The sequence below is a fragment of the Phyllobates terribilis genome, unplaced genomic scaffold (genome assembly GCF_046119375.1).
Source record: "Phyllobates terribilis strain yellow unplaced genomic scaffold, ASM4611937v1 Scaffold_2__4_contigs__length_985480577, whole genome shotgun sequence".
NCBI lineage: Eukaryota > Metazoa > Chordata > Amphibia > Anura > Dendrobatidae > Phyllobates > Phyllobates terribilis.
In genome coordinates, this window is record NW_027362762.1 from 411,610,715 (window position 1) to 411,668,214 (window position 57,500).

The 57,500-nt window shown below is 44.4% G+C and overlaps 2 protein-coding genes and 1 non-coding gene across 3 annotated transcripts in view; all 3 read right to left on the minus strand.

The window, feature by feature from the left end:
- The window catches only part of LOC141246029 (T-complex protein 1 subunit zeta-like), a 22,954-nt gene extending 12,767 nt beyond the window's left edge, over positions 1–10,187 (minus strand). Inside the window, exons 1-10 of the mRNA XM_073669105.1 lie at positions 9,913–10,187; positions 7,637–7,700; positions 7,411–7,545; positions 6,143–6,316; positions 5,937–6,040; positions 3,248–3,358; positions 1,080–1,239; positions 317–399; positions 140–236; positions 5–57 (exon numbers count right to left, since the gene is read on the minus strand). Coding sequence (XP_073525206.1) covers positions 5–57; positions 140–236; positions 317–399; positions 1,080–1,239; positions 3,248–3,358; positions 5,937–6,040; positions 6,143–6,316; positions 7,411–7,545; positions 7,637–7,700; positions 9,913–10,049 — 1,118 coding nt within the window. The 5' untranslated portion in view covers positions 10,050–10,187. The remainder of the gene's footprint in view (positions 1–4; positions 58–139; positions 237–316; positions 400–1,079; positions 1,240–3,247; positions 3,359–5,936; positions 6,041–6,142; positions 6,317–7,410; positions 7,546–7,636; positions 7,701–9,912) is intronic.
- Positions 3,432–3,561, minus strand: LOC141256937 (small nucleolar RNA SNORA15). Its single transcript, XR_012317876.1, has one exon. It is a non-coding gene; the product is annotated as a small nucleolar RNA SNORA15 (small nucleolar RNA).
- A 3,396-nt stretch (positions 10,188–13,583) lies between the features above and the next one.
- Positions 13,584–47,053, minus strand: NIPSNAP2 (nipsnap homolog 2). The gene is made up of 10 exons (XM_073665100.1): positions 46,896–47,053; positions 32,781–32,920; positions 30,542–30,587; positions 25,372–25,466; positions 25,222–25,292; positions 24,275–24,415; positions 22,578–22,609; positions 21,355–21,449; positions 16,444–16,527; positions 13,584–15,930 (listed from the first exon to the last, which is right to left on the minus strand). The coding sequence occupies exons 1-10, from the start codon at positions 46,973–46,975 to the stop codon at positions 15,866–15,868; spliced, it is 849 nt and encodes a 282-aa protein (XP_073521201.1). The 5' UTR covers positions 46,976–47,053; the 3' UTR covers positions 13,584–15,865.
- Between the last annotated feature and the right edge of the window lie 10,447 nt (positions 47,054–57,500).

Here is a 57,500-nt window from a genome sequence, read left to right on the forward strand (position 1 = left end):
CAGGGTGACAGAACGTGGATTTTCACATTGTTCTATAAATGTAAACTTCTCCTCACCCTAAAAATGAAAGTCATGTAAACATTACAGAGGAAAAAGGCTACAAAGACAAAGAATATCTGGCCTCCGTGTGCTCACTCACCATAGTGTACTCATAAACAAGGCCAGCATGTCCCAAGCAGTCAGGGGTGAGATCATCCACAGAGTTCATGGCATTGCCGCCACAGGCGAGGGTAAGCCTAAGAAAAGGGCAGCAGTTAAGCTCCAGGGGAGAAACTTAAGGTGGTCATACCAGACAGAAGACAAGAATGACACCCACCTTTCCATATTTCTCCTCTTTGCTCTACGGAGAGCAACAATCCCTTCTTTAGCGAGAGCATCCAATGAAAATGGGTCAATTCCCTAGAGGGCAGGAAACTTGTTAAAACTATATTCTCATACATCATTGTATATTAGCCTACAATCGCTTTATGGCTGGAATATCAGGGTTGAAAGGCATACAAGGGCCTACTGAAGAAAACAGTATTAGGCCAGGTTCAGACGAAAATAAAAAATGACCATTTTCTTACATATCATCAGTTTGCCTGTTTTTAACATCCATGTAGCATTGTTTTTATACCTCAGTAGTTATGAAACTGTATTTGGTCTAAATTTTATGTTAATAGCAAGATATCTGTAAAAATTTAATGCAATACAGATAATACATGTGGGATCTGATTTTTTTTGTGCACCCATAGACAAATAGGAGGGTGTCATCCGAAATATGGAAAAGAATGGTGCATGCTGCACTAAAACCTCTTAACTAAACAGTCCTATTAAACAACACTAGTCAGTGAGGCATCGGATTTTACCACGGACAGCAGACATTGGTATAATACGCTCGCTGAAGCAGCCCTTACTCTGCTGAGGGGCACAAGTCAGGATGTACTGTTCTTCTGAATACATACCAGTAAATAAGTGTTCACCAGCAGCAGAGGAAAAAGAACAGGCTCGCTCTAGCACAAGATAGAAGCCAAGGGTGCTACCAATCACACTTGGGTGTTCCTTGTGCCGGATATAGAGCAATACTTGGAGGATCTCACCTTCTGGTTTATTACTATGAAGCCTTTGCCAGAATCTCCACACACTTTCTCCTTCAGGGCTACGATTTTTTTTACCCTCTCCTCAATAAATTTCCTCTCGGCTTTGACTAATTTTTCCCGCTCCTCCGCACTTTTGTAGAAAAATCCAGAATTGACTTCACTGTGTGAGCAAAAAATAAAGACAAGCAAATGAAAGAACAATAGCTATTTATACATATGTTCTGTGTGCAACACCACATATCCCAACATGTCCCCTACAAAGCATTACCCAGGGTAAATGGAGAAGATCTAATCACAATTGGAGCACTTAAAGGGAACTGGTCACATCAGAAAAGGCCATTTACTTGCAGATATAGGGTTAATTTAAAAGGAAAATAGTGTTACAATGCAGCCTTAGGCCTCATTCACATGGTTGTGTTTAAACACGCAAGTGAAAAAAAATGGTTCCAGTTCCATCACCAGTGTCATCTGTGCTCTTCACAGACAGATAAATGACAAAGCTTCCCCTATACTTTACAATGCTAATCACAGACAACATAGATGCCATCCCTGGGCTGTACATGTTTTTCATGGACCCATACACTTGTATTGGCCCTGGTCATCCGGACATGTCTCTGTGTAGCTTCAACGGACACACGGTCCAAAATAAATATGGACATGTGAACAGCAGCTTACAGTATAATGGGTATGTTGTATCTGAAAAAAATGGGTGTAACACGGACGTCTGAATGAGGCCTTACTAAAAGTGCAGCTACTGGGAGAAAATTAAAGTTATTTTTTTCCTGAGAGCTGTTGGATTTCAGTTACAGGGGTGTATACCTCTCTCAAAACACTACTGTGAGTGGTGCTGTAAGCACAGCCTGGCACGGACAGCTCGCTCTGCAGCGCATATGTGCAAAGTGCCGTTCACAGTATAAAGGTACAGAATGCACAGCAATGTAAAAACAACATTGCTGTGCACAGTCTTTGGCAACATTTTCTATCTGCTTCAGGGTTTGGAAACAGTCAAGTGGTTAAAATGTATAAACATGTTCATTCTTCTTTCACAGGCAGCGGAGTCATCACAAAGAAACAACTGCTTCAAGAAGACCACCAGCAGCAAGGAGAACCTAAGCGGCTCCACCGTCAGAATCAGGGCATTGCGTGCATATGTTCATTGCTTTTTTGGGAAATTTGACAATTTTTTATTTTTTTTTTTTTGGGGGAGGGTTGGATTTAATATAGGGCTTAAATAATTTTATGTTGTGTTAGATTGGGCACAATGATGCCAAATACATATTTATTTATTTTTGAAGGCTGAAAAGGGGGGCAAGTTTAATTATGTTTTAATTCTTTACTCCTCCTTGGGGACTTTAGCATTTATACTGTATACACTCCAATACCATTGTTTTGCGGTATATAGTGAAATTGTGGTTCTCCTATGAAGCCTTTGATTGCGTCACGGGACTTTGGGAATGAAGTTATTTAGATGCTGTTGTCAGATTGCCAGCGGCATCTAAGTGGTTAAACCACAGTGATCAGAGGAAGCTCGGGTCGCTGCAGTTACAAGGACGTGCCAGCTATTTAACACAGCCGGCACCTGCCTGGTATAAAACAGGCTCAGGCCCTGGATTGGTTTCACACATTCCATGATGAAAACATACAATCAGTGGTCCTCTAACCGTTTCATGGCCTATCAAGAGTAAGAAAACATTCAGGCTGTCCATGCAGGTTTAGTTCAGTTTTTTGGTGTCCAAAAACTAATAGTGTGATTAAAATAGACCATCATCGATACATCTCAAATTCCATTATCCACTTTTGATATCAAAAAAGCAGCCCAAAAGCTGCATGTCTTTCATAATGTCTACTTTAAATTATTTTCAGCATTTGTTCCTCTGGTTTCACTTAGCTTCTTATTGTGCTGATTTGGACACTAAAGTCACAAGTTTTAAGAACCCACCAACAGTCTCCTTTCTGTGCTCCTAATATCATTACTTAAATGTTCCATTTATATTGTATGTCTCCTCGTCTGCGAAAGAGAGATCACTGGCTCTTATATGCCAGACTACAGGGGTCAAAACCCCGGTAACGAGAAAGCCAAGCTGTCCTCAATGGTCAATAGGATTTTTAAAAAAATAATTTTCAGTAAGTCCTTGCGATTTTGAAAATATAAATCCACACATACATACGTTTTCTCGTACTCCAGGGACACATTACAGGTGAGAATATAAGCATCCTCAACCCTCTTCTTCATGTCAGGGTGACGAGCCCCATGATCAAGCACAAGTCCTCTTATTAACCTACAAGAAATTAAAACGTTCTCAGGGCCTGAGTACATGTAGTAGTAATCCTCAGTAATAATCCTGTATTAACAAGTGTTCACAATTGTGCCAATACGCTGCCAAAATATGGAACGCCAGATAGCAAAGCACGCATGCGGTTTACTTTAGCATGGTGTCTGACTGCATAACCTACCACAAGGCAATGCAGAATTCATCCGTGCAGTTGACCATTCTTTAAATGGACCCCTCACCCATCCCAAATTTAAAGCACCACTCTGGCATTTTTTCTTATCTACTAATTTAAGTGTCCTGCCCCTACTCTCATACTTAGGCTATGTGCCCACGTTGCGGACCTGAAGCATATTTTTTACGCTTCTCCCTGGCGGGAAAATCGCATGCGGATATTACATGCGGTTTTCCCGCCAGGTAGAAGCGTTTGTGAGGCGTCTTTGCATGCATTTCCGCATGCGGGTTATCAAGCACTTCTCCAAGCATCACTTGGAAAAGTGCTTGACAACTTGTTCAGAATGGTAAAAAATAAAAAAATAAACTTTATACTCACCTTCTGATGCATTCTCTGCCCCGTCCGGAGGCTTGAGCGGCTCACGCTGTTGTGTGCAGGACCTGCGGTGACGTCATTGAGTCATGTGGTGGGTCACATGACTCAATGACGTGGCAGGTCCTTCAGACAACAGCGCGACGGAGGGAAAACATCAGAAGATAAGTATAAACTTTATTTTATTCTTTTTTTTACAGGTTCTTTGGTACCCAGGTCTGGATGAGAGTCTCCTCTCATCCAGACTTGGGTACCATCCGCACATTGATTCCGCTGCGCTTCCGCAAAATTAATGAACATGCTGCGGATTTTTGACCGTAGCATATACGCTGCGGAAAAATCCGCAGCATGGGCATTGACATTGCGGAATGCCATTGGGGACCATGGGGTGCGGATATACATGCGTTTTTCAAGCGTTTACGCTGCGGAAATTCCGCAGCATATACGCTTGAAAAATGCTACGTGGGCACACAGCCTTTCCAGACGTCGTCGTTAATATTTATCAGCACTGCTCCGGTCGGTCTCCATTGGTTTGTGACCTGTTTGATCGCTCCAGTATTTGCTGGGAAAGCCAGGTCACTTCTCATTGCAGGTCTACGAGTCTCGTTCTGGCACACTTACACTGAGCGCTTGTGACCGTTACCTCTGACTTCCGGTCAGTCAGAAGTTGCGGTCACAAGATGGCGGCCCAGGGCCAGAGCGAAGTCGGGAAGAGCTGAAGACGGCGGTGGAGAGAGTGTATTACGTGCAGGGACCTTACATTAGTAGCACCACTGCAGAGCTGCAACAAAACAAAACGCTGGAGTGGTGCTTTATATAAAAGGTGCATTATCAGAAGTTTAAAAGGGATTGCCAGATTTTTTTTAAAGGCATGGCTTGATTAAAAGGGAACCTGAAAACACTACGATTAGTTATTCTGCAGGTAAACCACGTTTAATGCTGTCCAGCTGCCTTATTGAAAGACATCTATCAGCCATAAGAGTGCTGTAGAGCCGGTTGTAGAGCCGGCTGTGAACCAAAGTGCCAGGGCATTCATATAGCAGCCGGTCACAGTGTAGAGTAAAATTAATTTTCTCTCAATAGCAGCACTTTCAGTAAGGTGGCCTGACAGCACTGTAATGCTGTTTACCTGCTGATTAAAGAGATAGGCTTATCAGTGTTAAAGTAGTGGACTATCCTCAGGATAGGTCCTCAATGTCTGACTGATGGGGTTGTGACTCCTTGCACCCGGCTGGCCAATCTGCTGTTCTCAGTGTTGCTCAGAACTGCACCAGTGCAGCTCCGTCTATCATAGTGGCCGCAGCCTGGTACTGCACATCCACCCTCTATTCAAATCAACAGAGGGTGGATGTGCAGTACCCAGCCGTGGCCACTATACAGTAAATGGTACTGCGCTGTGCGGCTCCTTAACTGAGCAGTGCCAGAGGCCACCGACAGAGCAGCTGATCAGCGGAGGTGCCAGGAGTCACAAGCCCATCAGTCAGACATTGCTGACCTATCCTAGGGATAGGTCAACCTCATTAACCACATATATGCAGGTTAATAGCGGTTTCCATGGTGACAGGATCCCTTTAATAATTAACTGAAGCATTCTCACCTTCCAGCACCCCAACGAATACAAACACAAGTCAATCTGCAGGTCTGCTCTGGCCCTGAAGGCGGTGACTGCCCATTTGGAAGTCACTGCACCGCTGCAGTCTGCAATTGCATGCAGCGGTCTGGTGATTAAAAAGAGCGAGTCACCAGAGAGATGTCAAACTATGTGCTCTCTTAATCACCCGACTACTGCAGTCAATTATAAGATGTAGCAACTTCTGAAATAGGATGCACTGGGTTAGTATGCCTCCATTAGTTTTAATCAGTCTATGCCTTAAAAAGATTATTTTGCTCACGGACAATCCCTTTAACTTATTTATTCAGTAAAATAAAATAACACTGGTGCTTGTCTGTTAATGGCAAATATGCAGTCATCCCACAGAGTAAGATCGAGGAGAGGCCATACCAGATCATCTATGTACAGTAAATATTAACACGACTTACGTTGTGTCACTTTCTGTCTTATGCTTCATCTCCATAATTTCCACCATGTACAAGTCAATTGGTTCGTTGGGTTGTCTTATGGCCAAAACAGAGTCCACAACAGCCTGAAAAGCAGAATGCAGTCAGGCCGGTTTGGAACAGACATTGATAGAGCAGAGAATAACTGCTGTAGTGTACAGAACCAGGACAAAGTGGAGCAGCGTTACCTCTGTTAACACATCAGCCAGCTCGGCGTGGACTTTGGTGCGAAGCGAAGTCCTGGCCACATTAATAAGAGTTTCTCTGTCCATTTCTTTAGATACCTTCACCTCATCTAAGACTTTAAGTGCTTTTTCTTTGGCTGCTTCGAATCCTTCAGTGACAATTCTTGGGTGAAGACCCTGAAAACACACAATTCAATTGACAGAATAATTTGATTCAGAAACGGAAATCGATATACATGCAAACCTATGGCCAACTTGTTTAATTTGGCTATTATTAAATGGGTTTTCCACTTTTAGAAAATTAGACCCCAAACGCTGTCCATCACGTTAAATAATAGAAGCAGATCGTATGCAACTTCCCCGGTTCTAGCGCACATGCTCCGGTATCTGTTTTAGCTGCAGTGGTGACATTGCAACTCACATCACTGATGCACCCAAAGTTAAAAGGGTTGTCCGGTCAAAAGTGGTTAAGCTGCAGTCACTCAATGTGACTGCAGACCTATTATTTTTGACCGGACAACCCGTTTAAAGGGTTTGTCCACTACTGGGACAACCCTTTCTCAATCCCTGTGTTTCCCCTCTTGTAAAATAATAACACTTATACTTGCCTTCGGTGCAGACACTTACTCTCCTGGGGATTGCATGACATTTTGTCACATGGTCCCTGCGGCCAATCAATGCTGGCTTTACTCTCTTGCCACTGGAAGAAACATACTCTGTGGGAAGTGTGAGTGCTTCATCTCTCACTTCCTATGTACATATGCGATTTGTCCTAAGGAAGGGAGAGTGAAGCCAGCACCAACTAGCTGTAGGGACCGTGTGACATAATGTCACGCAATCCCCGGGACAGCCAGTGTCTGCACTGAAGGCAAGTATAAGTGTTGTTATTTTACAAGGGGTATTGAGAAGGGGTTTGGTCCGAGCAGTCGACAAACCCTTCAAGCTGGTTGTGCAGTCTACCTCATCAGAGTTGGCTGCAGCAGTGATGGGAGATGTTGAAGGCACTGCAGCTGGACCTGGGGAGAGTGAGTACTATCTGATCTTGTTATTTTACCTGACATGTAACACTTGGGGTCCACTTCTCTAAAAGTGGAAAACGACATTTAAAAGTATATGACATACAAATTAATATATGGCCACCCATAGACTCCAGGCACTCCATGGTCATACCCTGCTCTCAGGTCGGCAGAAGGTGCCCTGTCAGTAACAATGATTTATCACTCCTCTATACACTTTCTAGCTGTATAATCGACCTTTCAGTTCCCGGGTACCTCGGATATGTAGAGATCAGCTTGCTTTAGTAGTTCCCCAATGATCAACACGTTGGAGGTTGTCCCATCTCCTGTAATGTCGTCTTGTGCGGTGGCTACTTTTGCAATCAAGGAGGCTGTTGGATGCTGGATTTGCTAAAAAAAAGAATAAGACAAGATTTATCACTTCATCCAAACTCCCTCATACTGTCCAATGTGCCCATTACCCCCGCCTGCACATACGTACCATTTCATGGAGCAGAACATTGCCGTCCTTGGTAAGCTTGATATCTCCAGCTCCAGAGACCAACCTGCTCCAGAGAAATCAGAGTCAGACAAAAAATAGCCCTCTGCTATGTAGAGTTTAAGTGATCACTGTATAATCAGTAGGGTGTAACAGCTCTGGCCCTGATCGGGACAACAGGGAAATCACAGTCCCCTGTGTGTATGGGGTAGTAATGAGCATGTGCCATCACTGTACCATTCACTCCCTATAGGACTAAGGACAGCACATGTGCACTACTGCTCCACTCACACAAGGGACTTTGGACCCCCCCCCATTCTCAGGATTATTGGTAGTTGGACCCCTGTGATTATACATTTATGCTCCAGTCACCGCACAGCCCGGCCGGCACCAGCACATGTACCCGGCTCCAGTCACCGCACAGCCCGGCCGGCACCAGCACATGTACCCGGCTCCAGTCACCGCACAGCCCGGCCGGCACCAGCACATGTACCCGGCTCCAGTCACCGCACAGCCCGGCCGGCACCAGCACATGTACCCGGCTCCAGTCACCGCACAGCCCGGCCGGCACCAGCACATGTACCCGGCTCCAGTCACCGCACAGCCCGGCCGGCACCAGCACATGTACCCGGCTCCAGTCACCGCACAGCCCGGCCGGCACCAGCACATGTACCCGGCTCCAGTCACCGCACAGCCCGGCCGGCACCAGCACATGTACCCGGCTCCAGTCACCGCACAGCCCGGCCGGCACCAGCACATGTACCCGGCTCCAGTCACCGCACAGCCCGGCCGGCACCAGCACATGTACCCGGCTCCAGTCACCGCACAGCCCGGCAGCACCAGCACGTGTACCCGGCTCCAGTCACCGCACAGCCCGGCCGGCACCAGCACATGTACCCGGCTCCAGTCACCGCACAGCCCGGCCGGCACCAGCACATGTACCCGGCTCCAGTCACCGCACAGCCCGGCCGGCACCAGCACATGTACCCGGCTCCAGTCACCGCACAGCCCGGCAGCACCAGCACATGTACCCGGCTCCAGTCACCGCACAGCCCGGCAGCACCAGCACATGTACCCGGCTCCAGTCACCGCACAGCCCGGCAGCACCAGCACATGTACCCGGCTCCAGTCACCGCACAGCCCGGCAGCACCAGCACATGTACCCGGCTCCAGTCACCGCACAGCCCGGCAGCACCAGCACATGTACCCGGCTCCAGTCACCGCACAGCCCGGCAGCACCAGCACATGTACCCGGCTCCAGTCACCGCACAGCCCGGCCGGCACCAGCACATGTACCCGGCTCCAGTCACCGCACAGCCCGGCAGCACCAGCACATGTACCCGGCTCCAGTCACCGCACAGCCCGGAAGCACCAGCACATGTACCCGGCTCCAGTCACCGCACAGCCCGGCCGGCACCAGCACATGTACCCGGCTCCAGTCACCGCACAGCCCGGCCGGCACCAGCACATGTACCCGGCTCCAGTCACCGCACAGCCCGGCCGGCACCAGCACATGTACCCGGCTCCAGTCACCGCACAGCCCGGCCGGCACCAGCACATGTACCCGGCTCCAGTCACCGCACAGCCCGGCCGGCACCAGCACATGTACCCGGCTCCAGTCACCGCACAGCCCGGCCGGCACCAGCACGTGTACCCGGCTCCAGTCACCGCACAGCCCGGCCGGCACCAGCACATGTACCCGGCTCCAGTCACCGCACAGCCCGGCCGGCACCAGCACATGTACCCGGCTCCAGTCACCGCACAGCCCGGCAGCACCAGCACATGTACCCGGCTCCAGTCACCGCACAGCCCGGAAGCACCAGCACATGTACCCGGCTCCAGTCACCGCACAGCCCGGCCGGCACCAGCACATGTACCCGGCTCCAGTCACCGCACAGCCCGGCAGCACCAGCACATGTACCCGGCTCCAGTCACCGCACAGCCCGGCAGCACCAGCACATGTACCCGGCTCCAGTCACCGCACAGCCCGGCCGGCACCAGCACATGTACCCGGCTCCAGTCACCGCACAGCCTGGCCGGCACCAGCACATGTACCCGGCTCCAGTCACCGCACAGCCCGGCAGCACCAGCACATGTACCCGGCTCCAGTCACCGCACAGCCCGGCCGGCACCAGCACATGTACCCGGCTCCAGTCACCGCACAGCCCGGCCGGCACCAGCACATGTACCCGGCTCCAGTCACCGCACAGCCCGGCAGCACCAGCACGTGTACCCGGCAGCCGTCCTCCCTCCCGCACATCACAGGGCCGCGCTCTTACATCTTCATGGTGCCCTTAGGCCCGAGGTTGGTCCGCAGCACATCCTGGAGCCCGCGGGCCGCACTGATGTTAACGGCGAGGGCCGCATGGGCCCGGGCTACCTCGGCTTTCGGGTTAAGGGCTTTCACGGCCGCCATTGTGGTGCAGCAGGGACTCAGAAGAGGCGAGAGGAGACAGCGCGGCACACAATGACCAAGCCCCGGCCTTCCCTGCACGCCGCGATCGTAAGAGACAGGGGCCGGCGCTTCCAGAACAATCTAGCATGCTCCCCAGCAAGCTCCGCCCACAGGCCTAGATGGTTGGGTGAGAACGAGAGCCCGATCCATGATTGGTTGTTGTGCAGCCTAATCTCGCGAGATCCACAATGAACGGTCTAACCGCCAGAAGTGCCTGCCCCTGGTGTCCTATTACCGGGCACAATGCCGGCAGGCCGCTAACACTGTGTGCCGCTGTAATGAACGGTTTACCTGGCGCAGGGCCGGCGTGCATTACTTCCTACATGGCCGCTGCAGACACGCAGCAGATCACGGAAAGTTACTGCACACTCTGCCGACCACGTGTCATGTCTGCCACATACCGAGCCATGAATGGAAGGTCACCGTTTCCTATAGCAACCGATCACTAACATACCAGCGGCTGTGTTGGTCACATAGGGTGTGTATATTCCACCTCGTGACAAAACCCATCCGATTCCGAAAACTAAGGCCCGTCCTGGTGAAGTTGAGACTATGGGCAGCTATAAGGCCTCGCCCACACTAGGGTATAAATCGGACCCCACCCGGCCCTATGTTATACTATGGGGCAGTGCAGATCTGTTGTTATTTTCTCATGCCTGCATGAGAGAACAATCGCAGCACGCTGTGTGTGCATCCGCAGCCATACACGTCTATGGGTGCAAGTGAAACATCAGACTGCACTCGGATGTCATCCCAGTGCAGCCCAATTACACTGGTAATGGAGGAGGTTAAGCAATTACTTTCTGATGCCTGATTCTCCCTTGAGAGCATAGATGGCCTGTGACCCCGGCCTTAGTTTGTATTCTGCTTTTAAAGGGATACTGTGATTAGTTTCCTGCTGCCCAAACCACTGGCAGCAGGAATCAGCACGATAGATGGGAGCAAGGTATACCACTGTAACACTGCAGCGTTTTTAGAGAAAACAGTTTAACACTCAGGTTGGATATCAATGATTGGTCTCTCCCTAACTAATCCACTGCCATACAGACCTGTCAATCAGCTGGTGAAGTTTTGGACAAGTCAGGTCTCTCCCTATAGTCCCCATCCAGCTTTTCAAACCATATCCAGTTCATTAAGACTGGCATTATGTACCGTATGTCAGGCGCAAAGGGGTTGTCCACTACTCCGACAACCGTTCTCAATCCCTAGGTAAATCCCCAGAACAGCTATACTCGCCTCCGTTACAGCCACCATTCCAGAGGTGTCAACACTGGCTCTCCCAGGGCTCGCATGACATGATGTTACACGATCCTTGTGGCCAATCTGCAGCCACTTCACTCTCCTCGGCTCTGGACAAATTACATACATCCGGAAGAAGTAAGAGCTGCTGCTGTTCTCTGACCCAGTTCAGATGTCAGTTACGTCCAAAGGAAGTGAGAGTGACACAGCCCATTAGAGGCTGCTGAGTGGCAGGAGGGCGCACATGACAATGTCATGCAAGCGTCGGGAAAATCAGCATCACTCAACCAGGACCAGAGATGAGCACAGGCTGTTTTTACTTTACATGGGGGAGTATAGTAATTGAGGCACTAGACAAACCAATAATGAATTACTCTGTGAGCCTCCTCCAGAAATGGTACTCCAGTCAGAAACTGGAATACATGTCTGCCATAAGTTATGCCACTAAAGTGGTGTAATTTTTTATGAGTTTTCCAGGAGGACTCCACCGCACACGGCCGGTCTCACCCCATCCCCACCCTCTTTGGCAGAGCTGAATGAGACGGGTGTAAAATACAGAATAAGTCACATTTTTGCACAGCTTAGAAATGCACAACAAAAATGGCAAGATTTTAAGTTGTTTTATGCCTGAATTTTGTCAAATTCCTTGATGAATCGGGCCCACATGTTTTGAAACACATACCTGGCCGCAATATCGCAGCCGTCAGACTCTGATTCACGCTGCCCATGAGTCATACAGGAGCATGCTTGGAGTTTTGATTTCCTTTGCATTATAGGAACAGAAAAACAGAACTTCAAGAAAAAGATTCAAAAGGCAAAGAGCGCCAAACAGATCTCATTGGCTATAATGGGATCCACTATAGCAGGGGTGAGGAATCATTTTCCTTCCAAGGGCCATTTGGTTATTTATGCCATCCTTCGGGGGCTGTATGCTGGCACTGGTGTCCGTATGTAATGTTTCATTGCTGCGCCTCAGTGTTCAGTAGTGAACAGTGCATGTGTGTGCTCACAGCGCCAGAAGAAATTAATGACACAGCAGCCGGCCCAAGCACTGCGGTCCCCAGGAATCTGCCCAAAGGCCGGATAAAAGGTCATCATGGGCTGTAAACAGCCCATTGGCCTGGGGTTCCTCACTCCTGCACTAGAGTGTCAATCATTTTAATGGAAAAAAGTGCAGCACGCAATAATGGAGGCTCTGATGCAAGTGTGAACCTAGCCTAAATTGTCCACCTTAGAATTTCTTTTTCGATTCCTCTTACTCTAACTAGAAATATATGAAAGAAATGACTGCATCACCCTCGTCAAAAGGGCATGTGTTCAGCTGCAGCTTGGAGACCCTGGTCTGTAAACTTCTTCCATACTTATGGCTCAGTATGAGTTTGACCAAAATTCATTAACTTTAGCAACCAAATTAAAGCTTTCCTACCTTAACGGGAATCTGTCAGTAGGATCAACCCTCCTAAGCCGTCTATATGGGCATGTAGGTCATAGGAAGCTGAATAAAATTATACCTTGATATCTGCGATCCATTGTCTTATTCCAGAGAAAGCCACACAGATGTGATGAGTTACCAGTGTGAACCATGCAGACTGTCAGTCATTACATGTCTCACACTGGTAATGCCACCTTTTCATGTAACATAAGCTCTGGAGACAGATTGGCAGGGAGATATGTCAGGTCCATTGATCTTAACAGCTCATTTACATAAGAAAATTGTGGATTTCTCAAGAATAAACTTTTAATTGCAGATATCAAGGTATCACATTCAGCTTCCTATGACCTACATGCCCTTATAAAGGGCTTAGGAGGGTTGATCCTACTGACAGATTCCATTTAACAATATCACGCACTCAGTGTTGCACATTTATCAGAATTGAACTTTGTCTAATACTTTAATTATTAAAGTTTGTTCAGCTATTTGTATATTTGTCACAGACACAAAAACAATTGAGCATATGATGCCAAAATAGCTGTACACATCTAATCTCCCTGGTGGCAGACTTGGCCATGTTGGATTTCAACTTGCCTGATTCTTTTGGTAATCTGTTTGCAGAGGCGGTTTTTTAGTCATCAGTCAGTTCCTCCCCTCTCCCTAATGAGAACACATACATGCTTGGCACGTGCATGGGGCGGTCAGGAGGAATGGCTGTTGGCTGTGTGAGCATTCAGTAGACTGCCATCTGCACTGTATGGCCAACCCTGGATCCACAACACAAAGTAAACATCATGCCAAATAAAAGGATTCATTACCGCTGCTTAGCAGAAAACCAGGAACATTTATTCACATGATGACCTATATTGCAACAATTTACAAACGTTTTATAGAGAATTAGTTCTCCTTCCACACAGGAGAGGAATATATCTAATCTCCGCAGGATGACATTATCTAGCAACATCCTATATTTCCAAGAGAACCACCAATATCTGCCCTGGAAAACCTATATGTAGATTTGAAATGTGGGCAACCTGACCGATATTGCTGGTGGTCATATTTATGGAAATCATCGGATGCGTTGTATTTGTGCAACACACATAAAACTGGGGGAAAAACAGCTTTCGATGGGATGAATACAAGAGAATCGCCATGAACATAAGAGGCATGACCTGTATACAGATTAAATTACATAATAAAGATTAATTGTAACTTTTCAACACCACACAAAAGAAATTGGTTTTGTTGGTAACAGATGCACTATTATACCAATGTAACAGGGCGTCCATAATAAGGGTTACATTACAGACTGGGTGTAATTCTGTATAAGGAAAGGAGAAACGTGTGAAGCCCTGGTACAGCAAAAGTGGTTAAAACGATAGAAAGAAGTAGTTGAAAGTTGCAGGAAGCGCCTGTGTTCTTCTTGCTGGGGTTGTCACAATGGGCTACATTCACAGAATACAGGCTACTGCATACAGCATCTGTATTCCTAAAAGGTAGAGAGCTTGAGCTTGTGAAGCTGTAGAGGAAAATTAACAGAAGCAAAATAAATGTCGGGATTCAGATATTGTTACATGAGGGAATTACTTATAATTCTGTTAAAGTCTCAATTATTTTTTTATTTCCCCAATTCTTCCTATTCATGTATATAAGGTAGTCTAAGTGTAATAAAATACTTAGCCATCGCCATCTTCCCCGATTTCCAGCACCACTCCAGTTCTCTGCTGGCCCAAAGTGACCGGAAAGCAGACTAGCCAGATCACACAAGGGTTAATGTGGACCAGAAGCCGCTTTCTCTGTAAGTCTATGCAGCTTCATTCTGGGTCTCATAGACTTACACTGGAAAAGCTAGAAAAGCTCCACACACTAGACAAAGCAGCAGAGTGGTCAAGAGGAACCAGAGCGGAGCTGGAAATTGAGGAAGACTACATCATAGATAGTTAGGAAGGCTTAGGGAATACATTTTACTGAGACAACTTTTTTAATGAAATCGGCTCTAAACTGGAGCTTCACTAAGGATTGGCATGTTTTCTGAGTGGCTGGGGAGATGGGCATCTTTACTTGGAAGCTTGAAGAGAATTTTCACCTCCGAATAAGACTTCTAGGTTTTTCTTGATCTATAATTTGAATTCTGTGAACAATTCTTTGTCATACCTTTATAGTGGTTGGAGCTATGGTATGATATAGAGCAGTGTTCCCCAACTCCGGTCCTCAAGAGCCACCAGCAGGTCATGTTTTCAGGGTTTCCTTAGTATTGCCCGGGTGATAGTTGAATTATTGCCTGTGTAGGTGATGGAATTATCACCCGGGCAATACGAAGGAAATCCTGAAAACATCAACAGCTGGTGGCTCTAGAGGATTGGCGTTGGGGAACCCTGATATACAGGCTGTTGCCGGTGATCCAGTCTGATGGTTCGTCCAATGGCAGAGCAGAGTTCAGGGATTGGCTGCAGCTGTGATGTCATGATACCATCGCTGCAGCCAGTTAACAAAGACCAGTGTGGCGATAGAGAGGCAGCGCTGGATCTGGGGAGGGTGAATATCAGTGGGTTTAGTGTTTTATACATGTGCAAGCCTTTGGATAAGGAAAAACTGTATTCCTGGCCAACACCTTCAAGCTGACCATACACATGATATTAATGCCTTCCAAACATCATCCAACCATCTAATGTGTATGTGGTCTCCCAACATCAGATGTCAGGGAAGCATAAGTTTAACATGTCTGATTTGTTATTTAAAGATGAGCCACTATCAGGGGCATCACACAGCGGCTTACCTCCTGGTGTACACAGCTCATTACACCATTGTGTGACCAAGCTGTGGTGCCCTGTGTACTGTACACATAGGGACAGTAGCCAAGGGCCACCAGCTTCCCACCATTGTATGAAGTGCTTGTTAGTTCCTTATCACAGGAGTGGTCATACTGCAATTCAATATTCTTAGGGAGATAAAACAATCCATGTACTACCAACGTGGTGTAGGTACCATGTGAAGAGCTAAGTTCTACATAATCGGAAGTCATTTGTCTTGGGAGCTTGAATGTGATCAAGCAAAGGATATAAGAGGTTTGCCACCGTTTCAGCTGAGGCACAAAAGACACTGTGCATTACTGGAGAGGAGAACTCTTCAATGGGATCATAATTCTGGATTCCATCTCCTGTATAAGAGGGACTGAAACAAAAAAATGACTAGTATATTTTATTGTGACACAAGAGTTTTAAAAAAAAATATATAAAAGTTACATTTAGGCCACGGCCCCACAATCAGTATTTGGTCAGTATTCGGTCAGTATTTTTTCTCAGGAGTCGCTGCCAAAACCAGGAGTGGGTGATAAATGCAGAAGTGGTGACGTGTTTCTATTATACTTTTCCTCTGATTGTTCCTCACCTGGTCTTGGCTTACAAATACTGATGGAAAATACTGACCAAATACTGATAGTGGGGCCATAGCCTTGTGAGTATAAACTTAATACAAGACCCACTTCTACACCACCTTAAATAGAAAAATGATATATAGGCCAGATGAAGAACTACAGGATGCAAAAAGCCCGTCGCTTTGCTGCACCTCCTGCCCTGCGTGGGTTTGTTTTATATGTCGTGTTCTTGAAGAATAAAGATATAGGAGATGGGCAAGTGCCATGACTCCTTCTTGATATAGATAATAGATCTGTTTGTGGTCTCTTACCTGTATAGTAGACACATTCATCCCAGCCATCTTTCTGCCAGGCTGAGTTCCTGATGTCATCTCTGGTCTGGAGATCAGTGTAAGCTGGAATGGCATCACATTGATAATTAACAATATTATAATGTAGTACCCGATTTTGCATTACCGTACCTAATGAAAATGTAATGCCTGAAATACATGCGATTTCATGGATTCAGATAGAACATACATCATTTTCATTCCATCAGATGACAGCTGTCCATGGGAGCCAGCCCCAACTGATTTTGAGAACAAAGATGTGACTGTGGCTCAGAGGACAGCTTTCTAGTATGTCCATAAATGAGTGATCAAAAACATAGTTTCTAATGAAAATTTCTGACTAGTACTAAAAGAGGTTTATTAGTTTTACCAACGGATATGGCACATAAAGGACTGTTCAAACCAAGCATAGGTGCTTGGTGCATCCTTGGCTTGGCTGGGCAATCCAGTGCACCTTCCCACCTATTTGTTTTCTATCTCTATGTCCACACCACTCCTCCCGCTCTCTTGATTAACAGCACAATCTTTAGCCAGCGGAGAATGTAGAATGATGGAGAACAAGTAAGTGTGAAGATGGATTAAACCGCTTAGCCACACCAAGGGTGCACCAAGTGCCTGTGCTTCGTAGGAAAAGTAATTTTGTGCAGAGACTTCCTTTTAAGGGTGTTTGTATCACTTTATAGAGTGATCACGAAACCTACAGAATAAGTCATAACTTGCTGAGCACTGTGTATCTCACCATTGTGACTTCCATCCATCCTGAGGACAGCTCTGTAAGTGGCCCTCATCAGATGAGTGGTAGACTCGTCTATTAATGGTCTATGGGACTACTGAAGATAGCGACATACAGTGCTTGGCTTTCTCCAGCTGTTTCACTGCTGCTTAATTCAGATGGGGTTCTGCATATCCCAGTTCTTGAATTGGTGGAGTCTCAGTGATCAGTAAGTTATCACCTATCCCAGATGGGGTTCTGCATATCCCAATTCTTGAATTGGTGGAGTCTCAGTGATCAGAGAGTTATCACCTATCCCAGATGGGGTTCTGTAGAGCCCGGTTCTTGAATTGGTGGAGTCTCAGTGATCAGTAAGTTATCACCTATCCCAGATGGGGTTCTGTGGAGCCCGGTTCTTGAATTGGTGAAGTCTCAGTGATCAGTAAGTTATCACCTGTCCCAGATGGGGATCTGTAGAGCCCAGTTCTTGAATTGGTGGAGTCTCAGTGATCAGTAAGTTATCACCTGTCCCAGATGGGGTTCTGTAGAGCCCGGTTCTTGAATTGGTGGCATCTCAGTGATCAGTAAGTTATCACCTATCCCAGATGGGGTTCTGTAGAGCCCGGTTCTTGAATTGGTGGCATCTCAGTGATCAGTAAGTTATCACCTGTCCCAGATGGGGTTCTGTAGAGCCCGGTTCTTGAATTGGTGGCATCTCAGTGATCAGTAAGTTATCACCTGTCCCAGATGGGGTTCTGCATATCCCAATTCTTGAATTGGTGGAGTCTCAGTGATCAGTAAGTTATCACCTGTCCCAGATGGGGTTCTGTAGAGCCCGGTTCTTGAATTGGTGGCATCTCAGTGATCAGTAAGTTATCACCTATCCCAGATGGGGTTCTGTAGAGCCCGGTTCTTGAATTGGTGGAGTCTCAGTGATCAGTAAGTTATCACCTATCCCAGATGGGGTTCTGTGGAGCCCGGTTCTTGAATTGGTGAAGTCTCAGTGATCAGTAAGTTATCACCTGTCCCAGATGGGGTTCTGCATATCCCAATTCTTGAATTGGTGGAGTCTCAGTGATCAGTAAGTTATCACCTGTCCCAGATGGGGTTCTGTAGAGCCCGGTTCTTGAATTGGTGGCATCTCAGTGATCAGTAAGTTATCACCTATCCCAGATGGGGTTCTGTAGAGCCCGGTTCTTGAATTGGTGGAGTCTCAGTGATCAGTAAGTTATCACCTATCCCAGATGGGGTTCTGTGGAGCCCGGTTCTTGAATTGGTGAAGTCTCAGTGATCAGTAAGTTATCACCTGTCCCAGATGGGGATCTGTAGAGCCCAGTTCTTGAATTGGTGGAGTCTCAGTGATCAGTAAGTTATCACCTGTCCCAGATGGGGTTCTGTAGAGCCCGGTTCTTGAATTGGTGGCATCTCAGTGATCAGTAAGTTATCACCTATCCCAGATGGGGTTCTGTAGAGCCCGGTTCTTGAATTGGTGGCATCTCAGTGATCAGTAAGTTATCACCTATCCCAGATGGGGTTCTGTAGAGCCCGGTTCTTGAATTGGTGGCATCTCAGTGATCAGTAAGTTATCACCTGTCCCAGATGGGGTTCTGTAGAGCCCGGTTCTTGAATTGGTGGCATCTCAGTGATCAGTAAGTTATCACCTATCCCAGATGGGGTTCTGTAGAGCCCGGTTCTTGAATTGGTGGCATCTCAGTGATCAGTAAGTTATCACCTATCCCAGATGGGGTTCTGTAGAGCCCGGTTCTTGAATTGGTGGCATCTCAGTGATCAGTAAGTTATCACCTGTCCCAGATGGGGTTCTGCATATCCCAATTCTTGAATTGGTGGAGTCTCAGTGATCAGTAAGTTATCACCTGTCCCAGATGGGGTTCTGTAGAGCCCGGTTCTTGAATTGGTGGCATCTCAGTGATCAGTAAGTTATCACCTATCCCAGATGGGGTTCTGTAGAGCCCGGTTCTTGAATTGGTGGCATCTCAGTGATCAGTAAGTTATCACCTATCCCAGATGGGGTTCTGTAGAGCCCGGTTCTTGAATTGGTGGCATCTCAGTGATCAGTAAGTTATCACCTGTCCCAGATGGGGTTCTGCATATCCCAATTCTTGAATTGGTGGAGTCTCAGTGATCAGTAAGTTATCACCTGTCCCAGATGGGGTTCTGTAGAGCCCGGTTCTTGAATTGGTGGCATCTCAGTGATCAGTAAGTTATCACCTATCCCAGATGGGGTTCTGTAGAGCCCGGTTCTTGAATTGGTGGAGTCTCAGTGATCAGTAAGTTATCACCTATCCCAGATGGGGTTCTGTGGAGCCCGGTTCTTGAATTGGTGAAGTCTCAGTGATCAGTAAGTTATCACCTGTCCCAGATGGGGATCTGTAGAGCCCAGTTCTTGAATTGGTGGAGTCTCAGTGATCAGTAAGTTATCACCTGTCCCAGATGGGGTTCTGTAGAGCCCGGTTCTTGAATTGGTGGCATCTCAGTGATCAGTAAGTTATCACCTATCCCAGATGGGGTTCTGTAGAGCCCGGTTCTTGAATTGGTGGCATCTCAGTGATCAGTAAGTTATCACCTATCCCAGATGGGGATCTGTAGAGCCCGGTTCTTGAATTGGTGGAGTCTCAGTGATCAGAAAGTTATCACCTATCCCAGATGGGGATCTGTAGAGCCCAGTTCTTGAATTGGTGGAGTCTCAGTGATCAGTAAGTTATCACCTGTCCCAGATGGGGTTCTGTAGAGCCCGGTTCTTGAATTGGTGGCATCTCAGTGATCAGTAAGTTATCACCTATCCCAGATGGGGTTCTGTAGAGCCCGGTTCTTGAATTGGTGGCATCTCAGTGATCAGTAAGTTATCACCTATCCCAGATGGGGATCTGTAGAGCCCGGTTCTTGAATTGGTGGAGTCTCAGTGATCAGAAAGTTATCACCTATCCCAGATGGGGTTCTGTAGAGCCCGGTTCTTGAATTGGTAGAGTCTCAGTGATCAGAAAGTTATCACCTATCCCAGATGGGGTTCTGTAGAGCCCGGTTCTTGAATTGGTGGCATCTCAGTGATCAGTAAGTTATCACCTATCCCAGATGGGGATCTGTAGAGCCCGGTTCTTGAATTGGTGGAGTCTCAGTGATCAGTAAGTTATCACCTATCCCAGATGGGGATCTGTTGAGCCCGGTTCTTGAATTGGTGGAGTCTCAGTGATCAGAAAGTTATTACCTATCCCAGATGGGGATCTGTTGAGCCCGGTTCTTGAATTGGTGGCATCTCAGTGATCAGTAAGTTATCACCTATCCCAGATGGGGATCTGTTGAGCCCGGTTCTTGAATTGGTGGCATCTCAGTGATCAGTAAGTTATCACCTATCCCAGATGGGGATCTGTTGAGCCCGGTTCTTGAATTGGTGGCATCTCAGTGATCAGTAAGTTATCACCTATCCCAGATGGGGATCTGTTGAGCCCGGTTCTTGAATTGGTGGAGTCTCAGTGATCAGTAAGTTATCACCTATCCCAGATGGGGATCTGTTGAGCCCGGTTCTTGAATTGGTGGCATCTCAGTGATCAGTAAGTTATCACCTGTCCCAGATGGGGATCTGTTGAGCCCGGTTCTTGAATTGGTGGCATCTCAGTGATCAGTAAGTTATCACCTATCCCAGATGGGGATCTGTTGAGCCCGGTTCTTGAATTGGTGGCATCTCAGTGATCAGTAAGTTATCACCTATCCCAGATGGGGATCTGTTGAGCCCGGTTCTTGAATTGGTGGAGTCTCAGTGATCAGTAAGTTATCACCTGTCCCAGATGGGGTTCTGTAGAGCCCGGTTCTTGAATTGGTGGAGTCTCAGTGATCAGAAAGTTATCACCTATCCCAGATGGGGTTCTGTAGAGCCCAGTTCTTGAATTGGTGGCATCTCAGTGATCAGTAAGTTATCACCTACCCCATGGATAGGCTAAAAGTTGGTACTTGTATATGGCCAGTTTAAGTTACAAAGGTCTAGACAAATACAACAAAGGTTTAAATAGGGAAATGCGTTAATGTTTTGTCACAGGGTGTCTCTAGGACGTCATTACTATGTAAGTCAGTAGCTGTCATGTAGCTTAGAAAATAATCATTGTGCTGGATTAGGTAAAATACTGGATATTTCGGTGCCAATAGAAAAAAATATATACACATCATTTTACCCCATAAATGATGGACCATGTACAGCTGTCCAATCTGCGAGAAAAATCCAGCTACAGCTTCACTATTGTCTTGCCGATACCGAATCGCACGAGCCCTGAGACACAGAAACAAACAGCAAAGGTCATATTTAGAATATTAACTGACATCTATTGTCATATTTAGAGCATGTTGCCAAAAAGGGAAAGCACAGAAGCATCTCTTTCACGCAGTATAATACAGCCGAATAAAATAATTAAAAACTGGATGTAATGCCATTTTTTAAACTATTTTTTCCGCCTTTTTATTGTTTTTAGACTTGCACTACAAAAACAGTACTTAAAACTACAAGAGAATTAAGCTTTAAAGTATTATGCCCACCTTTTACATTTATGATTTGTACAGAAGATATGCCATTAATGTATAGTATATGCAGAGGTCCCACCAATGAGAACTGAATCAATCCTGAAAACAGGGCCTGGACATGTGCGGCTGTTGGTGGAGAGGTAGTCAGAACTGCTACTTATTTGTATGGGCATTCAGACCACCTCTCTACTCACAGCAGCAAATGTAAGGGCTCCCGTTCCTGAGATAGATGCAGGACCCATTGCTGGACCCACATCAACTATACATTTATGGTATATTCAAAGGATATGTCATAAATATAAGATGAGAATACCTCTAACTTCAAGAGTTATTATTTTGTTTTTATTGTAAATCCTTTTTAAAAGGAATCTGTCATTAGGTTTTTTTGCCACCTAATCTCATAGAGTAGCATAATGTAGAGGCAGAGACCTTGATTCCAGAGATGTGTCTCTTGCTGGACTGCTTGCTGTAGTTTTTGGTAAAATCAGTGTTATATCATTAGGAGATTATCGTTGGAGGACTTATAAACCTGCTGCCATGTAGTCCTCCATATTCATGAGTTCTGTATAACCAACCCCACATCCACTACTGATTGGCAGCTTTCCGCGTATGCACAGTACACAGAAAGCTGCCAATCGGTGGTATGGGTGAGGTTCTACATAGCTCAGCATTCAGAAAACCAACAGATCTGCGGCAGATAATACTGATTTTATCAAAGCTGCAGCAAGCCACTCAGTAAATGATACATCGCTTAAATCAGGGTCTCTGCCCGCATATCATGCTGCTCTCATTGCAGCAAAAAGGTGATAAGTTCCATTTAAGTGAAATATTTTACAAAGTCTTGAATAGGAATTATTAGTCTAATGTGTTGTGTCCTTACCAGTGGTTTCCCCATTCAATCATGGTTCCGGGCTGGAAAAGAAAAAAAGCATGTCCCATGTAGCAAAATGGAAAGTTTTAGGAGGGCGGCACTAATAATAAATTCTACAAAAAGTGGAGGTAGTAAACACGAAAATTCACCAGCAGTTATACATGGCATCACATGTTTAATCACAATAGGATTATAGGGGAGATTGATCGCAGTATACCATACTCAGAGATAGCCTCACAGCACAGAAGGCTCCATTGTGCATTGCTGTAATATACAGAGTCCAGACAAACTGTAAATGTGACTGTACTTGACAAATGGACCTTTGACAAGCAAAAAGTTTTAACATGCACATACACAGTATACCTGTGAACAATACATATATCCCACAAAGCCATAACAACATCTCATGTGAATGAGACAAAAAGTACACTGTACCTATAGTGTATGTAAAGCTAAAGTACACACAGCACACTGGGTATTAGCTGCAGATGATAAAAGATACAAAATAGAATGTGCTAATCATTAGATCAGTGCACAGACACACCTATAAGCTAGCCATAAACTGGGAAGCTAGCGGGCAGTCCCTGGAATAGTTAGTACTCCGCATCCATTAACTATATTGCGCAGGTGTGAAGGAAGCCCTGTGTCTGCAACTCTTAGCACTTACAATTAAAAAGAGATGCTGAACTACACATATGCCAAATGCTACAGACTCCTTATGACAACAGCGCACCGTTCATCAAACTAAAGTTCTAGACCTTCCTGCATATTTTGGAGAATCATCATTCTTCTAAAAGAAGTGAATTCTGCTGCTCTCTGAAGCAATGGGCATTGATTAAGTTTACAGCGGTCTTAATGTGTAAATTCACTTTTGACCGTTGAAATTGTAATCACTCAGCTCCAGAAATGCTAAAAATGATCATCTTAAAAAGGCTTCTGCCAGCAAAAACAGACTGTTCAAACCAAGCACCAGCATGTGGGGCACCCTTGGCGTGGCCAAACAGTTCATTGTGCCTTCAGACCTACTTATTTTTCATCCATCTTCCTTGATTGACAGCTTTGCCTTTACAGAAGCCAGAGTAGGGCAGACAAAGATGTTAAATAAGTAGGCGGGAGGATGCACAGTGCTTGGTTTGAACAGTCATTTTGTGCTGATTGACTCCCTTTGTGTGTTCATGGCTTGTGTCCAGCCTTGGCACCATATGACTAGAACTACAACACAATAGCAAGGTATTTAAACAGTATTTTCAATACCAGTAGCAATGGGTCATAGAAGCTAGAATTTGATCAAATGTATACTTTATTACAAAGTGTAAAGACACCCATACACAGGGATCATTTAGGAGGACGCATGTTGACAGCTTATGTAAAAAGCCAATAAATACGTCCTGCATTATATTAACAGATATAGTAGACGATATTAGAGTTCATGGTTTGTAATTCATAAGTAGAAATTCTGTGCTTGTGCTTCAGGAATCACCAGAATCGGCTTCATGTATTTCTAACTATTCTTTCTGAAAAAGCAGAAACTATAGGATTTTATACTGCACGAATCTGGAATTAGCAAAAGATAGATATAGATAGCAAAAATTAACGCAATGCATGTAATATCACAACACTGTTAGTACTGTCCTCCATGCTCCACTATACAATTCAGAAACAAGTAACACATAGCACATATACAATTGTGCTAAATCAAAACTCACCCTAAGTTGGTAAGATCTCAGCTCATAAATATTCGGCCCTTGTCTAGGGACAGGCTCATTCCAGAAGCTGAATTCAAGTAGTAGCTGATTTTTACGAGAAAGCAACATATTGCCCCGTTCTTTGCGAAACTCGGTGAATTCCTGTCCACAAATAAAAATATATCAAGAACTTATATGTAAATCTATTAATTACTTAATAACTAGGCAACACAGAACAGAGCGGTGTTTGCTACCTGCTGCTGAGAGATCTGTGATATGAAATTGCAGATGTTGCTCTTTTGATGCATATGGAAGAGAATGATCTACTGCCATATGCATCAACAAAGCACCATTGGCAGTTTCACTGATTTGTCAGCAGACGGTAACAAACAACTCAGCTCTGCACTGCATAGTAATTAAGAGAATTAACCTCCGTTAGAAACTAGGCAGCAATGATGAAAAGACACAGAGGCAGCTATACTGAGACAGATGATCAGCCAGGAGCATTCTAACTACAATGGGCAAACAGACACTGCTGGAGCATCCTTTAGGGGGTGAAATGTGAAAAAAACAGGGAGGATGTAAGAATGAGTTATACCGGCACAAATAAATAAGTGTACATTATTATAAGACCTCATTGCGATTTCTTTTTTTTAACATTATTGTTTTTTTACCTATAAACTGTGCTGGTACTTCTTTGTGAGGGCCATTGAGTATTTGTTCTGTTTAGTTTGGTTTTTCTTTCCCCTATCGATTGTTTTTTTGTTTGTGCTTCTGTAATATGTTTTGAGTGCTGGACAATCAATAATATGTAACTCATTTCAAACTTTCACTGAATGTTGAACCCCAAGCTGCTCATTTTACATTTTTGCCGTTCTGACTGACCTAAATCATTTTTAAATTTATTGTAATCTAAAATGTGCTGATGTAATATGTGAATCTTTATGGAATTTGTTGTGAGGACTTACCTTGTTTTTCCTAAGTTTACTCATCACCTCTGTGAGTGCTGGATATCCTCCTTCATACCGCCACAAGTGAACTGTAAAAAGACCCATATCAGCACATGATCCTTAGGAACATGTTAGCCTGCCAAGTGGTTGAGATGAAAATGCACACACCTGCCTGATCCTGTTCTCCATACCATGTATTCCAAGTGCCCACCAACGTACATGGGTATTCCTCTCCCGCATGGACCTTTGGCAGTACCTCCTCACTTTAAAACAGGAATGTAGTAAAACATTTAGGACACTTTTCACAAAATGTAGTACCAAGCCTAACTCTTAATCCACATGATTAAATGGAATCTGATATATAATAGGATTTGACAAACTACAATATGTATGCATTTAATGTATTAAAGGGGTTTTTCCACAAACGAAAGTTCATTTTAATCAATAGATCTTGGAATAATAATAAGTTCCACAATTGGATGTGTTTAAATAAAATGTTCCTGTGCTGAGATAATCTTATAAATGTGCCCCTGCTGTGTACTGTGTAATGGCTGTGTCTGACCGTGCTGGAACATGGTCTGATCATACCACATCTCCTGGGCAGGTGGGGGAAGCAAAAGAGTATACAGACATTACAGCAGGGGATCACAGCTGATTCTTTCTGTGAGGTAAAAGATTTCACTGCCTGTTTTAAACAATGTTTTACTTCAAAGAAAGAATCAGCTGTGATCCCCTGCTGTCCTGTCTGCATAGTCTTTTCCTTCCTCCCCTGCCCAGGAGCTGTGGTATGATCAGACCCTGTTCCTGCACAGTCAGACACGGCCATTACACAGTACACAGCAGGGGCACATTTATAAGATTATCTCAGCAAAGGAACATTTTATTTAAATACATCCAATTGTGGAACTTATTATTATTCCAAGATCTATTGATTAAAATGAACTTTTGTTTGTGGAAAAAAGCCTTTATATACAAAAATTCATGAAAGCATTCTGTGCCTTTAACTTCCATTCATGAGAGTCGGTGCTTATACCGTATATAGTTTGCTCTCTTTTCTCATAGGACAGTCTGGGTCCTTGTGACACAACACTTCTGATCATCATTATGACAAGTCATGAAACACACGGTAAAACTAGGCAGAACCAATTTTCTGCCCGTCAGTGGAAAAATATTCAGATAAAGCAGTCAGAATATTACTTTGGATTAACACTCCATCGCTAATAATCTAGTAAATGGAGCTTAGAATTTAGGTTGACTTTTTTGTGTGTGCAACTTTGAAAAAAAAAAATCACGAACATCTATTAATTTTTTATGGACAAATTTGAAAACAATAACGAATGATAAAGATTGTAATTCATGCCCATAGTTTACCATACATATGCGCTCACTACAGGCATTTACTGTGAGCTTTAAAACTAATTATAATCACAAGGAGGCTGATTTACTATTGCACCAGAACTCCAGCGTTACTTTTGTCAGAGGCATTTTGGACATATTTATATTTTAATGGCGCCAAAAACTTTCTAACAGAGTATAGAAAAAAAGCCCACAACTTTGTTAAAAGGTTAGCGGAAAAAAGATTGTTATTGTGTATTATGGTGCCGACAGTTGCAAAAAACATGCGGAAAAAAGCAGAAAAAAATGCATTTACACTGTGAACATGGTCTTAAAGGAACTGTCCACCTTTTAGGGATATTTTTTTTTATTTAAAGCATGTATTTGTGGCTAAAAATAATTTCTGAATTGGATTTCATCACAAAATTGCCACAGTTTACACTGTGTTCCAAATTATTATGCAAATAATATTTTCTCAGATTTCCCCAAATTACCTATATGAATTGCAGTCATTGTAATTTTCCAGTCAAATAACTATTAGAGTACAATTGAAAGGTTTTTGTACAAACTGCCTATGATAACAGTATATTTTTAAAAAAATAAAAAACTCAAACTGCACTCAAAATGCATGTTCCAAATTATTATGCACAGCAGAGTTTTCAACCTTTTCATTTTAATAAAGAACAAAAAAAATGGTCATTTTTGAAATTCTAAGCATTAGCAGGTTATTACAAACTGAAATCAAACAGTTTTCAACTCAAAACTTTATTCTAGGTGATGTTACATTTGCACATAGGACCCATTGTTCGAAAGGAGCTTCTGAACTCTCTCGTCCATTGAATTTGTCAGGTTTTGGATGGTTTCTGCTTCAGTTGTTTTGCATGAGGACAGAATACCCTCCCAGAGCTGTTGCTTAGATGTGAACTGCCTCCCGCCATCATAGACACTCCTTTTAATGATGCTCCAAAGGTTCTGAATGGGGTAGAGGTCAGGGGAGCATGGGGGTCACACCATAAGTTTGTCCCCTTTTATGCCCATAGCAGCCAGAGATGCAGATGTGTTATGTGCAGCATGAGACGGGGCATTATCATGCATGAAAATGATCTTGCTGCGGAATGCACGGTTCTTCTTCTTGAACCATGGCAGGAAGTGCTGTTTGAGAAACTCCACATACATTATGGAGTTCATCTTTACCCCTTCAGGGATCCTAAAGGGGCCGACAATCTCTCTCCCCATGATTCCAGCCCAAAACATTACTCCACCTCCTCCTTGTTGGCGCCGTAGCCGTGTTTGTGACGCGCCCCCTGGGCCAGTGTTGTTGGGGATACCCGGAGCCGGATCAGATGGGGGTTGTAGTCTCCGAGTGGCTGTGACCCGGTCCGTGCCCAGGGTGTCAAGCTCAGTGTGTGGCAGTCCTTATGATGTTACTAGATGTTCTTTTGTGTCGACTACGCCACCCGTTGAATTGCGGTCAATACGGCCGCCGCTGCAGCAGGGTCCGCTGAGGCTGGTGATGTATGTGCAGCTCAGGTAGTATAACCCCCAACGGGAGGGGTATAGCCTCAGGGGGTCAGTTGCAGAGGATGGGGGTTGTGGTGGTGCAGCGAGGATGGAAATGAGACTCAGAGTCGGGCTGTGCAGTTCAGGGTTTGTTTACTTACTGCAGTTGTTCTGGTCACTCCGGCCTTAAGTGACCACCCGAGCCGTGCTGCGTCCACCAGGTCCTGGACTCAGCCAACCCCCAGGTGATTCTGGAGCGTGGTCCTGAGCTCCCTTTCTGTCCTGTCCTCTTCTCTGGCCTTCCCCACCAGGGATCCACCTATGTCCGGCTCCCTCGGGCCTCTTGGTGGTAAACCCTTGTCTCTGGGTTCCCTGACCCTATTCCTGGTCTGCCTTCCGGGTGGATTTAGTGGGTGATCGTGGCAGATCGGTCCTGCCCACGACCTCCGGTTCCTGGCTAAGGTGTGCTGTAGCCTCTGCCAGCTTGGGATCCGGTACCCTGTTGCCAACTCTTCACCCTCTGGTCTAATTTGGGCTCTTGGAGTTCCTTCTTTCTCCCCCTCTGGGTCTTTCTTTCTCCTCTCTCTCTCTCTTGGCCTTGGAGCTGCTCTTCTCCTCTGCTCTGCTTCTCTGACTCAACTCTGACAGACTGACCTCACTCTGCAAAAGACCCTGTCCTAAGATGGTGCCCACCTTATATACTCCCTCTATGTGTGAGCTCAGGTGACCAGCACCCAATGAGCTCCTAGCACTACCCAGACTGCTCCCCCTATCTGCCCCTACACTACTGGGATGTTCCACCCCCCTCCCACTCCAGCCAGGAACAGACACTGTCGTACCTGCACATTTCTCTAGTGGGAGTACCGTCGGTCTGTTCCTCGGAAATGGGATGTGTGTAGTGCATGCAGCCTACTGAGCTCAGTTCCACACTCCATCCTTACCCGGGAGTGGAATACCACACCTCTGGCTTGAGGTGTAATACCCCTGTAGCAGCCGAATCCTCAGGGTGCTACATTTGCATGGGGTGTCCATCAACCAGCCATCCTCCACTCCATCCATCTGGACCATCGAGCGTTGCACGGCACTCATCGGTGAACAAAACAGTTTTGATGTATTTTCATGTATTGTTTGGCCCACTGGAGCCGTTTCTGCTTGTGTGCAGTGGATAGAGGAGGTCGACAGGATGGCTTACGCACAGCTGCAAACCTCTGAAGGACCCTGCATCTTGTTGTTCGGGGGACGTTGGAGGCACCAGCAGCTTCAAAAACTTGTCTGCTGCTATGACAAGGCTTTTTTGCCGCTGCTCTTTTAACCTGACGTAATTGCCTGTAGGAAAGAGTCCTCAATTTTCCCTTATCAGCACGCACATGTGTGTACTGTGAATCAGCTACATACTTCTTGATTGTGCGATGATCAGGATGAAGTGTCTTGGCAATGTTGATTGTAGTCATGCCTTGACCTAAACACTCCACAATTTGTTGCTTCTCAGCAGCCGACACATCCTTTTTCTTTCCCATTTTGGCAGAAAATGTAGGCTGCTTAATAATGTGGGACAGCCTTCTTAAGTAGTCTTGCCTTTCATTGGACACACCTGCCAAACTAATTAGCACAGGTGTCTGCAATTGCTTACAGTGATATAAAGAGCCCTGACACACATCACCATCAATGAGTTTAACTGACAAACAAAAAAATTCTTACCTTATCACTCCTAAACACTTTTTGCATAATAATTTGGAACACAGTGTATAGTCCCAATTGCTGGCTGCATAATGAGTTAACTGAGAACCTGTCAATGAGCTTGTTCTGACAATCTGAGTTTGTAACCCTTGATGACCGGATCATGCAGCCTTATATGAAAATCCCTATTTATTATAATGGCTGGACCAGAAATAACAAGCACTTTTCACCTACTGTGTCCCCCCATTTCGTTGTAGATTGTAAGCCTATGAGCAGGGACCTCACTCCTAATGTAACTGATTAAACTGTCTTACCTTGTATTGCATTTATTATCTGTACATGTCACCGCTTAATTGTAAAGTGCTGCGGAATATGTGGGCGCTATATAAATAAAAATGATTATTATTATTAATCCTTATATTTCTATTCTTCCTGATTTGTGACAGGCCTCAGATACTGGTCTAGAGTATGCCACTTAAAAGAAAAGAGTCTAATGTGCGTCAAATCTATTAGTGTGCGCCACTGTAATAGATCTGACACTTCTGACTGTCTCATCTATCAAAATGCTGTCTACATTTTTGGCAGCAATAGTAAATATTCATCATTTTTTTTTTTCACAGAAAAATTTTAAAAAGTACCTAGTTTTTTTTTAAAAAATGGTCCAGACATTGTGGATGCCCCTTTTTGCTATGTACAAGTCCTGGGTATCAATAGATCATTAGACCTCTGATACATGCATAGTGATTAGGTCACCCCCTAATCTGCCTTTTTCCATGCAGTGCTATCTACAGTACAGAGGTTCACATTATACGAAGAGGGAACTTACCAGAGCTTGTTGTACGCATCAAGATATTCTGGCTTTACATTGTGAACTGGAGTCATAAAAGGAAACAGTATTAGAAGAAAAAGCAGATCATGCAAAGAAATCACATTGGATCTATGATGTCAAAAAAGTGTGATCAGACACTCAAGTCACTCAATTATGTAGTTAACAAAAAGACAGCAGACATTTTTCCTAACATAAGAATTTGTCACCAGGTTTTTGCCACCTGATCTAAGGGCAGCATTATGTAGGGACAGAGACCCTGATTCCAGTGATGTGTCACTTACCGGGCTGCTTAGCAGAGATTTTATCACAACTACGCTATCAGCAGAAGATTATCACTAGAGGACTACTAAACCTGCTACCAGCTAGTCCTCCATATTCATGAGCTCTGTATAGCCCAGCCCCCACCACTGATTGGCAGCTTTCTGTGTACACTGCACATGGGCAGAAAGCTGCCAGTGTCCTGGGCGGGGTTATACAGAGATCAGCATTCAGAGACCGGCTAGGTCTGCAGCAGATGAAACTGTGATTTTACACAACTGACAGTAAGCAGCTCAATAAGTGCCTTATCACTAGAATCAGGGTGTCTGCCCCTACATTATGCTGCTCTCAGTTGGGGGAGCAAAAACCCGATGACAGATTCCCTTTAAATGTACACTCAAACAAACACTAAAATTGTACATGTAAAGGGAAAAAAGTCATGATGTCATAAAAAAAGTGTTAGTAATGATATTAACATTGGGATCCTTAACATATTCAGTGTAATGTTCAGTTCTACAATGTAATAAAGCTAGTTATGGTCTGTAAAAGGATACAGGATGAGACACTTGACACTAGTAGTAATGGCAAAATAACGTTACCATTAAAGCAATCTAGCGTCATCTGTATTATATTGATTACACACAGGGCCATTGACTTGCATTGGGGAGTTTGACCCACAACATAGATCAAAGTCCGAAATGTGAAAAGGCACAGTGATATAATTGGTCTGCCAAGAATATATATTTTTATGCAGTTTTTTATCTAGCAAAATCACACCTTGTGGCAAAATTGTATAAAGATGTCATGAGTATAAAGTGCTGAGAGGCATTTTGACAATGTGTCAGGTGCCCACTTTCAGAAAATCTATAAGCATGGGGTTTAAATATTTTTTCAGAAGTGGCATAATGACATCAGACAGCATTAAAGGGGTTGTCCACTACTTTTACATTGATGCCCTATCCATAGGATAGGGCATCAATTTATGATCGGCCGGGGTCACGCAAGAGGCACCCCCGCCGATCAGCTGTTATCAGTGTCGGCTGCAGCTGCCGCCAGCCGGAAGTGCTCACCTGTGGGGCTCCGCTGTCAAGTGGTAGTGGCCGCCGCGGTGTACTGCAGATCTGTCTTCCATTCAATAGAATAGGAGGCGGATGTGCTATACACCGCGGCAGCCACTACCACTTGACAGCAGAGCCCCGCAGGTGAGCACTACCAGCCGGTGGCAGCCGCCGCTGCCACCAATAACAGCTGATCGGCGGGGGACCCCGGCCTATCATACATTGATGCCCTATCCTACGGATAGGGCATCTATGTAAAAGTAGTGGACAACTTCTTTAATACAGTAAGGAAAGACAAAAGGGGGGTCTCGGTAAGTGAAGTGTTAGGGCAATTATGTACTATCTATTGAAAGTGCTTCCTTTTTTACCTGTACTAATGGTAATTTTTAATTTAGTGACCAAAATATCCTAAATTTGTGATTCAGATGTAAAAGACAAGCAGGAGATTTATTCGGCTTGGTGCCCTCCTCTGTGTATGATTTTTTTTTTTTAATTGCAGTTATAATCTCCTTTGTTCTGTCAAATTCCATCTCCAATACTTCTCTCATGCTGCACCTATACTCTATACTATAGCTGTCACTACTTTCTGTCAAGGTCAATTTATCAATGTACCTGTGTTTTCTGCTTAGTGCAATTGATATTTTGATGTATATTTTACAATAGGGTTGCTATCCTATTGTACGGCATCATTAAGGCTGGGTCTATATTTTCTGTCATTTGTCTTATCTCTCCTACACTGTAAGGTTTGGCAAGTATTTGTTACTATGTCATTACTTTAAATTTGTAATATGTGTTTATTAGGTTTATATATTTTTGGCTTTTTGTAAAGTGTTTCCGCAAACGGAATATGTCTGCAATATAGAAATTAATAAAAAAATTCCAAAAACAAAAACCACTGTACATAAGGCGGGAACAGTTACATTGTATTTTGTAGAGGTTGCTGGTCTCTCTCTTGGCCAGTAGATTAGAATGAGCATCTTTACGGGGATCGACTTTGCGTACAAACAGTGATCTCAACCAACTGTCTTCTCTGGCTTTAGAAGTGGAGGCAGAAAGACCCCTGTGATGAGAAAAACACAAGATTAACACAAGGCAACAAGTTTTACAGCATATATTTGTGACTGTGCAGCAAAATGGGCTTCAAAAGACGCACGCAGGTATTTTTTGCACCATAAACTGCCATCAGTTCCTGTAGTCCCCCAAGGCTTCCTTAGTAGCCCAATTGGATGAGTCATTTTGCAGAATATGAAGCTTAATGCTAATTAGTTGTATTCAGTCAAGAAGGTGGACACACTGCCAAGTCAAGTCAAATGTCTCCACTTCTCATCGCCACCCTACACTCCCTAACAGAAGTTATGTCGCTTATCTATGTTATGTAAATAAAAGCTTATAACCTGACGTTAAATTCATCCATTGGTTTTATAAATTACTCTTTTGAATGCTCAAACCCTCCCAAATTTGGTATAGGTTAATAAAATTGGCATCAATGCTGAAATATTGATCATTTAATGAACTCAGAATGGTCAGATTTTGGCAAGACAGAAGTTTTGTCGCCTGGTCATATAATGCACCCAATCCTAGTTTACATCCTCACCAGTGCTCAGTAAATGATCGGTTAATTAGTGGGTGTGTATAAAAAGAAACTCAACACCCCAGACCTTCACTTGGACTGCAACTTGAGCTCTGACAACCTACCAAACATCCACCCTGCGACCAAAGCCTTGATTATCAAGAGGCTGAAGACCAGATCCACTGCAGAGGTGGCTGGCACCTTTAATGTGTCTCAGCGTCAAGTACAAAGAATTTAAAAAAGATTTGAAGAGACTGGAGATGTGTTTGACAAGCCCAGGTCCGGCAGACCCCGCAAGACAACTGCTCAGGAGGAAGGTTTGTTGGTTAGAAAATCCAAAACAAGCCCCTCTTCCACTGCAGCAGAGCTCCAACAGGCCTGGTCACCTCAAGTCCCTGTGTCAACTAGAACAGTTTGTAGGATTCTGTCTCGAAATGGCCTCCATGGTCGAATCAGAGCCCAGAAGCCAGCACTAAACAAAAGGCAAATAAAAAACTGTGTGGCATTTGCAAAGTCCCACAGCATGCTAAAATAACGGACGCTGGAAAAGTGGCAGAAGGTGGATTTCTCTGATGAATCTTCAGTAGAATTACACCACAGCCACCGCAAATACTGCAGGAAACCTACTGGAGCCCGTATGGATCCAAAATACACACAGAAAACAGTTACATTTGGTGGTGGAAAGATCATGGTCTGGGGTTACATTCAGTATGGGGGTGTGCGAAACATATGCAAGGTGGAAGGCAATATCAATAGCCTAAAATATCAAGAAGTATTAGCTACCTCTTACATTCAAAATCATAAAAGGGCAGTAGGATGGTGCTCCATCTCATACATCCATCTCTACAACAAAGTTCCTCCAGGCAAAAAAGATCAAGGTGCTCAAGGACTGGCCAGCTCAGTCACCAGACATGACCATCATTGAGCATGTTTGGGGTAGGATGAAAGAGGAAGCTTGGAAGACAAAACCAAAGAATCTAGATGACCTCAGGGAGGCATGTAAGACTGCATTCTTTGCTATTCCTGATGACTTCATTAATAAATTGGATGAATCATTGTTGAACCGCATGGATGCAGTCCTTCAAGCTCATGGAAGTCACACAAAATATTAAATATGACTAATAGCACCACAACTTCATTCACCAATGTTATGCCACATATATTTGTATTTTAAGATAATTATTTGTTTGAATATCACATTACTTTCTGTGGGCGACAAAACTTCTGTCTTGCCAAAATCTGACCATTCTGTGTTCATTCAATGATCAATATTTCAGCATTGATGACAATTTATTTTCTTAACCTAAACCAAATTTGGGAGGGTTTCAGCTTTCAAAAGAGTAATTTATAAAACCAATGGATGAATTTAACGTCAGGTTATAAGCTTTTATTTACATAACATGGATAAGCGACATAACTTCTGTCAGGGAGTGTATATGGCTTCATTGACATCCCTAAGGATAGGCAAAGTCATCGAAAGCCCTGTTGTCAGGCATGTTAATCAAGTTATACGGGGTTGGAATAATGTGTGGACAGCTTGGCTATACTTCGTTGTATCTCCACCTTCTTGACTGGATACTACTAATTAGCATACAGCAAACTTTAATCTTTTTTTTCCTGGAGATTGACACATTGTTGGGCTACTAAAAACACTTCTGTTTCCAGCAACCTGAGAGGTTCTCTTTAAAAGGTTGTCTGCTGAGTGGCTTTTGAATTATAATCTGTAGTTTGGGGGTCTCTCATAGTAGAAGCTCTTCTCCAATCCTATGTGTCATCAAGGCTGAAAACCAATTTGATGGATTTAAAGAGGCCCAGCGTTATGGGAAAAATGACTTTGAATGACTGAAATATTCTCTTAAATATATCAGACATCTTTATGTGACTATTAGTCCGGGTTCAGATGAGCGTCTGAAAAACCTATCCGATTTTCATCCAGAAAAATTAAATGATTCCAATCTGTATTGTCGTCCGTATTCCAGCCATGTGTCCGATTTTTCAAGCCATATGACATCGGTTTTTATACATCAGCAGTTAAAAAAAATGTACAAAACCAAATACAGTTCCCTATGTTACTAACTTCAATTAATCAATAAAATTAGGATACAAAACGGATTATCTGTATGGGAACCATTTTTTTTTTGCACCTATAGATTTGAAATCTCATCCATAAAAGCAAAGAAAGTATGGTAGTTTGTGCAGCTATTTTGTCACATTGGCACTCGATCAGGAGAAAAGTACAAAAAAAATTCAAAGGCTTTAGATATTCCATGGAACGCTGAAGACGTCATCAAGAAGTGGTTTAAATTTGGCTGAACAGTGATATTACCTAGATCTGGATGTCCCTCAAAGAATGATGAAAAGACAAGAAGAAAACTGCTACCAAGAGGTCAACAGCAACATTAAAGGAGCTGCAGGAATTTTTGGCAAGTACTGTTTGTGTACTGCATGTGACAACATTCTCCTGTATTCCTCATATCTCTGGCCTGTGGGCGCGGTAGCAAGATGGAAGCCTTTTCTTACAAAGAAATAAACATCCAAGTCCGGGTATGTTTTTCTAAAACTTACATCAAGTCTGTTCAAACATAACATGCATGAAACATGTTATGGTCTGATGAGACCACAATTGAACTTTTTTGGCCATAATTCCGAAACCTATGTTTAGCACAAAGCCAACACTGTCCATCACCAAAAGAACCCCATACTCACTGTGAATCATGGTGGAGGGCAGCATATGCTTTGGGGCTGTTTTTCAGCAGCTGGAACTCAGGCTTTACTCAAAGTGTTAGGAATTATGAACAGTTCCAAATATCAGTTCATTTTGCATTAAAACCTTTAGGCTTCAGCAAAAAAAACCTGAAGATTTTTTTCAGCACAATGACAACCCTAAGCTTACCTACAAAAGATCAGCAAAAGTATGTCTTAATCAGAAGAAGATCAAAGTTTTTGAATGGCCCAGCCAAAGTCCAGACCTGAATCAATTGAAAATCTGGCAGTTGACCTGAAGAGGGCACCGTACACAGGAGATGCCCTCGCAACCTGACAGATTTTGAGCATTACTGTAAGGAAGAGTAGACAAAGATTGCCAATCCTAGATATGCCATGCTGATAGACTCCTACTCAAAATGACCGAATGTTGTCATAAATTCAAAGGATGCATCAATAAAGTGTTAGTTTAAGGGTGTGCATAATTATGCAACCACATTATTTTAGTTATTTTCTTTTTCCACCCAAAAAGATTTGTTTGTTTCTCAGCTGAATTGTACAGATTATAGGTGGTATTACAGGGATGTGTAGACATTTTCCATTCTCTGTATTAACAGTTTGTATTTTTTTTTCTTTTACAACAAATGGTGCATATTGAGACTAGTGTTCTGAAATTGGAAAAATCCTTTAAAGGGTAACTGCTTACATTTTTATTTCATAGATCAATAACACATGAAAATAAGAAACTTTGTAATATATCTTATCCGAGTAATCCTCTTCTTTCTCCTCCGGGACTGATCATTCATTCTCAATTCACAGGTAAAATCTGTATTTAGTTAAGTCCAATTTTTACAATACTGAGATAGAAAATGACAGTGGTTTCTGATAAGATTCTAGTAGGTTGGAGCTCTGCCTCTAGATCTTTCCTTCTCTCTGCTCCATAGAACTTAATGAGCACCAACTGTCATCAGAAACACACTAAAAACACATAGGTTTTTTTTTTACCTGCATGTTTTCTATATCTAATGCAATTCTTTGTGGAAAATCCACATACACTGTGTGCAGAATTATTAGGCAAGTTGTATTTTAGAGGATTATTTTTATTATTCATCAACAACTATGTTCTCAATCAACCCAAAAGACTCATAAATATCCAAGCTTAATATTTTTGGAAGCTGGAGTGGGGTGTTTTTTAGATTTGGCTATCTTAGGAGGATATCTGTTTGTACAGGTAACTTCTACTGTGCAGAATTATTAGGCAACTTAATAAAAAACAAATATAATCCCATCTCACTTGTTTATTTTCACCAGGTAAACCAATATCAGTGCACAAAATTTAGAGATAAACATTTCTGACATGCAAAAACAAAAAATATTAGTGATCAATATAGCCACCTTTCTTTATGATGACACTCCACAGCCTTCTATCCATAGATTCTGTCAGTTGCTTGATCTGTTTTCAATCAACATTGCATGCAGCAGCCACCACAGCCTCCCAGACACTGTTCCGAGAGGTGTACTGTTTTCCCTCCCTGTAGATCTCACATTTTATGATGGACCACAGGTTCTCTATGGGGTTCCGATCAGGTGAACAAGGGGGCCATGTCATTATTTTTTCTTCTTTTAGACCTTTACTGGCCAGCCACACTGTGGAGTAGTTGGATGCATGTGATGGAGCATTGTCCTGCATGAAAATCATGTTTTTCTTGAACGATACAGACTTCTTCCTGTACCACTTCTTGAAGAAGTTGTCTTCCAGTAACTGGCAGTAGGTCTGGGAGTTGAGCTTCACTCCATCCTCAACCCGAAAAGGTCCCACAAGTTCATCTTTGATGATACCAGCCCATACCAGTACCCCACCTCCACCTTGCTGGCGTCTGAGTCGGAGTGGAGCTCTCTTCCCTTTACTGATCCAGCCTCTGGCCCATCACGAGTCACTCTCATTTCATCAGTCCATAAAACCTTTGAAAAATCAGTCTTAAGATATTTCTTGGCCCATTCTTGACGTTTTATCTTATGTTTCTTGTTCAAAGGTGGTCGTTTTTCAGCATTCCTTACCTTGGCCATGTCCCTGAGTATCGCACACCTTGTGCTTTTTGATACTCCAGTAAAGTTGCAGCTCTGAAATATGGCAAAACTGGTGGCCAATGGCATCTTGGCAGCTTCACGCTTGATTTTCCTCAATTCATGGACAGTTATTTTGCGCCTTTTTTGGCCAACACGCTTCTTGCGACCCTGTTGACTATTTGCCATGAAACATTTCATTGTTCGGTGATCACGCTTCAAAAGTTTGGAAATTTCAAGACTGCTGCATCCCTCTGCAAGACATCTCACAATTTTGGACTTTTCAGAGCCCGTCAAATCTCTCTTCTGACCCATTTTGCCAAAGGAAAGGAAGTTGCCTAATAATTAAGCACACCTTATATAGGGTGTTGATGTCATTAGTCAAGACCCCTCCTCATTACAGAGATGCACATCACCAGATTTACTTAATTGGTAGTTGGCTCTCAAGCCTATGCAGCTTGGAGTAGGACAACATGTATAAAAAGTATCGAAGTGATCAAAATACGCATTTGCCTAATAATTCATGTTTGGTGTGGTATCAGTTGTTTCCATGTAGTCAATAATTACCAGGAGAGAGGACTTTAAATGATCTTATGATCATTATAGTAAACGGACACTGGACTATCCACCTTTAATGACCCTGATGTAACCAGGCAAGCTATTGCTAAATGTGGAAAAATACAGATCGACGCTGTTGTGGCAGCCTTAGGCGATGTGCACACAGAGGTTTTTTTTTCCCCCACGGTGGTCAAAAATGAGTTTTCTTGCAGAAACCACTTCAGCAAACTATCCTTCTTTAGGGAATTTTTGGAGGAGTTTTTCGTTACCTGGAGCATTTTGGAAGAGATTTTTGCAGCCTTCTGATTGGACAGTGCCTAGTTTGGCGCTTATTAGTCTAAAATAAATACCTTGGACTAGGTTTCACTTCCTCTTCATCAGTGTCCATATTTTTTCTCAGGCACCGATGTAAAGGAGGTCATCCAAATTCAAAGTTATATTTTGCCTTGGTGACGTCAATGGATACGTCGGGGGAATCTCTGAAAACTGATTTTAGGATATTCAGACAGAAGACCTCAACGCAGGGCTGAGTGGGAAAGAGAATGGTGTGTGAATTATAGGCCCAAAAACAATATCTATGGTCACTGGTAGATAGTCTAGGATCGAGGTGTCCTGAATTTGTATAAATTAAGGGAACAAAAACCAAAAAAGGAAGGACCTAAAAAATTAATGCACGTATGCATTAGGACTAATGCTTTTGATATATGGTTCTATTATGGTTCCACAGACTACTAGTGATGAAATCGGGGAGAATAAACTGTTTTACCAACGTATTTTATTAACCTTTATTTCTGTCTCAACTCTTTCTTCTTGTGTTTAAGTAAAGGGTATAAAGGGTCCGGGTCTTTAAATAGATAGAAAGGTCATATATACATAGTAACAGGGTCACACAAGATAAATGTGACCACTCTCTTTCGGAACGTAGGATTCCCATGTACAAAGAAATAGAACAGGAAAATGGGGAAGGTGGAATAGAAGCGATCTCTAAGATTTACTTGATGTGTTTAGTATTAGCGATGGATGTTTGAGAAGATAAAAAAAAACATATTGGCGTGTTTATAGGCATACAGCACTCTTGCTTTCCTTCTTACTCTACGATAGGTCATCTTGCCTATATCTATGTACACCTTTATCGTAATAATTGACTTTTAAAAAAAAAAAAAAAAGTTTTTGCTTGCAGGCTGTGACCACTTTTGAATGTCAATAGTTTCCTACATTAATTATTTTGATTCCGGGTTACAAGTTGTATTAATGTCCGAGCTTACTGACTGTTTCTTGAGTTGCCATGGAGACCTGAGAGTTCCTTGTGTCAACTTTAGAAACAGTCAGTAAGTTTACTGTCAGATTCAAGCTAGTTCATCTACTACAGTAAAAAATGTTAAATCAGATGAGCACCTCACAATGCAAATCTGCCAAGTATAACTGTGAGCAGACACTGAATCAGCAGGGAAGGGAGCAGAAATGTGAATACAGATCTGATTATTAAAAAAAAAAAAAAAAAAAAAAAAACAATACAGACTACAGCGAGAAAAACAATATCTGGCTGTTGTTGCCTACTGTCTTTTGGTATGGTATAGTAAAAAGCAGCAGACCGCATCAGAGTACTGCAAAGATATGTTAACCATGCAAGACACACGTGCTCAAAATTATTGGTACCGCTCGTTTAATGATTTAATGAAAGAAAAACCCACAATGGTCACAGAAATAACTTGAATCTGACAAAAGTAATAATAAATTAAAAATCTATGAAAATGAACAAATGAGAGTCAGACATTGCTTTTCAGCCCTGCTTCCACAGAATTAAAAAAAATAATTAAACTCATGAAATAGGCCTGGACAGAAATGATGGTACCCCTGAAAATAATGTGACAAAAGGGACATGTTAAATCAAGTTGTGTCCACTAATTAGCATCACAGGTGTGTACAATCTTGTAATCAGTCAGTGGACCTGTATATAGGGCTACAGATACTCACTGTTCTGTTTGGGGACATGGTGTGTACCACACTCAACATGGACCAGAGGAAGCAAAGGAAAGAGTTGTCTCAGGAGATTAGAAAGAAAATTACTGACAAGCATGTTAAAGGTAAAGGTTATAAGACCATCTCCACGCAGCTTGATGTTCCTGTGACTACAGTTGCACATATTATTCAGAAATTTAAGATCCAAGGGACTGTAGCCAACCTCCCTGGAAGTGGCCGCAGGAGGAAAATTGATGACAAATCAAAGAGACGGATAATACGAATGGTAACAAAAGAGCCCAGGAAAACTTCTAAAGAGATTAAAGGTGAACTTCAAGCTGAAGGAACATCAGCATCAGATCGCACCATCCGTCATTGTTTGATCCAAAGTGGACTTCATGGGAGACAACCAAGGAGAACACCATTGTAGAAAAAAAAAAATCATAAAAGAGCCAGACTGGAATTTGCCAAACTACATGTTGACAAGCCACAAAGCTTCTGGGAGAATGTCCTATGGACAGATGAGACAAAAATGGAAGTTTTGGGCAAGGCACATCAGCTCTATGTTCACAGATGGAAAAATGAAGCATATCAAGAAAAGAACACTGTCCCTACTGTGAAACATGGAGGAGGCTCTGTTATGTTCTGGGGCTGCTTTGCTGCATCTGGCACAGGGTGTATTGAATCTGTGCAGGGTACAATGAAATTTCAAGACTATCAAGGGATTCTAGAGAGAAATGTGCTGCCCAGTGTCAGAAAGCTTGGTCACAGTTGCAGGTCATGGGTCTTGTAACAGGATAATGACCCAAAACACACAGCTGAAAACACCCAAGAATGGCTAAGAGGAAAACATTGGACTATTCTGAAGTGACCTTCTATGAGTCCTGACCTAAATCCTATTGAGCATCTTTGGAAAGAGCTGAAACGTGCTGTCAGGAAAAGGCAACCTTCAAACATGAGACAACTGGAGCAGTTTGCTCATGAGGAGTGGGCCAAAATACCTGTCCAGAGGTGCAGAAGTCTCATTGACAGTTAGGCTATGTGCCCATGATGCAGAAATGAAGCAGAAAATTTCTGCATCTCCCTGGCAGAAAAAACGCATGCAGATTGTACATGCGTTTTTCCTGCCAAATACATGTGGATTTGAAGCTTATTCACATGCGTTTCCACATGCGGATTGACAAGCACTTTCCAGGCGATTTTAGCATCACTTGGAAAGTGCTTGACAACTAGGTCACACTATATAAAAAAATCCATGCAAACAGCATGGATTTATATAGTGTGACCGTAAGAATGTTTAAAAAAAAAAAAAATAAACCTATACTTACCTTCCGATGGCCCGGGGAGTGTAGCTGCGCTCCTTCCTGGCTGCCAGCTGATCGCGGGACACTGCACTGAAGGGCCTGCGGTCACATGACTGTGACGTCACCGCAGGTCCTTCAGTCCTGCCCGCAAGCACAGGGAAGGAGACCGGGGGCCGTCGGAAGGTGAATATAATCTTTTTTTTTTTTATTTTATTCTTTTTTTTACAGGTACAATGGTACCCAGGTCTGGATGAGAGTCTCCTCTCCTCCGCACATTGAAACACATATAATCCGTGAGTACAAATGTACTGACACGGATTCTATGCGTCTCAATGCAAGTCAATGGCAGCAATTACGCCGCGCTTCCGCAAAATTAATGGACATGCTGCGGATTTTTGAGCGCAGCATAAACGCTGCGGAAAAATAAGCAGCATGGGCATTGACAGTGCGGCTTGTCATTGGGGACCATGGGGTGCGGATTACCATGCGTTTCCCAAGCGTTTATGCTGCGGAAATTCCGCAGCATAAACGCTTGAAAAACGCATCGTGGGCACACAGCCTTACAGGAATCGTTTGATTGCAGCAATTGCCTCAAAAGGTTGTTCAACAAAATATTAAGAGTACCATTATTTCTGTCCAGGCCTATTTCATGAATTAATTTTTTTTTTATATGTCTGACATTCATTTTCATAGATTTTTAATTTATTATTACTTTTGTCAGATTCAAGTTATTTCTGTGACCATTCTGGATTTTTCTTTCATTAAACGAGGGGTACCAACAATTTTGACCGTGTGTGTGTGTGTGTGTGTGTGTGTGTGTGTGTGTGTGTGTGTGTGTGTGTGTGTGTGTGTGTGTATATATATGTATATACACACACACACACACACACAGGATACCTAGGTATCCACCCTGACTGTGGCCACTTTTGCCAGATATCTGCTGGGTGTATGTGCCACCAGTGGGCACAGATGGGGTCTATACCTGGCCTACCTTCCCCAATGTGCAGCAATCATCAGTCATACGACATGGCGGGATATACATTAGATCCTAAGCTTACTCAGTGAGCTGTCCACTGTAATGCTTTGGCTAGGATGCTAATTAAGGGCATCACTAAAACTACCAACACACCAAAAGTGTTAATGCAAAACAGTGGCAATAGTCAGGCCCAGAAAAATAAATATAATACACCTAAAACAAAAACCTTGCATAATCTAACAGGTACCAAAAGGTTGGACTGCAGTCTAAGGCTAAAATATACAGCCAAAGCCACAGAACGAGGCGGATTACTTTCCAGCTGGCTACCTAGTCCGAGCTCGATATAAAATGACCGTGATTCAGTATCGGAGAGCAAACATCACTATCTGATGGTTCTGGAGTCTGGTACAGGGATTATTCACACTGCGATTAACCTGGTGAAGAATACATCACTGAATGCACAGATGGACAAAGCACTGGAGATTGTATAAACCAGTCCTGATTTTTAGTGTCCAGGTGAAAAGGACAAAAATAGGCAGGGATTAAAGGGGTGGTCTTATCAGAAACAGCCCCTGTCACAATGCTGTCCCACCCAGCCCCTCTGGCATACAGAGGATTTAGCTGGTCAGTCATTTTACTGGCAGCAGAAATGTAGTATTACATGTCATTCAGATTACTGCCTGTCCTGAGCAGGAGACCCCCTCGATGATATCCATGTGCCATAATAGGTACATTTAGTAGTGATGTATTAAAGGGGTTGTACGGGGGGGGGGGGGAAGAAAAACTGAGCAGTTTTATTCTAAAAATAGGGCGACACGGGTCCATAAATTGTACGTGGTATTGCAGATCAGTCCCACTTTCTTCAATAGAGCAGAGCCATAACACCTAACTTAGTACTAGGCATGGTACGGTTTCACCAGAAATCAGACTATTTCCAATGGTGAAAAACTCATATAAAAGAAGGGGGCCTTTTTTTTACTTTAATGTGTGTATTTGAGGTTAAAAATCGCTTTTGCAATTGGGTTTCACAAAAAAATTTTGCACAGCACTTCTACAGATGGCTGCAAAATGAGTTAACTGAGGATCCAACAGTGAGCTCATACTGAGAGATTGTAACTATTAAGTCTTTTTCTGAGCTCCTCTCAACTCATTTATGATCACAGACCACATTAACTTTGAATGTGGAGTGAAATAAAAAAAAAAAAAAACTAAACTATTTTTTGTTAATGAATCCAAATTTCAAAAATGGTTTATGGCAATAAATGCATGCACAGATTAATCTCAGCTACAAGTCTAGACCCTTAGATCAGGAATAAGACATTTAATAACTTTCCCAAATTCTTATGAAAAAATATTCCCCACAAACTGCATTGAACTACTATACCGAATTTATTATATATTTTAGGAGTTGGAGTAGGTCCATTTTATACCGACTCCACAAAAATGGACACCGACTCTGACTCCACCACTCCGACTCCACAGCCCTGGTGACCATAGTGTATAGGGGGCTATGAAAAAAATATTCCCCACAAACTGCATTGAACTACTATACCGAATTTATTATATATTTTAGGAGTTGGAGTAGGTCCATTTTATACCGACTCCACAAAAATGGACACCGACTCTGACTCCACCACTCCGACTCCACAGCCCTGGTGACCATAGTGTATAGGGGGCTATGAAAAAAATATTCCCCACAAACTGCATTGAACTACTATACCGAATTTATTATATATTTTAGGAGTCGGAGTTGGTCCATTTTATACCGACTCTGACTCCACAGCCCTGTTTAGAATACTCACCTAAGGGGCGGTCCGTACCGATGGGCATCGCTGGTCCTGGTCCAGTGCCTCCTCTCCTCTTGCAATGCCATCCACCTTCTGTGCTTCGTGTGGATGACATGTCCTACGTCTTCTACACAGTGTCACCTGTCGAGGGTAGAGCAAAGCACTGCAGTGCGCATGCGCAGGAAAAGGCCAAAGAGCCCTGGCGCATTGCAGTACTTTACTGTGCCCTGGTCAGGACAGAGGGTACACCTGTGCAGGAGCAATGCTGGGGACAATGTGTGGATGACGTAGGACACATCATCGACATGAAGCAAGAAGGAGGATGGCATCGAAAGAAGGGAGGCACTGGACCAAGACTAATGACGCCCATCAGACCCAACCACCCTCGAAGACTAGTATGATAAACGGTGTTTTTCTTTTGTTGCAGGCCGGATCAGCATATATATATATATATATACACACACACACAGCATTATAGAATGCTATATATCAGGGCTGTAAGGTACTGGCCTTACCCCTCATATGGGAAAAACCTGGTGACAGGTTCCCTTTAAAGTTGGACAACCCCTTTATGGACTGAAAGCTATGGGGGCTCTATTTTATATGTAATCTATGTTTTATGAAACTTTTGTTCCCAAGATGAAGCCTGAATTGACCGTCTATGTACATTTAGGGCATTTACACATGGAGATTATTGAGGACTCTAGGAGCGGGTCCGCTTACTATTCATTTCTACTATGAAACCACTGACAGATTTTTCATGAGGAAGACACTTCAGAAAATGTTGGTGGTTTTTTTAGCATTTTTTGTGCGTCATTTGCTGATTGCTTTTATGACAGGTTTTTTTTTTGTAATTCCATTCAACAATGTAGAAACAGCTGGTAGCTTTTGAAGCAAGAGCTCCGCTGGGAAAAAGGCTCAAAAAGCCTGAGCATCTTCGAGGCCTTCACACTAGCTTGTACTATAAAGTTTATGGGGTCTTCACCGCAGATGAGACAACGCCTACAGAACGGTCAGAGGTCTCTAGAAACCTAAAGCAGTTACAAGACGCTCAGAAGTCTGACCCGGAGCACAGCAAGTCATTTTTACAAAGAAATATGTTCATTCTTTCGAGCGTTTCGATATCTGCCTGAAAACGCCCTTGTGTGCACATTCCCTTATGGCTCATATATTGGCCTTTTTTTTTCCCCACTTCAAATTTTGAAAAATTCTTGGAAACGAAAAAACCAAAGTGCTTGTCATTTCTCTGAAGCATCTCCTGATGGAAAACCCTACAAACTGTCCGATCAAAAGGGCTGCAAACCCCAGCTTCAGGATAAAGACATATCTGCAAAAACACCGGAAAACCTCTTCAGGATACGAAAAAAACTCCTCAAAGAAGGAGCCTTCCCTGAAGGGGTTAACACTAGAAAAATTGTCGTTTTGGAGTGTCTACACCACAGGTTCTGAAGACTCGCTGCACTCGAGGGGCTGTAGGGATGTGACCGGAGAAGGAGATCTGGTGGTCTGCAGCTGTCACTGACAAATGGACAGTGTGACAAGACGTCCCCGCGTGGCCTGTTCTCCTACAGCCACATCTCACAAGTGTCACCGCCGGGTAGCCACAGCTGCAGGGGGCCAGTGGACTTCTATGGCTGGTGGGTGATGGATCAGATGAGGTGGTCTCCCCAGGGAAGGTCCACCTCTCGGGTTTCGTGTCATTCTGTGTCAGTACTGGAGAAAGTTATGGTTTACAGAACATCTCCTAGTGAAAACACAAAGTACTGCCACCACCAAGGAGCAGGAGTGCCAGCAGCTCTGGAGGTCCTGATATGACCCCCACAGTGGGGCAGAGGAAGGGGCCTCTGTCTGGGCTCTGCCAGGCACAGGGCATTGACCTTGAGCTGTTGGCTTGCAGCTGGCACAGTCCCTGGCACACAATGCAGGGGCACACTACATGGGCAAACAGCAATGGGGAAATACCGCCCCCACAGAAGGGCAGAAGCCGCAGCCACCTCCAGAAGTGCCCGGGTCTCATTACACGCTGTGCTCTGCCCCCAACACATAGCACACACTGCACAGGACCTAAGGGTGGGTGGGCGCTGCAGGAGCACAAGCTCAGCGTCTGACCTCACCTGACCAGCAGAACGCTGGGCCCGCAGGCCTGGATCTTCTGTGCCCTACTCAATGCCACGGACATGGCTCTGCTCGCCATCTTGCACAACCTACTGCGCTGCCAGTGAACGTCAGGGAGTGGAGGAGGAGCTGTGCTGTAATATCGGCAGCCACCACCAGGTGGAGAACTGCTCTCTTTACTGCTCTCTTAGGAATTGTTGTCTTTCCGTGACGTGTAATACTAGAAGTAGCCACTAGAGGGACATCACGCGTTTGTGCTGCCTACATTGTACGGGGAGATTCAGATGGAATTAACTCTTTGTGATTTATTAGACGTCACGAATATTTAGTACAGTTGTACAGCACACAAAGCTGTCAGTCTACCAGGAAACACTACAGTATTTTTGCCTTTTTTACACAGTTTTATTTTTATTTTTTTGCTGATCACTGCCTTATGAAACCTATAGACCTTATAGTTTGATGTATTTTTTTGAGTTTTACTATTTTTTTAAAGGGATGGGGACAAAAAAAACACGGTATTTTGAAATAGTTAAGATTTTTTATTTACTTATTTTTTTTTAGGGGGGTTAACAGGCATAATGTTTATTAATGACGCTACCTTTATTCGATGGATCAATATGATTATGTCGACACCAAAGTTAGTTTTTTTTTCATGTTTTACAACCTCTGCACTAATTGTAGCAAAGAATGTTTTCTTTTGGAAAACTAATTAAAACTATTGTAAAAAAAAAACCTTCCGTTTTTGTGCTGCCATACTCTGACTGACATAACTGTAAGGTTAATGTCCCCCGATGTGTAAAAAGCGGGGTCTCCAGCACAGTGGATGGGATCGACATCTCCTGCCCCCTGTGCTTCTACTTATCGGCCCTGCGGTGCGTTTCACATCCGCAACGCGTCATTTTCTCTTGTGGATACGCTGAGTTTTATGTGCAGATTTTTCCCATAGACTTTCATTAGATGCAAAAAATCTGCAGGTAAAAACACATAGCGTTTTCAGTGCATCTCCATTGTGGATACAAACTAAAAATATATGTAATCCACATACAGTATGACTGAATCAAATAAAGCTCTGTCAAAGCCAAATACAACGAGGTATCAAAAACAAAGCAGCTTCATATAAAACACACGGGTCATAATCTGGCCCACACTGTGATTATATTTGGCCCGCGACACCAGAACCACCTATTATACTGTATGAAGGACTATGTGGGGCCATTATACTGTATGGAGGACTATGTGGGGCCATTATACTGTATGGAGGACTATGTGGTGCCCATAATACTGTATGGAGGACTATGTGGGGCCCATTATACTATATGGAGGACTATGTGGTGCCCATTATACTGTATGGAGGACTATGTGGTGCCCATAATACTGTATGGAGGACTATGTGGGGCCCATAATACTGTATGGAGGACTATGTGGGGCCCATTATACTGTATGGAGGACTATGTGGTGCCCATAATACTGTATGGAGGACTATGTGGGGCCCATTATACTATATGGAGGACTATGTGGTGCCCATTATACTGTATGGAGGACTATGTGGTGCCCATAATACTGTATGGAGGACTATGTGGGGCCCATAATACTGTATGGAGGACTATGTGGGGCCCATTATACTATATGGAGGACTATGTGGTGCCCATTATACTGTATGGAGGACTATGTGGTGCCCATAATACTGTATGGAGGACTATGTGAGGCCCATTGTACTGTACGGAGGACTATGTGAGGCCCATTATACTATATGGAGGACTATGTGGGGCCATTATACTGTATGGGAAGCTATGTGGGAGGACTATGTGGGTCCATTATACTGTATAGAGGACTATGTGGGGCCCATTATACTGTATGGAGGACTATGTGGGGCCATTATACTGTATGGAGGGCTATGTGGGGCCCATTATACTGTATGGAGGACTATGTGGGGCCATTATACTGTATGGAGGACTATGTGGGGCCATTATGCTGTATGAAGCACTATGTGAGGCCATTATACTGTATGGAGGACTATGTGGGGCCCATTATACTGTATGGAGGACTATGTGGGGCCATTATACTGTATGGAGCAATATGTGAGGCCATTATATTGTATAGAGGACTATGTGGGGCTCATTATACTGTATGGAAAGCTATGTGGGGCCCATTATACTGTATGGAGGACTATGTGGGGCCCATTATACTGTATGGAGGACTATGTGGGGCCCATTATACTGTATGGAGGACTATGTGGGGCCCATTATACTGTATGGAGGACTATGTGGGGCCATTATACTGTATGGAGGGCTTTGTGTGGCCCATTATACTGTATGGAGGACTATGTGGGGCCATTATACTGTATGGAACACTATGTGGGGCCCATTATACTATATGGAGGACTATGTGGGGCCCATTATACTGTATGTAGGACTATGTGGGGCCCATTATACTGTATGAAGGGCTATGTGGGGCCCATTATACTGTATGGAGGACTATGTGAGGCCCATTATTCTGTATGGAGGACTATGTGAGGCCCATTATACTGTATGGAGGACTATGTGGGGCCATTATACTGTATGGAGGACTATGTGGGGCCCATTATACTGTATGGAGGACTATGTGGGGCCCATTATACTACATGGAGGACTATGTGTTGCCCATTATACTGTATGGAGGACTATGTGGGGCCCATTATACTGTATGGAACACTATGTGTGGCCCATTATACTGTATGGAGGACTATGTGGGGCCATTATACTGTATGGAACACTATGTGTGGCCCATTATACTGTATGGAGGACTATGTGGGGCCATTATACTGTATGGAACACTATGTGGGGCCCATTATACTATATGGAGGACTATGTGGGGCCCATTATACTGTATGTAGGGCTATGTGGGGCCCATTATACTGTATGAAGGGCTATGTGGGGCCCATTATACTGTATGGAGGACTATGTGAGGCCCATTATACTGTATGGAGGACTATGCAGGGCCATTATACTGTATGGAGTGTAACGGGTCTGGGAGGCGGAACCTCTGAGCTACTATACAAGGGGGCGGTCCTTGTAAGGAAGCGGGTGGTGACCAGGGAAGACGGGCAGGTAGTCACAGCAGGTGACCGGGACAGTCTCTGGGTAAACGGGCAGGTGGTCACGGCAAGTGACCGGGACAGTCTCTGGGTAAATGGGCAGGAGGTCACAGCAAGTGACCGGGGCAGTCTCTGGGTGAACGGGCAGGAGGTCACGGCAAGTGACCGGGGCAGTCTCTGGATAAAGGGTAGGTACGACCTGTGATGGCTGAGCCTCCAGGTAGGCTAGCAGGCAGATGGTAGATGTGTGCTCCCAGGTGAGCAAGCGAGAGTCTCTGGATAAACGGGTGGTCACAGCATGTGACGGCGGAGCCTCCAGGTAGGCCAACAGACAGGCAGCAGATGAGCGCTCCCAGGTGAGCGGGCAGGAGTCTCTGGAATGGCAGGTGGTCACAGCACGTGACGGCGGAGCCTCCAGGTAGGCCAACAGATAGGCAGCAGATGAGCGCACCCAGGTGAGTGGGCAGGAGTCTCTGGAATGGCAGGTGGTCACAGCACGTGACGGCGGAGCCTCCAGGTAGGCTAGCAGGCAGGTAGCAGATGTGCGCTCCCAGGTGAGCGGGCAGGAGTCTCTGGAATGGCAGGTGGTCACAGCACGTGACGGCGGAGCCTCCAGGTAGGCTAGCAGGCAGGTAGCAGATGTGAGCTCCCAGGTGAGCGGGCAAGCTGGTCCATAGACAGACTGACAGGAGTAGGAAGGCAGACCGTCGGACCTCAGGCTAGCAAGCAGGTAGGAGAAATGTCAGGCAGGAAACAGACAGCAAACTGGCAGGTTTTTGGCAGGTAACTGGCAACGGGACCTGAGGGCTGAAGCAGAGTAGTGAACAGTGCAACAACATTGCTCGGGCACCTCCATTTTGGAGGAGGTGCCTTATATATGGTGAAGTCCTCCGGCCATTGGCCGGGGACTCCTTAGGACGGCGCGCGCGGCCCCTTTAAGAGGGAGGGAGCGCGCGCGCGCGCCCTAAGCACAGTGGCCGGGAAGGAGCGCGCGCTGCCAACAGAGCGGGAGGAGGACGCCGGGCTCGGAGCAGAGGGGTGAAGGGAACAGCGTCCCTGCCTAACAGAGGGCAGGGACGCCGGCGCTACATGGAGGACTATGTGGGGCCCATTATACTGTATGGTGGACTATGTGGGGCCCATTATACTATATGGAGGACTATGTGGGGCCTATTATACTATATGGAGGGCTATGTGGGGCTCATTATACTGTATGGAGGACTATGTGAGGCCCATTATACTGTATGGAGGACTATGTGGGGCCCATTATACTGTATGGAGGACTATGTGGGGGCATTATACTGTATGGAGGACTATGTGGGGCCCATTATACTGTATGGAGGACTATGTGGGGCCCATTATACTGTATGGAGGACTATGTGGGGCCCATTATAATGTATGGAGGACTATGTGGGGCCCATTATACTGTATGGAGGACTATGTGGGGCCCATTATACTGTATGAAGGACTATGTGGGGCCATTAAACTTTATGGAGCACTATGTGGGGCCCATTATACTATATGGAGGACTATGTGAGGCCCATTGTACTGTACGGAGGACTATGTGGAACCCATTATACTGTATGGAGGACTATGTGGGGCCCATTATACTGTATGTAGGACTATGTGGGGCCCATTATACTGTATGTAGGACTATGTGGGGCCCATTATACTGTATGAAGGGCTATGTGGGGCCCATTACACTGTATGGAGGACTATGTGAGGCCCATTATACTGTATGGAGGACTATGCAGGGCCATTATACTGTAAGGAGGACTATGTGGGGCCCATTATACTGTATGGAGGACTATGTGGGGCCTATTATTTTATATGGAGGACTATGTGGGGCCCATTATATTGTATGGAGGACTATGTGGGGCCCATTATACTGTATGAAGGACTATGTGGGGCCCATTATACTGTATGTAGGACTATGTGGGGCCCATTATACTGTATGAAGGGCTATGTGGGGCCCATTACACTGTATGGAGGACTATGTGAGGCCCATTATACTGTATGGAGGACTATGCAGGGCCATTATACTGTATGGAGCACTATGTGGGGCCCATTATACTGTATGGAGGACTATGTGGGGCCCATTATACTATATGGAGGACTATGTGGGGCCTATTATACTATATGGAGGGCTATGTGGGGCTCATTATACTGTATGGAGGACTATGTGAGGCCCATTATACTGTATGGAGGACTATGTTGGGCCCATTATACTGTATGGAGGACTATGTGGGGGCATTATACTGTATGGAGGACTATGTGGGGCCCATTATACCGTATGGAGGACTATGTGGGGCCGATTATACTGTATGGAGGACTATGTGGGGCCCATTACACTGTATGGAGGACTATGTGGGGCCATTATACTGTATGGAGGACTATGTGGAGCCCATTATACTGTATGGAGGACTATGTGGGGCCATTATAATGTATGGAGGACTATGTGGAGCCCATTATACTGTATGGAGGACTATGTGGGGCCATTATACTGTATGGAGGACTATGTGGGGCCCATTATACTGTATGGAGGACTATGTGAGGCCCATTATTCTGTATGGAGGACTATGTGAGGCCCATTTTTCTGTATGGAGGACTATGTGGGGCCTATTATTCTGTATGGAGGACTATGTGGGGCCCATTATACTGTATGGAGGACTATGTGGGGCCTATTATTTTATATGGAGGACTATGTGGGGCCCATTATATTGTATGGAGGACTATGTGGGGCCCATTATACTGTATGAAGGACTATGTGGGGCCCATTATACTGTATGTAGGACTATGTGGGGCCCATTATACTGTATGAAGGGCTATGTGGGGCCCATTACACTGTATGGAGGACTATGTGAGGCCCATTATACTGTATGGAGGACTATGCAGGGCCATTATACTGTATGGAGCACTATGTGGGGCCCATTATACTGTATGGAGGACTATGTGGGGCCCATTATACTATATGGAGGACTATGTGGGGCCTATTATACTATATGGAGGGCTATGTGGGGCTCATTATACTGTATGGAGGACTATGTGAGGCCCATTATACTGTATGGAGGACTATGTGGGGCCCATTATACTGTATGGAGGACTATGTGGGGGCATTATACTGTATGGAGGACTATGTGGGGCCCATTATACTGTATGAAGGACTATGTGGGGCCCATTATACTGTATGGAGGACTATGTGGGGCCCATTACACTGTATGGAGGACTATGTGGGGGCATTATACTGTATGGAGGACTATGTGGGGCCCATTATACTGTATGAAGGACTATGTGGGGCCCATTATACTGTATGGAGGACTATGTGGGGCCCATTACACTGTATGGAGGACTATGTGGGGCCATTATACTGTATGGAGGACTATGTGGAGCCCATTATACTGTATGGAGGACTATGTGGGGCCATTATACTGTATGGAGGACTATGTGGGGCCCATTATACTGTATGGAGGACTATGTGAGGCCCATTATTCTGTATGGAGGACTATGTGAGGCCCATTTTTCTATATGGAGGACTATGTGGGGCCCATTATTCTGTATGGAGGACTATGTGGGGCCCATTATACTGTATGCAGGACTATGTGGGGCCCATTATTTTATATGGAGGACTATGTGGGGCCCATTATATTGTATGGAGGACTATGTGGGGCCCATTATACTGTATGAAGGACTATGTGGGGCCCATTATACTGTATGGAGGACTATGTGGGGCCATTATACTGTATGGAGGACTATGTGGGGCTCATTATACTGTATGTAGGACTATGTGGGGCCCATTATACTGTATGTAGGACTATGTGGGGCCCATTATACTGTATGGAGGACTATGTGGGGCCCATTATACTGTATAGAGGACTATGTGGGGCCATTATACTATACGGAAAGCTATGTGGGGCCCATTATACTGTATGGAGGACTATGTGGGGCCATTATACTGTATGGAGCACTATGTGAGGCCATTATACTGTATGGATGACTATGTGGGGCCCATTATACTATATGGAGGACTATGTGGGGCCCATTATACTGTATGGAGGACTATGTCGGGCCCATTTTACTGTATGTAGGACTATGTGAGGCCCATTATACTGTATGGAGGACTATGTCGGGCCCATTTTACTGTATGGAGGACTATGTGAGGCCCATTATACTGTATGGAGGACTACGTGAGGCCCATTATACTGTATGGAGGACTATGTGGGGCCCATTATACTGTATGGAGGACTATGTGGGGCCATTATACTGTTTGGAGGACTATGTGGGGCCAATTATACTGTATGGAGGACTATGTGGGGCCATTATACTGTATGGAGGACTATGTGGGGCCAATATACTGTATGGAGGACTATGTGGGGCCCATTATACTGTATGGAGGACTATGTGGGGCCATTATACTGTATGGGGCACTATGTGGGGCCCATTATACTATATGGAGGACTATGTGGGGCCCATTATAATGTATGAAGGACTATGTGGGGCCGATTATACTGTATGGAGGGCTATGTGGGGCCCATTATACTGTATGGAGGGCTATGTGGGGCCCATTATACTGTATGGAGGACTATGTGAGGCCCATTATACTGTATGGAAGACTATGTGGGGCCCATTATACTGTATGGAGTACTATGTGGAGCCATTACACTGTATGGAGGACTATGTGGGGCCATTATATTGTATGGAGGACTATGTGGGGCCATTATACTGCATGGAAAGCTATGTGGGGCCTATTATACTGTATGGAGGACTATGTGAGGCCATTATACTGTATGGAGGACTATGTGGGGCCCATTATACTGTATGGAGGACTATGTGGGGCCATTATACTGTATGGAGGACTATGTGGGGCCATTATACTGTATGGAGTACTATGTGGGGCCCATTATACTGTATGGAGGACTATGTGGAGCCCATTATACTGTATGGAGGACTATGTGGGGCCCATCGTACTGTATGAAGGACTATGTGGGTCCATTATACTGTATGGAGGACTATGTTGGTCCATTATACTGTATGGAGGACAATGTGGGGCCCATTATACTGTATGGAGGACTATGTGGAGCCCATTATATTGTATGGAGGACTATGTGGGGCCATTATACTGTATGGAGGACTATGTGGGGCCTATTATACTGTATGGAGGTCTATGTGGGGCCCATTATACTGTATAGAGGACTATGTGGGGCCCATTTTACTGTATGGAGGACTATGTGGGGCCATTATACTGTATGGAGGACTATGTGGGGCCTATTATACTGTATGGAGGACTATGTGGGGCCTATTATTCTGTATGCAGGAGTATGTGGTGCCCATTATACTGTATGGAGGACTATGTGGGGCCATTATACTGTATGGAGGACTATGTGGGGCCTATTATACTGTATGGAGGACTATGTGGGGCCATTATACTGTATGGAAAGCTATGTGGGGCCCATTATACTGAATGGAGGACTATGTGGAGCCCATTATACTGTATGGAGGACTATGTGGGGCCATTATACTGTATGGAGGACTATGTGGGGCCATTATACAGCAGGGAAAGCTATGTGGGGCCATTATACTGTATGGAGGACTATGTGGGACCCATTATACTGTATGGAGGACTATGTGGGGCCATTATACTGTATGGAGGACTATGTGGGGGCAATTATACTGTATGAAAGACTATGTGGGGCCATTATACTGTATGGAGGACTATGTGGGGCCATTATACTGTATGGAGGACTATGTGGGGCCATTATACTGTATGGAGGACTATGTGGGGCCATTATACTGTATGGAGGACTATGTGGGGCCATTATACTGTATGGAGGACTATGTGGGGCCCATTATACTGTATGGAGGACTATGTGGGGCCCATTATACTGTATGGAAAGCTATGTGGGGCCCATTATACTGTATGGAGGACTATGTGGGGCCCATTATACTGTATGGAGGACTATGTGGAACCCATTATACTATACGGAGGACTATGTGGGGCCCATTATACTATAAGGAGGACTATGTGGGGCCCATTATTCTGTATGGAGGACTATGTGGGGCCCATTATACTGTATGGAGAGCTTTGTGGGGCCCGTTATGCTGTATGGAGGATTATGTGGGGCCCATTATACTGTATGGAGGACAATGTGGGGCCCATTATTCTGTATGGAGGACAATGTGGGGCCCATTATACTGTATGCAGGAATATGTGGGGCCCATTATACTGTATGCAGGAATATGTGGGGCCCATTATACTGTATGCAGGAGTATGTGGGTGCCATTATACTGTATGGAGGACTATGTGGGGCCATTATACTGTATGGAAAGCTATGTGGGGCCCATTATACTGTATGGAGGAATATGTGGGGCCCATTATAATGTATGGAAAGCTATGTGGGGCCATTATACTGTATGGAGGACTATGTGAGGCCCATTATTCTGTATTTAAGAGTACGTGGGGCCCATTATACTGTATGGAGGACAATGTGGGGCCCATTATACTGTATGGAGGACAATGTGGGCCCATTATAATGTATGGAGGACTATGTGGGGCCATTGTACTGTATGGAGGACAATGTGGGCCCCATTATACTGTATGGAAGACTATGTGGGGCCATTATACTGTATGGAGGACAATGTGGGCCCCATTATACTGTATGGAAGACTATGTGGTTCCATTATACTGTATGGAGGACTATGTGGGGCCCATTATACTGTATGGAGGACTATGTGGGGCCATTATACTGTATGGAGGACTATGTGGGGCCTATTATACTGTTTGGAGGACTATGTGGGGCCCATTATACTGTATGCAGGAGTATGTGGTGCCCATTATACTGTATGGAGGACTATGTGGGGCCATTATACTGTATGGAGGACTATGTGGGGCCTATTATACTGTATGGAGGACTATGTGGGGCCATTATACTGTATGGAGGACTATGTGGGGCCATTGTACTGTATGGAGGACTATGTGTGGCCCATTATACTGTATGGAGGATTATGTGGGGCCATTATACTGCATGGAGGACTATGTGGGGCCATTATACTGTATGGAATGCTATGTGGGGCCATTATACTGTATGGAGTACTATGTGGGGCCCATTATACTGTATGGAGGACTATGTGGGGCCATTATACTGTATGGAGGACTATGTGGGGCCATTATACTGTATGGAGGACTATGTGGGGCCCATTATACTGTATGGAGGACTATGTGGGGCCCATTATACTATATGGAGGACTATGTGGGGCCCATTATACTGTATGGAAAGCTATGTGGGGCCCATTATACTGTATGGAGGACTATGTGGAGCCCATTATACTATATGGAGGAGTATGTGGGGTCCATTATACTATAAGGAGGACTATGTGAGGCCCATTATACTGTATGGAGGACTATGTGGGGGCCATTATACTGTATGCAGGACTATGTGGGGCCCATTATACTGTATGGAGGACTATGTGGAGCCTATTATACTGTATGGAGGACTATGTGGAGCCCGTTATACTGTAAGTAGGACTATGTGGAGCC

Bases quoted from the DNA above. Each gene is read 5' to 3' on its own strand.
- NIPSNAP2 (XM_073665100.1), bottom strand. From the start codon at position 46,975: ATGGCGAGCAGAGCCATGTCCGTGGCATTGAGTAGGGCACAGAAGATC. The intron at 32,921-46,895 runs GTGAGGTCAGAC...TTCTCATCACAG, and splicing joins CCCAGCGTTCTGCTGGTCAG to GGGTCTTTCTGCCTCCACTT. The intron at 22,610-24,274 runs GTGAGTTTTGAT...TTTCTTTTCCAG, and splicing joins TGAGATCTTACCAACTTAGG to CCCGGAACCATGATTGAATG.